This window comes from Seriola lalandi, unplaced genomic scaffold (assembly GCF_002814215.2).
Source record: "Seriola lalandi dorsalis isolate HSWRI2012SDOR001 ecotype SW California unplaced genomic scaffold, Sedor1 jcf7180002054383, whole genome shotgun sequence".
Lineage (NCBI taxonomy): Eukaryota > Metazoa > Chordata > Actinopteri > Carangiformes > Carangidae > Seriola > Seriola lalandi.
In genome coordinates this window covers 516,051-583,550 of record NW_019524936.1, presented here as the reverse complement: position 1 = coordinate 583,550, position 67,500 = coordinate 516,051, and the positions used below count along the sequence as shown (strand labels likewise).

General features: G+C 40.5%; 3 protein-coding genes across 3 annotated transcripts; 2 read left to right on the top strand and 1 right to left on the bottom strand.

The window, feature by feature from the left end:
* The first annotated feature begins 2,484 nt into the window (after nt 1-2,484).
* med1 (mediator complex subunit 1) lies at nt 2,485-13,467 on the top strand. The gene is made up of 16 exons (XM_023409162.2): nt 2,485-2,649; nt 4,136-4,242; nt 4,753-4,831; nt 5,072-5,126; nt 5,510-5,642; nt 5,882-5,910; nt 6,056-6,127; nt 6,364-6,438; nt 6,828-6,991; nt 7,128-7,239; nt 7,331-7,455; nt 7,564-7,691; nt 8,150-8,351; nt 8,441-8,536; nt 8,668-8,773; nt 8,862-13,467. Exons 1-16 carry the CDS (start codon nt 2,529-2,531, stop codon nt 12,766-12,768), a joined length of 5,511 nt encoding a protein of 1,836 aa, XP_023264930.1. The 5' UTR covers nt 2,485-2,528; the 3' UTR covers nt 12,769-13,467.
* Nucleotides 13,468-28,519: 15,052 nt separating this feature from the next.
* Nucleotides 28,520-53,948, top strand: LOC111657087 (SH3 and cysteine-rich domain-containing protein 2). The gene is made up of 11 exons (XM_023409071.2): nt 28,520-28,969; nt 40,320-40,695; nt 42,076-42,170; nt 47,266-47,350; nt 47,560-47,672; nt 47,798-47,861; nt 48,830-48,885; nt 49,053-49,141; nt 49,804-49,855; nt 51,355-51,492; nt 51,804-53,948. Exons 1-11 carry the CDS (start codon nt 28,880-28,882, stop codon nt 51,900-51,902), a joined length of 1,257 nt encoding a protein of 418 aa, XP_023264839.1. The 5' UTR covers nt 28,520-28,879; the 3' UTR covers nt 51,903-53,948.
* Nucleotides 53,949-64,934: 10,986 nt separating this feature from the next.
* Nucleotides 64,935-67,361, bottom strand: LOC111657085 (large ribosomal subunit protein eL19-like). Its single transcript, XM_023409069.2, has 6 exons — nt 67,256-67,361; nt 66,008-66,114; nt 65,778-65,900; nt 65,496-65,616; nt 65,272-65,382; nt 64,935-65,127 (listed from the first exon to the last, which is right to left on the bottom strand). The coding sequence occupies exons 1-6, from the start codon at nt 67,258-67,260 to the stop codon at nt 65,001-65,003; spliced, it is 594 nt and encodes a 197-aa protein (XP_023264837.1). The 5' UTR covers nt 67,261-67,361; the 3' UTR covers nt 64,935-65,000.
* Between the last annotated feature and the right edge of the window lie 139 nt (nt 67,362-67,500).

Below are 67,500 nucleotides of genomic sequence, written 5' to 3'. Positions count from 1 at the left end.
TCTCTCCCTCTCCCTCTCCCTCTGTCTCTTGCTCTTCCCTCCCTCCACCACCCTCCCAGCTACTCTTCCCAGCTGCCCTTGCACTTCAAGGCACTCAGTGCCAAAGAAGCAGAAACTGTGTCCTGCTAATGCTTCACGCTTTTCTGGACGTTTCCAGCCTTCAGGCTCACTGATCTCAAACTTGTATGACTGGTGAAAAGCAAAAGGCTTGGTTGATTCCTTTTGTTGGGCACTTCCATACAAGAGTCGGCTTAATGAAGCCCCTTGTAAACCAACCACCAAAGCATATAGCAAATCTGTTGTTTGTGTCGTCTGGTTGATTTGTCTTGCAGCCACGGATTGTGAAGGAGGCATGTATGCATCAAATAGGCTCTATCTTTACTCGCTGCAGGTAAAACGTGAGCTCACCTAGAGAGATGGTGTGAAAAGGAGGGTAGTCAACTTCAAAGCACTCAATAAGGTTGCCAAGCTGTTCACACATTGCTATCCCCTGTGTTAAAACTGGAAACATGCAGAAGAAATCAAATGTGTTCATACAGATGTTACACAGTCATCTTCTTCAACACCATAACACTGTGAAAATTAAAAAAAAAAAAGTAACATCCATTTTGTTTTCTTATGTAGGCCTATACGTGGGGAAGATGTATACTATCCCAGATACAGTGTCTATATGGAGGTGTTTGTGCACAGGTGCGTATGTGTGTCTATAAGTATGCAGATCCATATATATATATATATATATATATGTGACTATGGAAATATGCTCAAATGGGGGTATATTATATTTCCTTACTACAAAAAAGGAATGCACAGTAACCAGGCCTCTTGTGTTGTGGGATCAGCAGTCGTTTGTGACAGAGTAGTAATGTAAAAGATGTGCTGTTATCATCTTTTCTTATAATGCAAAAACTCAAAGTAACAATCGGCCTAATCACAGAATGCATGCAGTGTGTGTCGCTAAATCTGATGGATAGATTGGTGTAAATTTCTGACATGAAAGTCTTTTCCAAAGCTGTAGAAAAAAGTGTATCGTAATAATGTATAGTAGGCAAGATACCCTTTCTGGTCAGTGTGTTCTTTTTATGAGAAGCTGTGGAATTTTTCAGCCTTTAGCTGAAATGATATTAACATTTCCACATCACAATGTTAACAACATGCAGTGACACCTCTTTCAGCACAGGGGCTGAACTTTCTTTTCTTCTCCTGTCATGTCTGGCTCTGCCCACTCTACTGCCATTCGGACATGGCACTGATACACCCACCAGGAGGATTAGGGAAGCTTTAGCCACTGTGCCAGCCTCGCTCCCTGTGCCACCCCTTCCCTCGGCACAGAGGGGGGTCCCGCTTGGCATGGCAAGGTGAACTAGCCTCTGATTGATGGGCATGGTTTCAGCCTGCTACTGTGCTCCCCAAGGCCCGTGCCTCCCTTTCCTTTCTCCTACTGCTGTCTTGGCAGCGGTGCCCACCTTCTCTTCCATGCCAGGCAGCCAGCTAAAGCTCCTGGTGGGCACATCAATTACATAGCGGCACCTCCCCTCTTTTCTCATGTCTATCTGTGGGTCTGCCTACTGTCTCAGACGATGCCAATCTGGTCCCTCTCCATCTCCACTGCTGTCTATAGCTATCTCTCGTGTGTGTGTGTGTGTGTGTCTGTGTGGGTGTGTGTGCTTGAGGGTGTGTGTGTGGTTTTTAAACCCATGTTCACAAATATATTTTTGCATATGCACAAATGCACATGTATTCATGCACACACTCCTACTCCCTCTCTTCTGCAGGTCATAATGGTTGGTGGGAAAATCCTCCCCAGAGAGCACTCATTGCCACAGGCTCAGCTGTACAATAGGCTCAGGTGTGTGTGTGTGTGTGTGTGTGTGTGTGTGTGGCAGTTTGTGCATTTGCTGTTTAAAATATCTTTATCCACTGCTTAATTACCTATTGCTTCATGTGATTGTTTCATACAAGAGGGCATAAAAAAGTAGAATTTGTAGGGGAAAACGATCACCACATTAAGGTGCTGCATTGTTCTGTTTTTGAAGACAATTAACATGATTATTTCAACCTTCCTTTGGATATTCGTGGTTAGTTGCTCTTGGCAAATCATGAATCATTTACTTGCGGTGATCGCACGCCATCTGGAGTCATAAACAGACCATTGACTTTAATTTAGGAAGTCCAGTCAAGAGATTGGGGTATTGGTTTTGTTTGAATAGAGACAAAAGCTATGTTTCCCCCTAAATTATGCTGCTAAATATTCAGAAATAATTGTGAGGATGTGCCAAATTACAGATCAAAGATGATTTTTTTTTAAATTTTGTTTTATTTTTTTAAGTCTAAATTAATTACAGAAGTAAATAAGTCTACGAAATAAATTATTCTGAAATTAAAACATACTGAAGTATGAAATGGAAAGAAATCCCCACCACGAAAGTGGGTTTGTCTTTCCCCTGCTCAGACTGTACGGATCCCCGGATGGTGAAGCGGGGAACCGAAGCGGGGAAACCGAAGTGGGTGAGCCGAAGTGGGTAACAATGGCGGCCGGGCCTGGTGTTTCAATGCAAAGCGGCAGCCCTGCAAGGGAACTTTCTATCTCGGTTCAGCAAGGAGGGAATCAGACTCATGGGGATCGGGCCAAAACCGAAGAGGTAACAGGTAAGAATATGACCCGTGTTTTACTACTGATTTTTGTTATTATAATGATCTAGCTTGCTGACGATGGCTAACAGCTAACTTAGCCGGCTGTGTAACACTAACGATTGTTCATTACGTCTTTGACTTAACACGTCTGTAAGTGGGTGAGTTCACATGTATGTGGGCAACTTAAAAACTCAATAACGATCGCCCGTGAATACAAGTTGGTGGCTCTGAGCAGTGTTGTTTTTGGTAGAGTAGTAGCTAGCTCTCTGCCGTGGGCTAATAGCTAACGTTAGCAACTTGCTAACATCAACTTTGTAGGAACGCCAGCACTAATGTTAGGTATTTCACAAAATGTCTCTGAAAGTAATAATTGGCATCACATATGTTTGCCTTATTTTGACTTGTTGTTGTTGACTTGTGTTAATCGAAAGGTGCAACCCGCTTATCTACCCGATATTAACTAGGAAACTGTAGCACTGCAGTAGCTAACTCTTCTGACAGTTTATAATAACAAAACACTAGCTTCTTTTTGGCCAAACACGGGTTGCTAATTCTCCTGTTTTTTGAGGGATGTCATGTGACTTGATTGATTAACATCTTATTTTACAATGCAAATTTATTTATTTAAGTTTACAGAAGAACCATATAATTTGATACTAATGACAGGTAAAATAGAGTGATCAGTTAGTACACTTCCAGTCATTTGAAAATCTAAGGAATCACAACCAAGATACTTTTATTCAGAAGGTAGTAGGTAAACGTGCAAATGTGGATGTATTCAAAATAAACACTATAAATTAAGTATAAAGTTTACATTAATAAATATTAACTAGGGTTTAAATGGAGCAATTTCAATGAAACACTTAACACAACTATTTGAACTAACTTGCTCTAGTTTTTTACTTAATTGGCACCAAACTGTAGGGTTCTTTCCAAGAAACTACTAGGAAGTAAGGGACTTACTTATAGTCTTATTGACACCCTACCATTAATAATTTACTTAACTAATTTTATTAAAAAAAAAGACATTAATGTAAAACGTACTACTTGTTGGCTAATTAAAGAAAAGCTGTTCACTTGATTTGGCCTGACATAAAAAAGCAGTAAACTTGCGTGACTTATTGTTCATCATATCTACCCTTAATTTTCATCACTTTGGAAAATTTTCAACATGTTCTTGTATACATATTATGTACATGTGTTCTGAGGTTGTTGGCTATTTGCTGTATACTTGTTTATTTTTGTTCCAGTGACATTTTGGGAATCCTGCCACATAGTTATGATCATGTTGTTATAGCCTTAGTAGATTTTCTGTAGAGATATGAGAGATGTTTGAAAATGGTGAATGTCAAGTACAAAGACTAATTGTTTTCACTATGTGTTGTTGGAGTTGCATGAGAAGAGATGGAATCAGTGTAGAGGTGTAGTGAGGCTTACAGTATCTCAAACAAGGAAATTAAATATGTAAAAAATACATTAATGTGTGTTACATCTTTTTCAGAAGCAGAAAAGCAAAGTCGCATGACTGCTCTGCTCGAGAGGCTTCATGCCAAACACAACGCTTCACGGCCATGGCAGGAGACCTGCAAAGTTGTGCGTCAGGCCATGGTGAGACAGAGACATGATTCAGTGAGAGAAAATAAAAAATAATCTGTTTGAATTCTCAATTGAGCACTTAAAAAAATATTTTTGTCATTATGGGTGGAACTCTTTCCCTGCATTGAAAATAAATAATCAGTTATTTATCTATTTAGTTGAGTATTAACATTTGAACTTTGCCACAAACACAGATATAATATCCATAACGACCCAGCAGTGCCAGCTAGACAGCCAGACAATCTCTCATCAGATCACATTAGTACCCACAAGAGAGACTCACTAACCAATTTAAAATACATTAAAGCAATTAATCACTGCATTGCACAAACAAGTTTTTACTTTAATAACTTATCTCCTAGGCCGGTGAAATTATAGTAATGACATTTAAATGTCTGACCTATTGTGCTGACTAAGCAAGTGGTGGAACAAACGTGAATATCAAATCTTGCTGATAAAAGACTTTTTTTTTTCTCTCAACTTCTCCCTTATTCCTCTGTTTTTCCTCATGCTGTGTCCCAGGAGAAACGTGGTGCGATGAATGCCGCAGGTCACCAGCTCCTGCTCACCTGTCTGGAGACCCTGCAGAGAGCGCTGAAAGGTGAGACTCAAGGGCAGCATTTTCCATTAAAACATGTTACTTTCTTTCATTAGACAGGGGATCATAACTGTATTTAGACTTGAATGAACTGTTAAACATTCCAGGAAAATTCCAGTGGTACTGCCAAGCTGCCTAAAACAAACTTGTCTGTGGACAGAAGGACCACTAGGCAACAATTTTATGACATGGTTACATTACGTGATTTTAAAATTTCCCACTCATCTCTGCCTCCTCTTTCAGTGTCATCTCTGCCCTCCATGACAGATCGTCTAGAATCCATCGCTCGACAAAACATGTGAGTTCTTTCTCTTTTACTTGTTCTCTCGTACTCTAACCTGGTCTATGACTGATAGAGAGGGCAACCCTCAGTACAGGAAATTGAGGGGGATGAAAGGTGTTCAGTTGATGATTATTTTTTTCTAAATTCAGCAGAGAATGAACCGCTGATTGGGTTAACCTTAAAACATTGCAGGTTCTTATCATCTGAACTGTATTCCTTGCAATTATGCATTGTGGACTCAGTCAGCAGGGATAATTACTTGCTTGTCCAATACACTAAAACCATTTCTAAATGGACTAAATTGGAACAGATGAGTGGCTGTTCCCGCACACACAAGGAAATTGAATGTGTTTTCTGTCTGTCTCAGTCATCTTCTTCTGTTTGTCTCACCTGCGCAGGCTGGGCTCCCACCTCAGCCCATCAGGGACAGAGTGCTACATCACATCGGACATGTTCTATGTGGAAGTGCAGCTTGACACCACTGGCCAGCTAGTGGATGTCAAGGTGGCTCATCAGGGAGAAAACCCCACGGTCAGTCTACTCTAACTTCCATATTTCTCTATAAGGCTCATGAGTCAAAGCTTGGTCATTGCTTACTGTGAATTTTATACTAGCTTACCACATTTTTAAGAATTTCTCTTAGTCTTTGTCCTTGAAGAGAAGTTGAATACCTTTCCACCCTTCAATTTATTTTCATTCATCCACCTTTACTAAAGGCGTTGTCAATGAGTGTATTAAATCCTTTTTTTCCTTTATTTTGTTGGCTACAGAGTTGTCCCGAGCTGATTCAGCATCTAAGGTGAGTAGAAACCGCACACTTTACTGTACACTCCCATCTGATACACAGACTTCAGTGTTGAATTTCTTAGTTTTATTTTGTGGACTAATGCTGGCGTCTGTGAGAAATACTTGTCTCAACCACCTCTTCTCCTGCTTGTCATCAGGGAAAAGAACTTTGAAGAGTTCTCCAAACATCTGAAGGGACTGGTCGGCCTATACAAGCTCCCTGGGGACAAGTAAGTGGACTTTTGTTTTTTTACACAAATGATAGATTGACTTGATGGTGAACCCATCGATTCCATTAAAGGAAAAATGAACATCTCTCTCCTTCACGTTTGTGTGAAAATGTGAATCCCCAGAACACCCGATCAAAGACGAGTTCTTTTATAAGACACAGATGCCACATAACTTTATGCTTTTTATTGTTTTTGTGTCCGTTATAGCTAATTACCCTTCTTTGCTTCTGTTCCAGTAAGCTGAAAACCAAGATGTATATAGCGCTGCAGTCTTTGGAGCTTGATCTCACCAAGATGATGCACATGTTTAGGTAAGTTCACAAAATCTCTTTTTGTTACTTTGCACATCAGCTTTAGTATTGTGTGGGATATGATGTCATGCTGTGGGCTAATGAAGCTAACAGTAAATGTACATTTTTTAAATTTCATTTGATTGTTGAAGGAGCACTGTGATCATTCACAGAGTTATGCAAGGAAGAGAGTCCTAATCAGAGTATTAAAGGTAATCTTAGGAGAGGTAGCAAGGGTGGAACTTTTCATTTTTGAGGGTTTAATATTAAAAGAATGTATCCTATGTAATAAATCAGTGCACTGCGTAAAATATACATTTACTTAACTCGTAGTATCAATTGAAAATATGGAGTAAAAAGCCAACTTTGAGCATTTCTCGAATGATTTGTAATTGATGTGTCTTTTCTAGGTTAGCAACCAATGCGAATACAGTGGAGACTATTCTTCATGGCAGTGTGGGCTTGCTGACAGCCAGGAGTGGTGGCCATCTTGTTACTCTTCAGTGTTATGTGTCCCCTTATGACATATTTGAAGAGGGAACAGGCACACAGCTCAACTTAACAGACAACAATGGTAAGTGCGTGGAGGACGTGGACGACAAGTGTCCACAGGAGCAAAGGAATATCCACCAGCCACTAGCCATGTGATTTGCTGAGGGATTGCAGTTATCCTTGTGTGACCTCTGGCACTTTTTTTTTTTTTTTTGCAGTTCCGCGCTCTCTGGGTGCCAGTGTCTCCGTGACAATCGAGGGAACCTCCGCCATTTACAAGCTCCCAATCGCTCCACTCATCACTGGATCCCACCCAGTGGACAACAAGGGGTAAGAAAGTGTATTATGTTAGTGGTCCTATCACAGAGCTAGTTGAGAAAAAAGGGAGACAACTGATGATTTTACTTTCGGTGCATTTCAGGACACCGTCCTTTTCCACTGTGACTAACTCCAACTGCGTGGACCTGCCAGCTTGTTTTTTCCTCAAGATGAACCGCCCCATGCCTTTTTCACTGTCCTTTATTCAGAGGATGGGAAATGCTACTTGTGAGTGCATCACAGGAACACTGTATTCTTAATTCATAAATATGTCCTTAGATGACTGACTTTTTTTTGATGATTTAAACTTAAACCTCTATTTCCCCCCCCCCCCAGCGATCCCAGTGTTTGAGACCTCACCCAGCCTCTCACCTCTTTACCAGTTAATTGTCCAGAGCCAGCTCCAGCTCTTGGAGGAGGGCAGCTCCACACCGCCGCCCTCACATAATATGCACTTCTATTCTGTGAGCAGACACACACAAGCACTTTATCGTTATGTGATTGTTCAGTGGTTAGAGCAATGTTATACAGGCCGTAAAAGGCCTACCTTTTCACGTTTTCTTTTCATTGCTTTTCTCGTAACTTTGGTCACTCATTGGAACTCTAATCTGCTCTGTTTTGGGCTTATTGTCAGTTACGTTAAATTCAGTATAATTATTTCATTATTACATTTCTAACCTGTCAATTATTGTGAGAGCTTCTTCATCAGGATTACTATCACAGCAATTTTCTGCATATTACCCTTTGTTCTGCTTTCTGTTTATGAGTGACACCACTACTCTACTTCTCTCTGCTGTCTTGTTATGTAATGGTGTTTTTTGCTGCTTTTCTTATTAAGTTAAAAAAAAAAAAAAAAAAAGAATATGCATGCACACACACACAAAAAAAATTGTCTTTATTTATTGTCTTCATTCTCTCACAGGTGTTGCCAGATCAGCAGCACTGTTATTTTCTGAATGGTGATGCCCCGGTGCAAGATGGTCGTTCCCTCCAAGGAGCGCTGGTGTCTAAGATCCCCTTTCGCCACCCAGGACAAGTGCCAGTCCTGTTGGATATCATCCGGCACCAGGCAGCCTATAACACTTTGATTGGCAGCTGTGTTAAACGAACTTCCATCAAAGAAGGTGAGCATATGGCTTCTGATTTGTTGGCTATTGTATTATTTTTTTTTTGGTGGCAAGTGTAGCATTTCTGCTGTTGTCCCCCCCCCCAGACAGTGCAGGCCTGCTTCAGTTTGAAGTATGCCCTCTTACCGACTCGAGTTTCAGCGTCTCTTTCCAGCATCCAGTCAATGAATCGTTAGTCTGTGGTGAGCGCTCACGTTTGCTACATCTCAGTAATGCATGATATGTAGATACTAATGCGAGTGCTAGTGATGTCACAGTCAAGTTTCAGTGACAGTCTGTGGCTAATCAGCCCTTTTTTCCACTTGACCCCTAGTGGTGATGGAGGTGATTGACTCCAGACAGGTATCCTGCAAACTATATAAAGGACTGTCAGATGCTCTGATCTGCACTGATGAATTCATCACCAAAGTGGTCCAGAGGTGAGATTGTTATTTCCCTCTGAATACATACATTTGGACAATATGTTTTCCAGTAGTAATGTAGGAAATTGTGTCCTCCCTCCCCTAGATGCATGTCCATCCCTGTTACCATGCGGGCCATTCGGAGGAAAGCAGAGACCATCCAGGCAGACACTCCAGCTCTCTCACTAATTGCACAGACGGTGGAGATCATGGTGAAGAATAATCTGCCACCCTCTGGTAGTCCCACCTACAACATGGCAGCAGGTGATGGCACTAACCCAATGGGGCTGCCTGGGCTCACAGGGGGCAACACACCCACAGGAGGACCCCCCGGGGGACCCAATTTTACAGGTCCGATTACTTCTCTGTTTGGAATTTCCCGAACGGAGAGGCAGGGCCAAGGAGGAGAGTGCCTAACCCAAGGAGGGGTGGCTGGGCAGCAACAGTTGCAGCAACAGCATCAGCAACAACAGCAAGGTCAGGGCCATACTGATGACTACAACAAAGTCACCCAGAATCCCATACTCACAAGTCTATTACAGATAACTGGAAGTGTGGGTTCCAGTCCCAGCTCCCAGAATGCACCACCTCCCCACCAAACTCCACCGCCAACATCGTCCCCTGCCAGCAACACCAAGAATCATCCTATGTTGATGAATTTGTTGAAAGACAACCCCACCCAAGATTTTGCTACACTGTATGGTTCTAGTCCATTAGAGAGGCAAAATTCTTCATCCGGCTCCCCACGGACAGAAGGCATGAGTGGAAACTGCCCTGGAGGGAGCACAAAAGGGAAGAAAAAGCGCCCACGGACATCAGAAAAGGGTGGCGTGTTGTCTGGCACTGCTCCAGGTGGTGGTTTAGGCATGAAATCTCAACAAGCATCTTCCATGCCGCAGCACCACCAGCACCATCCAGTCACGCATGAAGATGATTTCCATCGTGAGCTCCTCTCTATGGATGTGGATGCTCAGAATTCTATCTTTGATGTAAACCTGACTGGTGATGGCTTAGACACGCCCCATAGTATCACACCAGCACCTAGCCAATGTGGAACACCGCCCTCTGGCCCCGGCATGCCTTATTCACAGTCTCATGTCCAGTCTCAGCAACAGCAACCACCAGGTACCGTACCACCTCGCATGGTCCGCCTCTCTAGCTCTGATAGCATTGGACCTGATATCACAGAAATCTTGTCAGATTTGCCTGAGCAGACAGGCAAAGGCAGTGGTGGCAGCCATGGGCAGCACCCCATGGGCAGTGGTGGGGAGGATGGAGGCCCCCTAGGTACTCCCATTCGTGACTCCTCCAGTTCTGGCCAGGGCAGCGCAGTGTTTGATTCAGCAGACATTTTCAATACCAACAGCAATGAGAATCCTTTCACGGACGCTGCTGATCTGATTGCTGAGGCAGCTGCAACTGCTGCCACTCCCACCAGCGATTCCTCTTCCACCAACTTTTTCCCTGACGCTGCTGACTTCAACCCGGACCTCCTGACCTCAGGCCATACCTTCTCGCAGAATTACTTCGATGACAGCTCTCCAAGCGCCGATGCAGACATGGACCTGGTCAAGGGTTTTGGGGGAGGCAGCCAGCAAAACACTCCATCAGGAACGCCTCAGAATCCCACTCCACATGGGCAGAGCACCCCAGAGCCCTCACTGAAGGACCCTTTTGATATGGGAATAGTTTTTGGAGGCAACAGTGGTGGTGGTAAACCGCTTCTGGGGCAGGCTCCCGATTTGGGAGACGCACATGGCGGAGGGTCCCAGAGCCCCCTCATGATGGGCCTCGGAGCGGCTTGCGGTGACTTTAAAAGTGCAGAACCCAAAGTTAAACAGCAACAGGGACTCATGCGGCCAAAGGATGAAAATGGGGGTAGCGGAGGGAGCAGTTCTGGGATGGGAATGGGGAGCAGTTCAACAGAGGGCAAACAGGTCAAACGTAGCAGGACCCCATCCAGTGAGGGAAAGTCTAAAGATAAGCCTCCCAAACGCAAAAAGCTGGACCCTGATGGAAAGTCGCCTTCTCACAGCTCAGGTGGACGACCATACACACCTCCTAGTGGTGGCTCAGGCTCTGGGGGAAGTATAAGTGGAGGAGGCTCCAAGTCCCCTGGTAGTTCAGGACGTTCACAAACGCCTCCGGGTGGTGCCACACCTCCGATTCCCAAAATCACAATTCAGATCCCAAAAGGGACCATAACTGGGGGGAAGACTTCATCCCATAGTGTATACACCTCCAGCAGCTCAGCCACAAGCAGCACAGGAGGAACAGGGGGAACCAGCAGCAGCAAAAGCCATCATTCTCACTCATCTTCCTCAGGGAAGATTAAGTCCAAAGAAGGCTCCATGACACAAGGCAACAGCTCCAAGCCAGGAAGTGCCGGAGTAGGGGGTGGAGGTGGGCCATCCCAGTCTAAAGGCTCCTCCCAAGGAATGGGTGTCGGGAAACCGGGATCCTCCCCCATCACTAAACATGGGCTGTCTGGACCTGGAGGTAGTGGAGGGGGGATTGGAAGTAGTAATAAAATTAAACCTCAAGGGGGGAAGCCTTCTGGGTCTCTTATGAATCCAAACATAAAACCCAACATCTCCCCTTCTCACTCCCGCTCCAGTAGCTCTGGTGACAAATTGTCCTCCCCTATGAAAATGCAGCAGTCCCAGGTTCCAGGAACACCTCCTTCTTCCAAGGCTAAATCACCAATGGGCTCAGGAGGTGGCAGTTCAGGAGGGTCCAAGTCTTCTTCTGGTGGAGGCATGAGCTCCCAGAAGCCAATGGGTGGGGGCTCCTCCTCTGGTTCCACATCGTCCTCGTCATCCTCCAGCTCCTCCTCTTCATCTGGTTCAATGACTTTCTCGGGAGGATCCCAGTCTCAGTATGGTAGTGGAGGAGGTGGAAGTGGAGGGGGCGGAGGGGCAGGAGGGGGAGGAAGTGGAAGTGGAGGCAGTGGTGGAGGGGGAGGAGGTGGAGGAAGTGGGGGTGGAGGTGGAAGCAGTGGAGGGGCTGGTCAAAACAATGCAAATAATCCCAACGCCAAAGGGAAGTCTCCCAGTAGAAACAAGAAGCCCTCTCTTACGGCAGTCATAGACAAACTGAAGAGTGTAGGCGGAGGCGGAGTGGGGGAGGATGGGTGTGAGGCTGGGCCACCAGTAGGGGGAACTGGTTCCTCTGCCCCTGGTGGTGGTCCTGGAAATGTTCCCAGTAGTGGACCTTCAAACATGGGTCCTTCCAAGCATGCCTCATCCTCCCAAAGTGGGGAGTATAAGCGGGAAAAATCTGATAAAGAGGCAAAAGCAAAAGTATCTATTTCTGGAGGGAACAGTGGTGATAAAAAGCTGATGGACCCAAAAACAGGAGGGGTAAGCACGACTGGTCTGGCCAAAATTATCATTAGCAAACCAGATGGTGGCTCACCAAGCATCAAGGCCAAAGTGACCCTTCAGAAAGCAGGGGAGGGATCCGGTGACTCTATGCGTCCCCAAATTTCTAGCCTCAAAGCATCCCCCCTTTTCAGCGGCTCAACTCCCAAGCATGACCGCTCCTCCCCAAGCCACAGCCGCTCACCAGGATACACACCGCTCAACCACGACAGTGAGAGCGAGTCGGGCAGCAGCTCTGTGGCCGAGAAGTCCCACCAGAACAGCCCCAGCTCAGACGACGACCAGACCATGCGCCCGCTTCCCCCCCAGGACTACATGAGCTCCATCCCCCTCAGCTCAGGGGAGAAGCACAAGAAACACAAGAAAGAGAAGAAGAAGCAGAAGGAGAGGGAACGGGAGAGGGACAGAGACCGAGAAAGGGACAGGGACAAAGAGAAAAAGAAGTCATCAATGTCCATGGGGCCGTCCTCGCATCCAATTAAAGCAGACAGTTGGTCTCGGTCGCCCATCTCGGCTTCAGATTCATCTTTGTCTATGCTGGGCTCAGAGCGTCCATCCCGGCCCAGTCCAATGTATATGAGAAATGAAGATGATGACCTCATGGACTCGGCCCTCACTGGCAACCTTTAACTTTATTTAGAAACTCTCTTTATTTTAGTCTGTCGTTGTCACATTTTTAACACAAGCCTTTTACATACAAATCAAACTTCTATTTATTTAAATCAAGCCACACATTGAAACTGGATATAAGAGTATTGTGGCTGTTTGAATGATCATTGACATGTTAAAGCTGTATTTTAATGTTATATTTTACTGTTCGAGTGTCAGTGTATAATGTTGCCACACTGTAATCCAAATCCACCTCAGAATACCAACTTCCTTAAGACTCATTAAGGAAATGGCTTTAAACAGTATATTTTTGGAAAGATTGACATTATTTTTGTTTTTCCTGTGACGTCAGAACGTCTTTACTGTCAGTAAATTTTGCTTTTCACATTTAATACATCAGTCACTGTTCATACGTCATCGTTGTTCATACCAGAATGCCACTTATACTGTATGTTGTCAGAATAAGTATGATGTCTGTTTAAAAAACAAAAACAAAACAAAGTATTGTAAAGCAAGAAGGGTACAGTGTTCAGTTGCCTTGTTTTTTCAGATGTAACGGGGAATTTTTAGATTTTGATACATTTTAAACTGTTGATGTGTAAATTAGTGTAGGTAAAGAGCGCCACAGATTGTGATGATAATGGGGGAAAGATACATGCTGGTAATTTTTTAACTGTAGAAGTTTTGGAAGTTTGAAATAAACATTTCACTTCTGGAAAATGTTCCCTGGTAAATTTCTATCTTTTAGCAAATGTTTTTCTGTGATTCATATGTCGGGCAAGATGAGTGATCAGTGTGAGGGCGTCTCCAGTAGTAATAAGGAAGGATTCTCATCTCTAATTATGGGCTAAATAAATTTCCTATTTATATATAATTTCACTTCCTAACTGTTACATGAATAAGTAGAGATGTGAAGTACTTTTTCCCCCAGCCTAGCTGTCTGCAGCCGAGCTATGAAGTTACACTAGATGGCAGCAGTGTATCAGGCTGCCCAATGCCTGATAACAAAATTACATGGTGCTCTGTAATGAGTTGCACAGTCCCAGAGGTAATACTTGGAGGTTAAATTAAATTTCACGCCTTTATTCACCGGTGTTACAGAAGCAGCTTTGTGAATCATGATGCAGCAAGAGGGACCAAACAGGCAAAGGTCAAAAAAACAAATCATTTAAGATGGTTACAAGAAATGTCGTCAATGAAAATAAAAATTAGATTTATAAACAATTATAAGTCCTCAATTTACCATCCAGACAGAGATAACAAATGGCTAGATCAGAAAATCATTTTCTTATTGAAAAGATTTAAAAGTAACCAATGTTACAAATACAAATGTGACTCTTATTAGGCTGAATAGCAGTTAGCTGCATGTCACAGAGGCCCTTTGATATCTAAATCCTCAAAGCTACATGAGATGATTAACAGATGACATGAAAATGTAAAACAAAGAAAAAGCAACAAAGAGCAGTTACAACTTTAACCGATAAGTATATGATGGACGTATACAGTGTGCAGGGGATGGGCAGGCCACATAATGTGACCAACTTTAATAGCAGTGTTTTCAATTGTGATATATTGTTATATTCTTCGGTATTAGCTGTTTTTAAATATTGTTATGTTAATTACTTTTGGTTGCATCTTTAAAGGATAATGGCCGTTCTTAAGCTCAGGAGTGAATATTAAACGCAAGGTGTGAAATCAACAACATGTATTCCTGTGTAGACAGAAGAAAGAAAGACATAATAACCTTTGTCCACCTTCATGTCCGAAATGACAACACATCAAAACAAATGTGGCTCCAAGCCTCCCCGTCAGCTGATCTTTTGACCCATGACCTCACTTTTTTCCAGCCCTGCTGACTTGGCTACTTTCCCCCCCCCAGAAGCCCCTGCTAAACTGCTTATGAACGAAGTCTCTTAATGATAAAAAAAAAAAATCTATTACGGAGTCCATTTCTCTGAAGAAACGTGACACTCAGCTGAAACAGCGCAAGTGTTATCATCAACCATGTGCACTTTAATAGGCAGGTGCTTGCTGAGGGCAGCTGCTTTGTAGTTGGTTCGCTTCCCATTCCCGTCAGTGTCCCGAAGGACCCAGCTGAAGGGCCTCTAGGGGAGGTCATCTAACCCTTTGTACTGTATGTACTAACTCACCCTAAGGATGGATGCAGAAAAGTGTCATATTCAGCTAAATAGTATACAACGACACTGCAGGAGGTTGCTTGAATGTCATCGCTGCTGCCACTGAGCTGCAGCACAGTCTGCACCTCAAGTCAGCCAGAAAAGAAACGTCCCCCTGTTTTTATTTACATCTTTTTTCCTTATGACTGGTATAAATTGAACTCTTGTGTTTTCATGACTACATCATTATTATCTAAGGCTGCTTTGATCTGTTGGCGTTAGTAATTAGAACTGCATATATTTGCCAAAAAGTCACGTGCTGTGTAAAAACAAATACTACTAATGAAGAGTATATGAAAAACAGGCAATTTTCTGCATCGGTATCTGAAGTGTCATCGGTTGAAAACTACATTTAAGAGATAATTATTAGAAAATTTGGAAAAGTTATGAAGCTGTGACAGAGCAAACCGAACTTTAGGGTTAATAAGCCAATAGATTCACTTTACTGGCACACTAATATATTGTAGGCTATGCACTTTTATTTCATCTCTTACCACATTCTCAGTTTCTCCTGCCTTCAATCAATTTTTACAGAAGTTGTAATAAACATAAAGCACCCCACAGGACCATGACTCGTTCATGTACATGTGCAGTTTTTTGCATTTGCATGTACAGCCTTAAATGGTGCATGAAAAGGATGCAACCCACCGTGAAATCTGAATTCCAATATGAATCAATTTAGTCACATCTGATTGGCTTACATTAAAACGATAACAGGATGTCGATTTTAGCTACTTTGGGTCCTTTAATTATTAAAAATGTATGGATATTTCATTTTTTAAAGGAAGGGAAAAGTCTGCTTTAGGTGACTCAGGACAAACCTTCGTCTTATGGTCTTATAGACTGATTCCTTATAGTCTTTTCCACACAAGGACATACTTAGCTACTACCAAGCACTTCATTACAATCAATGTACTTATTTCTGCCAGGCCTTTCCAACCAATTTGTCAAATGGCAGGAAAATAAAAGAAAGCCTGAGACCGCAAACTCCTCTCCTCGTCTCTCCGTCCCGCAGCTCCTTGACTCTCTGCTCCCTGTCAACCTTTTCAAACTGCTGATCTGTGCTCTTCTTCAGCACAGCTAATTTCTCTATTGTCGACCCTGCCACTCAAACTTTCTGCCTGGCTCCAAACTCAGTCATACTGCTTGGAATACATCCACATTATTCTTTTTTCTTTTCTTTTTTGTCATCCTTTCATCCTGCACGTACTCTTTCATCATTCCTCAAACACAAGCCTGAGACAGGGTGACTCTGTGATGTTACCTGAGCCGTTTCAGATCTGGTCGGCTGACATAAATACTGCTTTTTTTTTGATAAACAACTGCGATTTCCTCTATATAAAGTCTGATTGTTCTCAGCGTGGGTAGTCACTTTCTTGCATGTGCTCAAAACAGAAATAATTTAAAGTCCTGACATTTTCAAATTTCGTCGCAGAGTACCACCCAAAATCTGGGTGGAGAGTAAACTGTTTATTTCTATTTAAAACAGCTTGAACATATTTTTAACCGGGTTAGCAGCACAGTTTTATAGATGGTTATGTTGGTCTGAAATATCTCAACAACTATTAGATGAATCACGACTTTGGTGATTACCTGACCTTTCATCTAGTGCCACCATAAGGTTTATATGACCAGATATATTTGCGAAACTTTTTTCCATCAGCCTCAGCTGTACTTTGTTAGCAAACAGTAGCATGCTAATAGGTCAGATAATAAACCTGGTAAATATAAGTATATTATGAATATAATAATAATATATTGCATAGCATCAGCATGTTAACATTTACAATGTGACCATGTTGGCATGCTGACATTAGCATTACCTCAGAGAACCATTGTACAAATAGAGTAGGTTACATCCTCACAGCGCTGCTAGCATGGATGTCTCCTGATCCAGTTTCTATATCTGTTTTTTTCCCCCCTTTTTAAAGCTATCGGGTTGTCATTAAAACCAGAACACTGCCTGCCCAAGATTATCGTAGGAGCCATGTATTTTATTTGTGTGATATTCCTCCGAGCAGTAGGGGGGTGTATGTGTATGCTTAAGCCCGAGGCTGTCCACCGCAAAATTTAAGCCACAAGGCAGTAAACACAGGTGCTGCTGGTTGTAAAGAAGAAAACAGTTTTGACTGTTCTCTGAGAACTTCATGGCTGTTTTTTTTTTTTGTTTAACTTTGTATACAAAGCTAATAAGACATTATGGACATTGCAGAAAATAAACGCATCTTGATACAAAGCATTGGTAAGGACTGGATATCATTATTGTGACAATTAGAGTTTTAGTGAGCAGCCGGCAGCAGGTACAGTCTAGGACTTAGTCACTACTGTTATTCGTTGGTTGCAATAGCTAATCTATCCATTTTTCAGCTGTCATTTGCTTACTTGTTGCTCTTGTGTGAAATCCTCTGTGGCAGCAGAAAGAACATGCTGGCCACATTTCATTTCTCTTTGCTCTGAACTTGAAGTACTTACATTCAATTTCACTTCTTACTCCATCATTATTCTTTTCCTTTTAATCTAACCGCCGATTCCCACCTCTTCTCCCCTCATTTGATATCTTCTGGTTTCTCTTTCTTTTACTATCTCTTCCTTGCCCGCCGCTCTCTCCAGTGGCAGCTCCAGATCTTCCCCACAGGTTAGTTTGGAACTCTTCTCTGTCTTCATAGACATAAGAACAAGTTGGCTATATAATAAGGTGCAGCCATGCTCATCAGTTTCGCTAGGTAGTGTGTGTTACAATCTCATTACTTTTCCAATCATTAAGTTATTGGGGTGTCGAGATTTATTACTTTTCGGGCATGTGAGCTACAAAAGATCCAGACAGCGAGTTGAGTTCAGCAAATTGCCGTCTCCCCTTCGGCACATAAGGAAGGGCGGCAGTTCATGACTGCTGATGAGCTGTATAGCATGGAAATAACCTCCCAGCTTATCCTGTAGATAAGCAAGCAAGAGGGGGGCAGTCATTTGCCAGTTAGTTAAGCTTTATAGCTGCACACAGTCAGCATCGGGGAGGCAAAGGAGGGAGAGGGGGAGGAGAAGAGGGGTGAAAAGAGGAGGAAGTAAGAATAAAGGCAAAGGAAGGAGGGAGGAGAAGAGAGCATAGATGTATTTTCAGCCTGATAGTGCTGCATCCTTAAGTAAGGATATTATTATAGCATGAGAGCCACAGACATACTCCAGCTTATGCTCTCTGGAGTACAGCAGCAGCTTACGGCATGAAGGCACGTTTCATCTTCACTCGATGGTTGCCGTCTGAGCGAGTGGGGTTTTCAATTAAATAACAATTTTTCTTGGTTTCGCTCTCCGCAATGGTAGAAATGCAACGGTTACACTGTGCCACTAATTGTGTATTTTTACGTGTGCGTGGTCATGTCGATCAGCATCAGCCACTGAGTAATCCTTTCGGTTCCATCAGCAGTTTGCAATTTCACTTTCACTCTGAAGTTCCAGTGTTAACTGACCCCTTCATGACCTCACTTGCTTTGTGGGTACAGTTTCCGGTCGTGTGGCATTGCGGGTCTTTCTTAAAATGCTGCACTGAGGCAAATTCCCCTAACGGTATCAAACTTTAAAGTTATGCAGAGGCAAAGTGAAGGAAGTGGCTGCAAAACTGAATGGCGTGCGAAACGTCAGCAAAACTGAAGGAAGTGAAGGTCTACCTAAGTTCATGGCTGTGATGTGTCAACAAGGCAAATTCCTTGTATGTGAAAAACCCACTCGCCAATAAACCTGAGTCTGATTCCGACTTTAAGCATTTTCCTTTGAGCATTTTGTAATTAAAACCACTGCAAGAGTAACTTCACGTGTGTAATACGAACGGACACTTACATGCGTGTCCAGTCACGAGCTATATATTACCTCAGTTGGAGAAAATGCAGCATCTCCCTCCGTATCTAAACCAAAACTGAAAAGTCGTTTAAACTGAAGGGCGATAGCATTTGTGCCAGGGTGGGTCGTTTGGCCTGTGTCCTCCACTCGTTTCTCCTGTCAGTAGCTGTTTCTCTGCATAATGATATGTCTGTAAGGCTATCTGTAGCACTCATTAAAAAGAAATGGGAGGCTATTGTCCTTATAATCCCTGTGGGGCCGGGGTGTGAGTCAGCGAATGGCAGTGCCAACCCCTTTTGGCATGTTGAACACAAACCCCAATGTCATTCTGGCCAACTGCCCATCCTCTCTGCCTATCCCTCTCTTTCTCCATCTCTCTCGCGGAATCATTGCTGCTGATAATCCATCTTTTTTCCAATGACTCTCTGAAAAAACATCACTGTATATAACTCATGCAGACACTTATTGGGGTGCACTGTGAGGGTGTTGCTCTGTCCTGGGTTTATAAAGACTATATTTTTCTTTATGGGACAAAATCTCCCAAGAGTCTAATATATTACTTTTTAGAGGATTTCAGTTTTGATGTAACAGCATCTTGAAATGTAGCGCCGTTATAAACTTGCTTTAAAGGTGTCACTCTTTTTTTTTATAGACATATTAAGCCTTGAGACTTTTCTGCTTGCCACTGCCTTTTATAATATCTAATTTGGGATTATTTATTTACACCTCGCATTTCATTTTTTAAAATTCTACTGTTTAATCAGTTTTAATCGACTCCATGTTATTTTTATCTCCTATTTTGTTTTACTCTTTTAAATCCTATTTAAATCAGTCTTTTTGTATTCCCTTGTGTTTTTTGTCTTTATGCCTTGTATGTCTTATGTAAAGCACTTTGAATTTGCATTTCTGGATTGGTTTCCTAACCCCCGGGCAACCAGTGGTTTATATCCATTTCACTACAATATGAAAATTTACTTACTTACTTAAAACGTACTTGACACTGATTCATAATCTATGAATATTTTTCTCTTTTTTTTATTGTTAATGTTGTTGTGTGTCATTGCAGTTAACAGTGTCTGTGTCCAAGTGCTAAACCAAAATTAAGTGCAAAATCAGCTCAAAGCAAGATGCTGCTCAGAAGGTGGATTCAATCGAAAAACTTTGGAAAGGGTTCAGTAATGTGAAAGATATGCAGTTTTTTTTGTAATGGGCTAAAACATACAAACATTAGTATGGAGCTATAAGTAATGACTGGCATTGACCTGACATTATCCTGAAATTGAGAGTGTTCCACATCCACTCATAAACACTTCTCTTCTCTCAAAAATCATAAATCTACCACTTTTACGCACAAATTCATGTGAAGTAGCTGTAGACATTTATAAGAGCAAAATCTCTTCAACGTGTGGTTTGCTATTGTATCGTCCAAAATGAGAGGGAAAGTGATTGTAATTGTTAATGTGGTGAATGTTCACTTAGATACAGCCTTGTTTAGTATGAAGAGATGCCATTTTGCTATTGTGAACGAATGAATGCATTCAAGAGAGAAAACTCTCTTGAATGCATTCATTCCATAACCTTGATCCTAAACCTGTAAAGCAGCGAGGACCAAACCAAGAGGGTTGAATTTTTCTCACAACAAGAGAAAAACAGCAATATGTGTATTTGTAGGCACGTAAAACTCTCTCATAGCATTCACCAAAACTATGACAAACAGCCATATGTTCAGGCACACACACACACACACACACACACTGTCAGACACCGACAGTCTGTGAACAGACAACACTTGGTGCAGCAGATCCGCCTCTGGAGCTAAATATAGCTGTCACATTTGTTAGGCAAATTGTTTTGACTGTGGCTCTGCGACTGAATCTGGTTTTTTGTCCCATTTGTGTTAAAAATCTGCAAGAACTTTACGTGCATTAGTAAAAACTATATCTCTCTCTGAAGTGGAGCGGAACAACACAAAATGGAAACAAATGGAACAAAGCACAAATGCTCCAAACTGTACTGAAGTGAAATGGGTTAAAAAATAAATAAATACTGTACTTTCCACTTGTCTGTGAACACTGGCATTTTGTGTGACTTTATTCCTCCAGCACCACCATGAATTACCATTGAAATTACCATGAAACTGAGACTGTATACTTGAAACCAGCAAGTCAAAGGTGTCCAGTACTACATTCATTTACGACCAAATAAACAAAAAAACTAAACAAATAACATTCCCGTAAATTGAATTTTTACTTTGTGTTCAGTGCCAGTTAGCAAATGGTGAAAATGATGAGCACACCAGCATGTTAGTATGCTCACATTAGCATTTAGTTCAAAGCACCATTGCGCCTGAGCCTCACAGAGCTGCTAGCATGGATGTAGACTCTTATTCTTGCTAAGTCTCAGTGTGAGTGTTTTGTTGTAAACAAGGCTAAACCCAAGGCACAGTTTCTCTTGTCACAGTAACCCAAATTGAGGGAGGGAAAAAAGGAAAAAATCTACATTATGATACAGTCTAGTGTAACTCCCACTGCAAAGCTGACGTAAAAGCAAAACAACAAACCCTCCACCCAAAGAAACACTTTCTTGATGAATTTTTAACATATATAGTGTGTGTGAATTATAAACACTCCACCACATATAAAGGAAGTGCATTTTAATTCCAGGGTTATTATACAGTAGCCATGTGTCCGCTTGGTTAACTACTGTGTGTTTATGTGTCTTGGACTGCCCTCTGAGCATGTAATGATGTTATGCAGTGCGTGAGGCAGCATGAATTATTTCCATATAATCAAGTTGAGGTCAGACAATTTGATTTCTTGGTGTTATTGAGTTAAAATCGTTTTATTTTGTTCTAATCAGGTTAAAGTCTGGGCTCGTTTGCTCCACCTGTCTCTGTGTCTCACTCTTTACTTCATCATAACACAATTGGCATTAAGGCTCAATCTTTGATTTATCTGATCTGAGTTTTGTTGTTTATTTTTTTTTACAGTTAATTCCTCAAGACAAAAATCTCTATCTTTCTTTTTCTACTCCCTTGGTTCTGTCTCCATGCTTTTTATTTTTCTGACACCCTGAATGCCTCGCTCGCGCAGTTCTTTCTGTGATAGCTCGCACCTTTATAAATTTCATAATTCACAGCTAACCTGTTGGAAAGGTTCTAACATCAGCTGTACAATGGGGACTCGGTTTTCACGTTGTCATTGGATTCTGACAAACTGCAAATTTTTTTTCTTTCTTGTCATGAGAAAAAGAGAAACACACATGAACATCTGAATAATAATGATAATAAAAAAAGAATATAGATCCACCTCACACACACACACACACACACACACACACACACACACACACACACACAACAAATCCATGCAGACAAAAAGTGGGCCATGTATTCCACACGGAGTGGGCTTATGGTGAAAAACTCTTCAAAGTGATAAATAAAAAACAAGGCTGTTTCGCACATGAGCAAACGTTTGCTTGTTACATCATGAAAGAGATTTGTCTCCTATCAGGAATTAGTAGGTTAACGTTTGACCCAGATACAGCAGGGATCTGTGGATGTTCATTACATCAAAGAGTTTAAATTAAGCTTTCTCATTTAAATAGAAAATGATCTTTAGAATAACATGCTTTTTTCACCTAGTGGGCTTACAGCTTCAAGTCAGGCAGAGTGACTTCAAGCTTTTTTTTTTCCCTCATGAGACAACAAAAATATGTAGCTCGTCTTCTATTTTCTCGTCCCTGGGTATTCAGATTTTTACTAATCTTTAAACACGTGTTGCACCTGGCAACTTACCACAATGTCAGCGTTGTTATTTCCATCACTTAACAGAGGAACGTTACACCAGCATGTCAGCTTTTCCTTTTTATGGACTTTGAGTCAAGTCAAATTTATTTATAGAGCACAAACAGTTTTAAAATAGTGTTGACCAAACTGCTTCACAGAGACGGGTTAGAACACAAGTTAATATTTTTGGGGACTCAAAAGCAACTAGGGTTAGTTGGGTTTTGATTATGGCAGCAGATGGAGAAGATCTGATACTGAGTGGCAATGGAAAAGGCTCTATCACCTCTAGATTTGGACCGTGAATGTGGAACAGAGAGGAGCAACTGATCAGAGGATCTGAGGTGTAGAAAGCAGGATGAGGGATTTAAAAACAAATAAAAGAATATTAAAATGAATTCTATATTTAACTGGTAATCAGTGAGGAGAGGTCTGTACAGTCTCTCTTCCTGCAGTGAGGAGTCTCACTGCTGCATTTTGAACTAGCTGCAGGTGAGCTAGGGATGACTGCCTGACTGATTACTGACAACTGACTCCAAATTTAATGGCATGCGTACAGACATTTGAAGACAGTGGGCCAAGGGAGTTGGCTAAACCATCAGGGAATTTCTCAGGACCAATTATAAGGACCTCTGTCTTACTCTCATTTAGCTGAAAATGAAAAACAGTGTTTTTCACTGTGGTTCATCCTGAAACTTGATTGGTAAATGTATTTTTTCTGAGAAAGGGACAAGCTGTGAGATGACAACTTGTTCCATGACCTTGTATAGGAATGATCATTTTGAGATAAGCCCAAAGCTGTTGATTACAGTCAGATCTAAGTTGTTTTTTTTGTTGAATTTCAGCTCGTAAACACGTTTATGATGGATAAAATACTGGCTCAAATTGGATCAAATGTCTTGCAGTGTAGCTAACATGCTCAAATCTGTAGTGTATTATATGCAAGATCTAATATTGACAACTTTTTTACTACTACATGCTCCAGACACCAGACATTTAATGATATGACATAATCATGTTTTGTTCACATTTCTACCATAAACCAGCTAAATCTACAGGATTGTGTACAGATTTGTCTGGATTCAAGTCACAAAGTTCAAATCCTGACAGCTCTGACTGCTCCGAGGCTCAATTTTGGAGGCAGGAGATTTGCATCTTAAACCCTTCTGCACACAACAAGATAAACTGCGGCGACTGTCCTCCGGGACCTGCCTGATTTCATACAAACTAATGCACACTCTCCAAGATCATGAAAGTCAGATGTCATGGCCAACTCAGGATTATAATCACAATTCGAGTTATGCAGTTTGTTTTGGACTTGAGTACTGAAAGTGTCTGACACACGGACAACAGTCCTCTTCCTTTTTCAAAATCTTGTGCCTACAGTAGCCAAAGTGCAACTTGTCTGCCGACAGTTTGGACAGAGATTCAGTTGTGCTATGCTAGTAGCAGCTAATGTAGGCTCGAGCTGCTACACTAAGCAGAGATGAGGATCAACACATTTGAGGAGCCTCTGGAGCCTGTATTGTACATATTGTACTGTACTGTATTTTTTCATATACAGTATGAGCAGTAGTACTTTTCCAAGACCTCTAAAGAGACTTTTTATGTGTAAAATTGATGGAATTCTCCTTTAACTACACACCCAACTACTTTCTAGACATTCACAGAAAACTACAAAAACTCATCTGTTTGGGCAAGTCAGTCATTTTTCCACCACGTGTTAAACAAGGATACAATCTATGTAAGGTCAACATTTTACCCTTATAACCTCATTCTATTCAGAATGCATTTGTTTGAATGTTTAATTGATTGTTTTATATTGCATTTATATTAGATTTCTATGTTTAGTAAGACCCATGGAAGCACCTAAATACCAAGATTGTGGGTGCATTAAATGAGGATGATCGTCTAATTTAATTTGTTACAATCATCCATGGTTTGTTGCTTGTGTTCTGAATTGTATTATTTTCGTGGCTTGTATTTTTCCTTTTGTCTGTGTCCTGTTTTAATGTGCACTCCACACAATAATTTTCTGTGAGCCAAGCCGCCACCATTTAAGTAGTAGCCTCCTGCTGGTAAAAATGACTTAATAGCCTATATTAAGTTTATGAAGTGCCATTCCTTCTTCACTTTATTTCAAATTTACCACTACATCACATTTATGTCTTTTTTTTACCATTAAGATATTTTCCTTTTGAGGCCGATAGCATATGTGAAGTGCCAAGGTCGAATGCTGACTGATGCATTTATGACAACTTGATGTTACCCGAGTGAATTCTGTGGTTTAATTTTGTTTCATAAAATCTGTTGGACCCACGCAGGGAAGATCCCTGAGCCTTGGGTGGGATGTGCATATACGAACTTTACTTTCCTGCACTTTCTTTTAAAGTTGAGGACAAGATGATGGAGAGATAATATTTGCATTGGCAAGGTCACACCCTGGTATTGTATCATAATTATGGCCTTTCAGTGAAGTGAGAAAAAAAACCCCAGAAACCTTAACATTCTGTTTTAAAAGATACTCTTTTATAATTATGATAATATTGAGACATATCTGTACATGCATCATATACAAGATAATGGCAGATAGATTGACCTTTTGCAATCAAGCATCATTTTATATGCAGTTACAAAATTGATCTCACTTCCTTAGACAGCCGCTGTAACCAATTCTTCCACTGTTATCACTTTTGAGAAGGATCCGTATTGTACTGTAACCAAACAGCACCACATGGGAACCTGTCGGACTCCAGATGAACCACAACACAAGCAGAACCAAACTAAAGCATCCCAAAGTAAAAACAAAACTCTCTGGCCACCCTGCGCTGAGAAAAAGCTGACGTCAGCTGCCTCACTGGACTGCATGCTGCGTCGTGGCTCCTTTTCCACTGGAATTAGATGGGAAACAAAGTTGGCATAGAGGACAGGCGATAACGAGCAAACAAGAGGGACAGTGCAGAGTGATGGATTTAGAAATGAGAGAGGAGAAGAAGGGAGGATAGATAGAGGGGAGGCACAGAGAGAATAGGGTTATGCTAATTTGAGCGGATGGGAAGATTAAATAGAGTCATATCAGGTCATGTGCCTTCCAGAGATGGGACCCTAATCCTCTGCTCTTGCGCCTGGCAGCTCCACTTTACACGCACACAGTACAAACACACACACACTCACACAAATGCAGGTTCCTATAATTTAGATGGTGTGCAATGACTGGTGCAATGTATATTTTAGGTGACAGATGTGCAAATGCAGTAAGACACGAGCTGCAGGGCAAAAACTAAGACTGGAGGTGTAAGATAGGTAAAGTAAAGATTTCGATTTTTGAAAACACACGATCCACTCTTTTGTGGCCAAAGTGACAATGTTTGTCTCTTGAAAAATGTTTATTTCCTCCATAATTACTGATCCTATAAGTACGTCTAACACAATTAGATGTCAAAGGTACACTGTGTCTGTGTTTGAGTATGTTTGCGTAAAAGAGGCAGAGAAAGAGAAAGAGAGGGGAGTGAGTGGATGGAGGGTGGTGTATTGTAAGTAGAGCGAAAAAAGTTCCCCCGAGCAGTTAATAAAAGATGATGCTGCAAAATGGATACCAGCTAGTGCTCCAACATGACATTAGAGAAAAGGATATCACAGTTTTTTTTCCCTTTTTTTGTCTTCTATGTGCTTTGTTGTGAAAGATTGATAACGTTTTGTGATGTTTGTCAATGGCTAATAGTTATGAAACTTATACAATACAGAAATGGCCATGAGGACATTCGGTTCAATAAAAACATACAATTCAAAATGCTTATGTGGTTTTTACAATGACGAATGCAAAATGAACACAAATCAGATCTGTTACATGGAAACTAAAACTGTACCACTTTAGAGCATAAGAAAATAACTGTGCAATGAGAGCTGTGTGGATTTAGAGATTATATAGGCAGAAAGATACCTGGAGTAAGATCACACACTCACTTCACTTAGGTAAATTTTAAAGCAGATAGTAGCTCTGTCTCTGCTTCACGCACACAGTTACACTGAGAAGCCCTCTAGAAGTCCTTACCAGCTTTTTCATGCATTTATGATAAAAAATAATATGGTCTTTAATTTGCATAATTACCTGCTGCACCACAAAACAATATTGTTTCAGTGATGAAGAGTGGCAGGGGCTCTCAGTAAACTGTCAAGCTGCTCAAGGCCAAAACACTGGGAACACAGTGTAAAGACCTACTCTGTGTCTGAGAGAATGTCTCTCTCGACAGTTAAAGAAGGATGTACTCTTAGTTTACTTGTGACATCTCCAGAATGTTTTTTTAAAGAGTGTAGAGATAGAATTGTCCTGTTAACTTCACATATCTGCTTGGGTGAGAAGCAGCAATCATTAGTAGTCAGTGTCATTCCTTTGTTCTATACTTAGCTCAGTGTGGTGGAAGACACTTCACACAGGCTGTTAATGCAACAAGCAAAAATAAGCTACTTGATAAGAGGAATTCTATCATTAAAAATAAACATCATTTGGTGTGTGTAAAAATGTGCAATTTTACATGCAGGGAAGGCTGATAATTAGTGACACACACACGAAGGCAGGCAGACAGAGAGGAGCTGTCCTTGGTGCTGAATCAGCCACCCCTGCTTTGCTGTTGGTGCTCTTTGTGGACTGTTGCATCTTTATAATCACCTATGGCCCTCAGATATTGTGCAGTGTACTTTTAATCTTTAAATTATTGAACTAATTTCATCAGCATCGGTATGTACACTAAAAGGAGGGCTATTCATTATTTGTTTTGGGCATTTGATTTATTCTAGATATGTGCATTATGTTTACAAGCTTAGGTAGGACTATTACCTCAGGTTAGTATAGATATAGGACCTGTTTTTTTTTCTACCAGACCAAAAGAGGGAAACATGATTTCTTTGTTTTATTGTTTGCTTGATTTCCAAGGACAAATAAACCAGTAGAAAACTAGAAAAAGACTTAATTTTTGATATGTGAAGTTTGATTTGAATTATCGACGAATAGCCACCATACTAGATCAGATTCGGCTTTATTGTCATTTCATATAGTAAATACAAACTGCAGCTCAGCATCTAACCAAAGTACATATATGTATGTATAAAAAGATCATTACGGATAGGAGGCCTTATTTCTCTTCCCACCCCTCTACTCGACTCCTTCAATTATTGAAATCTTGCTCATAGGGAGTACAGACGTTTCTCAATGAGTAAAGCAAGGGTTCAAGAGCTATAGATGGTGCACAAAATCAGGAAAAACCTGAATAAATAATGGGAGAAACAAAATGACTGCAGATGTTTCCAGTTGTGGTAAAAGTCTTGTTTTATTTATCATATAAAAGTAGCAATATAACAGTGTAAAAATACCCCATACAAGTAAAAGTCCTGTTTTTTTAATTACAAAATGTTAAACATATAGCCTACTGCTGAATAAGATAAAATCTTACTCCCGTAACAAGTAACAAGTAATTATATCTATAAAATAAGTGTAGTGGAGTATGAAGTCAATATTTTCCTCTAAAATGGAGTAAAATAGAAACATAAGACATGCTACCCTAAAAAGGAAGGACTCAATTAAAGTAAATGGAGTAAATGTACTAAATGTGCTGAGTTACATTCTAACAAACCAAACGAGAGTTCATAGTAGAGTGAGTTGCTAAGATGAAATACAAAAGCCTATTTGCTTATTATGGTGTGTCCTATTTATTACAGGTGTAAACAACAACGTTTTCACAGCTGCATTGCTGAAGTTTATAGACCTCATCTGCTCTTCTTTGATACACCTGCAACTTGTGCCAACCCGTGCGTACCTGCGTCATCGTGTCTCAGCCAATCCCGACGCGCTCCACCGCATCCTGTTTGGCGTAGTTTAAGACGTGCGGACCAATCAGGACGAGCCGTGCACTTTGTCACGGCGAAATCAAAGTTGTTGTAGAAGCGCGTGTGTGTGTGCGCGAGGGGAGGCAAAAGCTGGTGGCCGGTGCATGAGAGAGGAACGAGACAGCGGAGGGAAGTGGGCAAGCCGACTGACTGCTGCTACTGGATATTTACCTCCGCGAAATACACGTTTAATTAGCCTGTTCTGTGTCAATTTAGAGTCTGAAACCCAAAAACAATAAGCACCATTTCGACGGAATATCTTATTATACTTAGAAACGAATCCCCAGATTGATGCCTCCGACGAAAGATGACTTGACAGTCGAAACTAGCTCTATTCCGTTGGATTAGAGACTGTAGCGATGTCTAAACATCTGTGAGCTTAGTTTCCTCATTCCTCTGTTGAAGTGGACTCATCAATTTGCTCAAGTTTTGCAGCTGAAGGAGCATTTTCTCTTAATCCAAGATGACGGAAATCAGTGAGAAGGAGAATGAACCACAAAACAGGGACCTTCACCGACCCCAGGCGACCGTGCCCAGCCAACCTGAATCAAAGGTAACAACACACCTGTGCAAATAGAGGAGTATCTCACGGTAAAACATAGAAAAAAAGAGGCTGTGAAGCATTTGTGGAGAATTTTGACCAAGTTTAATATTTATTTATGTCTCGGACTCGTTTTACCCCCTGCTCTGTGTGTAAATGAAAGTATCTCTTAATGGGAATGTCGACTTGCCCACACAACTAAGTTGTTTTCTCTCTTAAGAGGCTAATTCTGTAGTGTATGCATGTCTTGCATAACAAGTCTAAGCCGCTTTACTTCTTGTAACTACGCTGACCTTAGAGTTAGAGGGCAAAGATTACATGAAGGTGCATGTGTGTTCTCTGTGGCATGTGTAGAGAATAAACAATATGTTTGAGAAGCCAATTCAAGAGAGGGTTTTGGAGTTTTCATTAACTACAATGATGAATTTAACATCACTAACTACTATTATCCCTTACTGACTTTCTCCTTGAATCAGTCACCTAGTCTATAGAGAAAGATCTTCAGACAGAGGTGCACAATGGAGATAGTGTGAAAGAGGCTGCAGTATAATTTAGTTTTTATACATAGGCTACTGCACAGTACATGTCACAGCATCCCATAGCAAAGGAGTTATGAGCCTGGTGGCCTTGCATATCCTCTCTGAGAAAACCACTGGGACCATTACAGAGCACAGGATGCCAAACATGGTAGAGGCATGACCGGATTAACCTGCTGTGGGACCCCTGGGCAAAAAATTAGCAGCTGGTTCCCTCTAATCTCCCCCCATGCTCTGTTAAATACAGTTTGTTTGTTTGTTTTTTACAGTTTTTTTCTGATTGAATACTACTTAGCATCAGAGTTGTTGCAGGAGTAATTTGATCAACCATATTATTTTTGGAAATATGCAACATATAATCATCATCCCAGATCACAAGACGTACACTACACATCTACTGTCCCATGATGATTAAAGAAAGCATTTACGTTTTCTGCTCCAGCCACTTGGAATAGTCTGCAAAAGGAATTTAAATTGTTGAATCTGATATCTCAGATCACAGAATACAGGACTAGATTCTAGCTAACTTAATTTTCGCCTTAGTTTGGTGTTGTTACCCGTTTTTAGTGTAGTTTCATCCATTGTCGGATTTTGCATTGTTTTGTTTGCAAGTGTTTCTGCAGCTATCTTGGCCAGGTCCCCTTCGGGTTTCCAACCTCAGTGGGACTTGACTTGTTTAGGCTAAATAAAATGTATAGAAATTAGACACAAAATGAAAATAATAATAATGGTTTTAAAACTACATTTTGACTTGCTTCAATATGGCACCTCAAGATTAGAAAGTAAAGCAGGACCCACATTACAGCCTTTAGTGGTGCATATTCACAGACAAATTTTCAATGAACTTAGCGCAAAACACTGTATTCTTGAAGCTCCCTGTAGTTCTTGTGTCCCAGGGCGGTTGCCTGCTTTGCTGGCAAACCACAGGTAATAACCTCAGTTCAATTATGAACTATTTAAAAAAAAAAAAAAAAAATAGATGGGCTTTTTGTTGCTGAGTGATCTTTCTTGATTAAAAAAAATCGAGCTGAACTTCAAACTGAGGCTGCTCTTTCTAAATTCTCATTTACTGACTTGACCTAAATCTCCTGCATCACAATTTTTTTTTTTTTTTTACATTTTCAAATGAGCTTCAAGAACAGCCTTAATTGCAGCAGCAATCACAGCAAGAAATCACATTATGGCAATCCTTTTCCAGTCATCACCACAGGGACCTGGAACAAGCCCGACAGAGCAGGCCTCTTGTTGTTTCTATTTGACAACAGACAACACAATGGATGGTGGGCGTTAGGGGGCTGCATGAATTTATGAGCCAATCAGCTAGCAGATGTTTGCTGTGTCTAGCTAGGGGCTGGGTCATAATTCACACAAATGGCTGTCCAGACAATACAGAACTGGGAGGAAACAATCTTCCGAGCTGCGTCACCCATGTTGCTCTGTGTTTGCCAAGCCCCTGCTGGCAGCCATGACGGATTCACATCCCACAGAAGAAAAAAAAGAGGAAAAGGGGAGGGAAAGATCAAATGTGTGTTACAACTGGGGTCTCTTTTATAGTAGTCTGCTTGGGGTGTCTCTAGAGTTTCACTGGTTTCTCTCTGTCACTTTCAGTCTTCTCACTGCATATCGCTCTATTTATTTCATAACAATTTCTACCTCTTCTTCCCTCTTCTACCTCCATGTCTTTCTCTTCCTGAGTTCCACTTACTGCCTCTTTCTCATCTCTTCATCAACTCTCCTTCATCGCTCACTTTCCTCTCCCTCCTTGTCTCTCCGCCGTCCCTCGGCTCTCAGAGTATTTATTACAGTGCTAAGTGAGCCCACCAGCTTTCTAGAGTGCTTCTAATAGAGACTGTGATAGAGAACGGATAGTTATTCCACCTCCTCCACCTACAGGCAAGGTGATAGCTCCAAAAATATTATCATTCCTCTCTAATCACTTGGAGCACATGCCGTTCAGGTGTCTTGCATTTAGTGAGGTGCAGAAAATCTGATGATGACGAGGAATATTTGTGTGTAAAGTGGAAGTGTGGAAAGACAAAGTAATGGTTAGAGGAATAGTTATATATTTAGGGAAATGTGCTTATTCACTTTCTTGTTGAAAGTTTGGATTAGGAGATTGACACCACTCTCATATCTGTATGCTTAACATGAAGCTGCAGCCAGTTAGCTTAGCTTATTTGTAAATTTGGTGTGCATTAAAGAGTTATCAATCTTACATATACGCCTTTAACAGCACAGACAACACCAGGTGCACAAGGTAAATAAAAATAAATAAATAAATAAATTATATGAGTGATGGCTGCTGGACTATGCAGTTTTGGACTATGAACCTTTGTCCAGAAGGAAGAAGCTGAACTTCACTGTTCAAAGGGTGGGGGCAGTCATTTAAAATTGAGCCAGCTATCTGCTGTAAATGCCTGGTGTATAGGGACGCTAGATTTAAACTGTGACTCACCAGTCACCTTACCGGACCATTTAACAATTTGATTCAGAGAGTTCCTGCTCTTTAAAGATAGGTTTCCAAACCAGACAGCAGAGAAAAAGATAAAATCAACTCAACAAAAGCACAGTACAATAAGGTCATCATGCTCTTGTCAATGTGGAAATGGAACAGTTTCCCCAGACACAACCATCACTGTTCCCTCTTCTTGCACAAAGCTTCATAATTTGTCTCAAAGTTTTGTGTCAATAATTGTCGCAAGGTATTTGTAAGATTGAACACATTCCACTGTCATCTTTAATGTGAGTTCATATATGTTGGCAAGTCTTCCAAAATGATATCAACTATAAATTATCATATCTTTTGTCTTAGATATGTGTAGTTGAAGGTAGGACTCCTCACACCACTTGACAAAGTCATCTCGGGCCGTGGCTGGTCTCATTGTCCCGGAGCCGGCTAACAATAACAGAGTCATCTGCATACTTTAGGATGGTCCTGTTTTCATACCTTCTCAGACACATTTATTTGTAGAGGATAAATAAATGCGGTGTAAGCTCACATCCTTGTGGGGAACTCCATTTACCCTCACTCATGAGATAGTAGGTGGCTTTTGATCCTTGGACAGAGCCAGGCTTGCTGTCTCTCCCTCTTTTCAGTCTTTATGCTAAGCTAGGTTAAGCAGCTGCTGGCTATAAATTTCATATTTACCTTCTACACATAAGAGTGATTTCTCAGCAAAAAGTGATTAAGCATATTTCCCGAAATGTCAAACAGTCCCTTTAAGCTACACGATGCCAGAATCTGCCGCTACATAAAGTTTAATATTCACAAAAGACAGTGAGTTTAAATGCTGATAATGCAAGGTGGTGCTGTGGCCCGGTCCGCAGGGTCTTCACACGGCCCATCACGTTCTCGGCCAACACAAAGACATTTTTATGAGGTGAAATGATGGTAACGGTTTCTCTCCGACTTTGCCCTTCACACTAACTTTCCAGAGCTCTCTTTACTCACTAACCTTCCTATCAGCATCCTTTCTCCCCTTCTTATCTAATTAATTTCTTGCTCCACTCTTAGAGTATGTATTCCCTATCTCTTTTCCATTAAATGAAAACCAAAACCTTTTTCCACCTGCACTTCCCCCTCTCTTCATCTTTCTGTCTTCATGTCTTCGTCGCCCCCCCCCCCACCCCCCCACGCAGCGCTGAATGACTGGCTGAGTGTTTGAAAGTGTAAAGATGATTTAAGAATAGGATGAGAATTGTGCAAGACCAGGGTTGCCAGATCAGTCGGTTTAACCAAACAACAGTTTGCATTCTTTATTAATTAAGACTCAATTTCAAATTCCAATTTGTTATTTTTACAGTTCACTAAACAAATCATTTTACTCAAATGTTTAGCTGTAAAACCGGAAAATGATGCTGTTATATTTAATTAATTTTGACAGTTTTGACATTTCATTTTCACTTGGCTAAGTTCTCGATTCCTGTGTCAGTAAGTAACTAAACTTTTTTAATACAACTGCTGATGTGTACCAGCATGTGTGTGTACCACTGATGATGATGATACTGTGTGTAGATGACATTTCTGAACAAAGTGTGTTCATCCTCCTTGTGCTTGTTTCTTCCATATCACTGTTAGCAGGGTGGATACATCAGTCACTCAACTGACTTCTGACATACCATGATATGTTTGTATCTCGCCTGCCAGAATGATTGACTTGTACTGCTGACCTTTGAAACAAACTTTAGTCTGACTCTGAGAACAGATGAATGATTAGAGGGAGACAGGCAAAATGAGAACGATGGAGAGAGATGGAAATTTACAGTGACAAATGAAGTGAAAATACACAAAGAACAGGACATGAACGCTGCATCATCCGTGAAAGAACGCAAACTGATAAACCAACTTAATGTTCTATACAGCGTCACCATCCTGCTCATGAGTCCAGTGTTGGCCCAGCAGTGTATGATTAATAGTGAAGTCATTGAATTACTGTCCTTGATTGAGATCTAAAATGCTGCTGATCCAGCAGAGTCCCTTGTGCAGTGTCAGGGTAAGAGTGGAGTCTGTTTGGAATAAGTATGCACTTTGTTTAGTCCTCTGTTTACTACTGACCTTTGGTTGCTGCTTTAGTGACAGTTATATTATTTTCTCTCTAAAAGGCAAAGCTGTTGATTTAGTGCAGTTGAGGAAATAAAGTATTATAATGGATAGTTCTGATCTTCAGTCTGAATGACAGATTCACCTTGAAAAAACCTGAACAACTTTGACTACATTAACAACTAATGTTCATTCATAAAGACCTTCTGTTGCCTAGCAACTATGATGTAACTTTATTTTCAACTCAAGAGGGTACTGCTAGCAAGTCACTGGCATTGAAATAACATTTCATTATTAATATTTTTTCATAAATGACTTTCTCTCTAAGTGTAAGACTGTTTTATCAACTGAATAATTCAACCTGCGTAGAAAATGTTCTCCTTTTACATTTCTCCCTCATTTATGTGAGAGAGAGATTCCTGAACAAACCCAAGGATCCAAGTTATACTTTGAATACAGATATAATAATCTTGCCCTGCACCTTGCACCTCTCGATGTTTCTCTGTACTCTTGTACTTTAATTGATTCCCAAGGACTTTGAGTTTGGTGTGGGACTGTTAAACAAAAACCTACAGTGAATTAAACAAGTTAACTGACTGACAATAGTGACTCATTTAGATGTACCACAGAAAACAGGAAAATATACAAGTCACTTATCTCACTGTATAACAGTCGGTATAGGGCTGCGTTTCAAATTAAAAACGGGACAGATAATCACTATTTTATGTCTCTGTGTTTGTTGAATGTAAGACAGTACAGCTTTAGTGGGTGTAAATGATCATCCATTAATCAAATGTAAACAACTTGTGAGTCCCCCAATGAGTGTTGTTCTGTCACCATTGTGTGAACATCAAAGAGATGTTGTGACAGTCACCTAATGCTAACTGCAAAAGCTCCTTGTGCAGTTAAGCCCTTTAAAGGGCTGGATTTGGAAATGCAAGCTCCTTTTGCTGCACACTCAGGCAGACAGCCTGTGAGCTGGTGGAGTCTTTGCTACCAAGAGGCTCATGCATCACTAAGAAACAGCCCTTCAAACAATAGTCTGATATTTGGTAGCCACACACAGAGCTGTGAAAGTGACAAGACAGAAGCACTGGAGAACATTTTACCTTGATTCACGCCTTGTCTTTCACCTAATGTATTAATATGCAGTGTAAAGAGGTTAGAGGGACACCTCAGCTTCTCTTCCTCATCTGCAAAGTCTTATTTTAGCTTCTCCGCCAATCTGAGTTTGTAAATTTCTTAATCTATTGTTGATAGAGTCTATAATATGCTTAGTCATGACATTGATTTGGTAAATAATAGGCTACAGGAGAAGTCAAATACGTCTGTAAAAGAGCACACGAACCTCTGAAGTAACTTAAATCTATTACACATCAAAGTGTCATTACATCTGAATGTAATTATTAATACTATTTTTTCAATGACCATACTAAAAATTCACTTCACATACACAGTGCTTTTTGGGTAGTTTGAGAAGACTGTAAATGTCTCAGCTACTTAAAATCCCCCCAAATCCCTCTAATAGGTCTACATAGAAATGGAGAGAGAAAATGTTATATTTACTGTACAGAAAAACTGTATTTAAACTGTCATTATCACTCTGTTGAAGTGAGTTGTCAATTTGCTTCAAGCCCTATCGCCAGCAGTGCAGCTTGTGCAGTGAGGCCTTACTGCTCTCTGTTGGCACAAAAGGTCGTTTCAGTGGGTGAACTTTTACCCAACAATGTCCTGCTGGAGCCGCGCCTAATAGGGTCACCTTTAATTCAAGGCTCAGGTCACTGCGAGAAGAATACCAAACTTAATCAGGTTCCAGTGTGTTCAGTAATACTTTGAATATCGTCAGAAGCTAGAGATGTCCTGAGAAAAACTCTGCAGTGGGCATGTCGTGTGCAATAGCTGGCAGACACTGGGGAGTGTGGGGAGTCGCTCAACTGTGTCCCAACTGCAGATAAAGCTTCTGCAGAGAGGCAAGAGACCATCCTGGTCCATCCTTGACCAGATGTAGGAATAATAGGTAAACACTGAAAGATTATATATGCCACCTTTCCCACAGAAACTGATTATTATTTCATGAGTGAATTCTAACTAAATAAATAATCTTTGACACCGTTTTTAGGGGAGGTTCCAGAGAAGAAACAAATTGTGTTCTCTTTTAGAAAGTTAAATTGTCTTTACTGAGTATGAACAAGGCTAAACTGAAGTTGACTATTAAACTTAAAGATGTGTTGAAATCTATAACTGTTACTGGAGAGATTTGATTTTCTTTCATGATGCTGTTCCTCAAAAAGACACTGTAGAAAAACAAGGGGAGTTGCCTTTGCATCGTAGTGGCAGCAGGATGACTTTTCGCCTTTCACAGGCATCTTGTGTGAACACGCACCCACCCCACTTCTTAATCATTAATTTATCCAGGCACTCCTCACAACAGCCTATTTATAGAAGCCTTCACCAAACATCTCTCCGCTCTGTGCTCGTTTTCAAACAGCTGAAGAACAAGGCCGAGACATCGGCTCTGTCTCTCCACTGTACCGCTCGTACCGTGTCTGTCAGAGCGGCGATCAAGAATGGCCCCGGTGCATTATTGGGCTTTCAAAGACAAGGGTGTTGATAGTGGCGGTGTGGTATTTTCAGTCTAACTCATCTTTTATTATATTTTTCTTTCCATTTCTTCTTTCTGTTTTACCTATCTTCTTCCTTTAACTGCCCCCATACTTTCCTTGTCTTTTATTCTTTGCTTCATCGTCTTCCTCGAACCACAGTCTGTTCTAGTGCACTACACTACTTGCACTGTGATGAGCTAATTGCTGTCAGTAGTTCAGCGTGTGATGGGTCTCCAGTTCTATGATCCATAAATAGACTTTTCTAAACCTTTCGTAGAGACACAAGAGAACGGAGAAATATAGAGATTTGCATTCATTAGAGCTTTGCTTTTGACTTATGTTCTGCTTTCAGGGAAGGACGTTGTGGGATATAAGAGAAAAGCTATACTAACACACACTATAACACAAAGCCATGCATATATAATAAGAGTAATCACAAAGGCTAGGAGATAATTAAAATAGTGGTTGTGTGCAGCTCTAAAATTTCAGAGGCTTGGGCAGCTTTAATTATATTTTTTGTTATATTTGTAATTCTACTTTGCACTTACATTGAATTAAATATGAATGACTGGATAAATTTAGTTTTTCTCTCAAGAAACTTGCCTAAATGTGTTAAAGACCACAGGTTAAACCCTGTTTTTATGATCACATCCCCTTAACAGGCTTAATAGGCTCTGTAGGCTTCACCACAGTGGAATCAGAAGCCCCTCTGGTAGTTATTATAGAGGATACTATATTACTATATGGCTTGGATGTACTAAATTCAAATTACAGTGTACAGTTACAGAGCTTGTTAGAGGGCAGAACATTTGTGAAACTGTCAGTCAAATACACTAATGTTAGGGCATTCGTTATAACACCATGGGATTTTATCTGCCTCCACTCTTCTGGGAAAGCTTTCCACAAGATTTCTCAACCTGGCTGCAGAGATTTCTTTCAATCAGCCCCATGAGTGTCCCTGAGGTCGGGCTCTGGTGTTGGCTGAGAAGGCCTGGATTGTATCCGGCGTTCCAGTTCATTCCAAAGGTGTTGAATGGAGTTGAGGTCAGGGCTCTGTCCATGGAACAACGGTCAAGTTTTTCTACACCAAACTGGTAAAACTCTTTATTTATGGACCTCACGTCCAAGTTGGGTAAACACTTTTGGGTAAAATACCGTGTCATTGTATGCCATAGTGTTTAAATTTCCTTTAACTGGAAGTGTAAACGCCATTTTCTAGCAACAAGTTTATGTTATTTGGAATTTTGAGGTAGGGAAAGTAGTTTCTTTCCTGTAAAATATAAGGTTAAATTCCTTTGAGTTTCTGTTGTAATCTTGAGCAGCTGCTTCGCACACCTGTAAAAAAGACAGAGAAGAAGAGTGTTGTTGTGCTGAGGTAAAGTGATGGAGCAAGTTGTTTGTAAGGCAGTCTCCTGTTCATTCTTCAGATGAACACAGAACAGTATGAAGTACAGATGGCAACGACAGAATGTGAGGGGCCAAACTAAAACCTTTTTATTAAAAAAAAAAAAAAGTCCCATAAAAAGTGACACAATTTGACGAGCATTCACATTCTCTCTGCCGTATTCTGCATTTTATCTTGGGCTAATGCTGAACTATGAAAGTGTCCAGAACAGTTGCCAAGCTGCAAAAATTATACTGCATCTTTGTACATGTGGAGAGCAGTCATAAAACACTTTTGCTGGTCTATTTCTTTGACAGCACTTAAGCATAAACTTTATAGGATCGGTTAAATGGGATCATGTAGATACAGAAGCTGTTGAATAATAGGCCCACTGATGAACTGTATAAATACACCCACTTACATCTTATTCATGTAACTTTTATATATTACTTTCATTCTTGCAGACCATATAGATTATGATGGAAATATTGTGCACTGCCTCCTGTCAATATAATGTAGTAGTGCCCAATTATATCTAAAGCTACAAATTACAAAATACATTAAGCATTAAACTATTGTATTTTAATTTTCACATCTGCCTAGGTTAAATCCCCATTTATGTCTTTGTTCCTTTAATCTTTGTAAAAACTCAGGGAGGTATATTAGCCTATTGATTATCAGCCATGTGTGGCCTAGATTGTAGCTGAGGAAATTGTTCCTTTTTCCCTTGGAACTGAAGCAAAGCTAGGCCTTCAGTATAGGAAGATTAACAAAGCCAGACAAGTTAAAAAAAAATCTAATAGAGAAGAACATCCATTACTGAATGGGCCACCAGTCGAGCCAAGAAGAGGCCATTAAGGAAAGCATGGACTCAGCTCCCTGTAGAAAACATTTATGAGAAGCACTCACTAATGGGTCAACAGAGAGGACTCTTTTCATCACTCAAACTAATTGGCATCTGTGAATCTGTAGCTTAAAGAAGAAAAAGAGGAAGCTGCTCAATGCTATTGATCAAATTTTGTGCGAGGGAGTGCAGATGGGCGATGTGGTGGCTTTCAAGGCTCAGAGGTGCAATAGACATGATGAGGATGCTACCTTCATCCATATAACACACATAAAACTGACAGAAGGATATACAGTTAGCTTTTCTTGCAGAGGAAACATCAGTTTTTTCCTACATTGCTACAAACAAACATATTAATGCCAGAAAAGTAAAAGAAGGTATGAGGCAGGACTCTGATTATCATAACAATGTCCTTAACCCAGTCACAAACATAGGCAGTTAATGAGCTCTGTGTAAATCGAGGTGTTACTCTACCGTCTGAGGGACCTATTACATCCATGCCCTCATTCTCCAGGCCATTCTTAAGAGTCGGAGCAGTTATTATTTCCATATATTGGGTCCCATCGCTCCTAAGTCTCTGTAATTGTTTGTCATTATCAGTTTCCCTTTATTGGTGCCAAGAGCACTGGATGGCAAGCATGTGGGAAATGGAGGCACGCACAGTCAAAGATAAACACGATGTTTGCCATGCATCACTAATAGCATCAAATGCGAGGGTGCAGGCCGCTCAATAAAACTAATCAAATGTGAATTTTAAGGGGTATTGACTCCGGTGGATCTAAAGAACAAGGGGTAGGAAGAAGAAGATGGAAGATCAGAAGCCAGCCTGGCAGGGCAAGGGCAGTCAGAGGGTAGAGCAAACAGACTGATTTTTAACAGACTGATTTCTCAAACACTGCACAGCCCCTTGAGTCGGGCACTTTTTTTTTACTTTTTTACAGCCACTTCTATAGTGCAGAATGTCATAAATAAAAGAAAGGGTTGGACTGTCTCATGTTGTAATGAATCAAGTCACTTTTGTCACCCCCAAAAAAATGGAAGGCTGATGCTGTTGCTGCATGTGTATGTGGAAATAGGCAGCTGCTTGCTAACACGTTTGCAGTATCAAGTTAGAAGGTGATAATTTGTCAATGTTGTGTTCATGGCTTGTTTCTGCTGCACCTCACTGGCCTAAAACAGCACAAAACAACATCCTTAATTAGTATTTAGCACTCAAAAACTTCACCACCTGTGTGTGTGTGTGTGTGTGTGTGTGTGTTTTGTTTAGTGTGTGTGTGTGTGTGTGTGTGTGTGTGTGTGCACATGTCTGTTCATCAGATTAAATTGACAGTGTCAGCAAGCAACCCCAAAATCTTCGGAGTAGAAATCTGACTGAGAAAATGGTTTGTAAGGCCTTTGTGTGTATTGTCATTAAATATGACATTGCCCAATTATTATCTTCCTGTTTTCTTTCAGTTGCAGCGGCTGAAGCGTTCCCTGTCCTTCAAGTCAGTCATGCGCAGCAAGAGTGTGGACAACTTTTTCCAGCGCAGCAATGGCGAAACCCGCCCACCCTCAGGCCTCATCACTACACCGCCACCTCCACCATCTCCTCCCCCCTTCTCTGAGTCCCCCCTGGCCTATGAGCGCTCTCCCTCCCTGTCCCCGACAGTCAGTCCCAACCCTTCATTGTCCTCACATTCACCATCTATCAGTCCCTCACTGTCCGTCACCTCCAAAACCCAGCCAAAGACTCAGGCCCTGCCGGTGCAGCCGGTCAAGACCCACTGTTTCCAGGAGCATGTCTTCCGTAGGCCTGCCAGCTGCCAGCGATGCAAACACATGATCCAAGGTAGGTTAATTAATCCAGTTTACGACTGGCCCAGATTCTTTGAAAAATTAATATTTAATTCATGGAAAGGATGCAGATGTTGGCAAGGTGTGTTGAATCACTCACACGATGAAAGTGAATGTGTTCCAGGAGGAATTTCCTGCAAAATGCGGAACTAAGCCAATCATCAGATACTGTTTAATGTTAGTAGTTATGTTGGTGAGGTAAACATAGTGAATATCAAAGTGCTTCTCTGGCTTGGATTAACATTTGCTTTAAAGTATCATTTTAAAACCAGAAAACACAATACAGTATATGCAGACATTTCTGCTCCTGGAACTTCTGCCACTTTACCCAAAACAATGACACAAATTTTATTTGTGGTTCTCAAAGGACTGTGGACATTCTGTTTCTTCAGCACAAAATCATCTCAATGAAAATTCTTGACAGCAAGCTCTGTGGTCCAGTCTTTACACGCCTACACTGGGAGTTGTATTGTCTTTTCCAACAACTGATATATGGACATTTCTCAGCTGTGCTGTTCGTAAAACAAAATCAATTGGACAGTTCATTTGTCTTACTAGCATCCATTAAAATGGGATGGCTAGTTGCCTCTCAAAGAAAAGAATTTGTTATTCTTTATGTCTTGGCAGGACATGTTCCTTGAATCTAAGAGTTTATTACTCAGTTTTAACCCAAAAACAAACTTGGAAAGACATGTCAACTCACATTTTAATGTGTCTCAAGTCCATGCTGTGCTTTTATAATCCTCTTTTGCTTTGGCAAATTGACACCAGAGAAACTGCTCCTGATTTATAATCCACTGTAGAAAGAAGCAAGCGTGTGGCTGGGTATAGAGTAATCAGCTGGTTTCAGTCGTCAGATCAGTTCAGGATTGTTATTATGTACGAGGGACACACTTCTGAACTGTAAAGCTTGAGAAAAAGTTTTCGGCTTCCTGACCAGTCTTTAAGGCACATTGATCCGTCACAATTCAAGGCCAAGTCTTAGTGTGCTTTCAGTATTGTGGCTCTTATGCTCTAGATGAGACTTTATTTAAACAGTTTCAGTTTATACAGACAGATCATTTCTTAATTTGTTTATTGTGTGTGAAATACGTATCAGTTGCTTTATTAATTAGTAAAACATTTTGTGATATTTGCTCTAGGAAGGAACATTTAACATACTGTACCTTGTGACATATAGTCAGTCCACAGAAAACATATTACACACAGACCGTGAAGCATGCAAGTGTCAGAACCGATATTTAGACAGTTTACTTGCAGTGCAGGTTCCACATGTGAAACACACATCTGGTGCATTTACAGAAACATTGACAGGCATCAGTCTTCAGTGGACAAATAGGGCTGCGTGTTAAAGTGAATGTTGGTGTCTTTGCAGGGAACTCAAAGCAGGGGCTGCGCTGTAAAGCCTGCAAGATGGCGGCCCATCTCTGGTGCTCATCAGAGCTCTCCCAGCAGCCCTGTATTGGCAAGGTAAGAACTCTTCAGACTGACTTACAGTATCGTCAGGTTTCACTGCCTGGAACTTTCCATCTTTATGAATCTAACAGCTTCACCCTTCTGCCCACATATAATAAATGGTATCACAGACTTCTGACACCTAGCTTTCTGGAGATGTTCAGTCATGTAGTGTTAACATGGGTGTGAAACTGTCTTGGATTCTCCTCAAAGTCTCACGAAAGTAGCTGGTTTTGCAGCCGTACCAGTGACATACATTTAATTGATTAATATTGTTTTATTATCATCTTTTACATCTGTATTTTCTCATTCCATGAAATCAGTCACTGTCTTGGGGAAGGGAACAATGTCACCTTTGAGAAGACAACTGTCATTAGGATAAAATGCTTAATCACCGGTCAGCTTGGCTTTTTTATTAATTAATAATATTAAATTCAATGCACTTCACTCTGAGCTTATCGGCTTACTATGGTCAAAAATGTGTCTTACAAAGTTTTTTTTCATATTTTGTGCATTTGTTTTTAAAATGCACTGGAAACGCACAAGTTCTGTAGCGCAGAGACTAAGCCAGAATGCATTGTGTCAGCAGAATTAAATAGCAACTGGATGCTGTAATTGTCTCTCTCAGTCAGTTGGCATAGCTTTTAGTCCTGGTAATATGCTTAGCCTCAAAGCCCCCATCTTGTTAAAGGAGGATAAATCCCTTTTCAAACCAGCAGACACACAAAGGTAGGGGTTATAAATGGAATGTGGATTGACCAGAGCTTTGAAAAGTCGACCAAGACACAGAAAATGTGTGAAAGGGTAGCAATGGGATAAAATGATCTACCAACTATAAATGCCACAAGAGGAACAAAAAGCTGAAGAGGATGACACTGATAAAGTTTCAGTGGCCAGGTCCCAACATTTTTTCACTCAGCCTTTTTGTCCTTCCTGCCGCATGTGCTGCTCTTCTCAAATAACACCGTCCTCTCTTCCTCTGTCTTGTCTGGGCGCTACATTTCCTCTCCCGGCCCCCCCTCAACTCTGTTGGAAAATCAATATCTCCCTGTACCAGCTGGTCTGGCTAATTCAGTGTGAAATTCAGTGTGTTTGAGGCGCTCACAATCCCTCGAGGATATGACACGGCAGGCTCTCGCCAAGCCTTCAGCAGTGTCCTTTTCGATCACTGCACACTCATCAAAGCAAGGATTAGGCATTTTACAGAAACCGGATGGAGTTCGAGGCTACTTCTTGTAAATCTACCTAACTTAATGTCTGGGGTTCACTGACACCAAAGTGCGTCATCCAATGTGTTTGGTTTGTGTGCTAATAGTTTACTTGTGAAATTTTACTTAGATTGCATTTTAAGTGCCACTATTATTCAGGTGCAATTTTGAGATTGTGGAATACTGATCATACAGATTTGAAAATCGAGAAGAAATGTAGAAAAAATGGACTGTAGAGCTGTTTTAAGGCATCAAATGTCCCTGTAGTTGCAGAAATACTTGGGCATCATGATGATATTATACTTTAATCCATGTGATTGGTGGGGAAAACTAGCAGAGTCGAAATGCCAGTCACACTCTTGGGATGACTGGAGGCAAGACAGAGCAGCGATGTAGTTGCTGCAGGGAGGAGAGAGGAGAGTGTCAACCAGCAGCAGAGTCCAGTGAAGACCAGGAGGAGCAGTTCATCTTAGTGTGACTAACTATGAATATATCAGTGCACATATGATGTAAGTCATTCACAGTGCTGTACCTCAGTACACTTTTCAGATACCTGTACTTTACTCAAGTATTTTTATGTTATGCTACTTTACACATCTATGTAGGGAGGCAAATATTGAACTTTGTCCTCCACTACGTTTATATGAGAGCTATAGTTACTGGTTAGTTTGTAGAGTGTAACATTTTACTTACTGTACAAACTGCAAAAATCTCCTTATTCTGTTGTCTTTCAAGATTCCCACACTTATTTCTAGAAAATTCTTGATACAGGTTGATTTCTATAGGAAACAGGTAGAAATGGCCTAATGTTTTGACAGAAAAAAGATTCACAACTCAGTAACTAAAAACTAATCATCGTATAAAGTAGTTCAAATGAGCTCCAGTTTGGCCAGCTACAACACTGAAATGCTGCCTAAAGGTGAATGCATAGATGATTATAAGCCTATAAAATGTCATAGAACAGTTAAAAAAAAGAAAGAGACAGTTCTTCATAATGAGGACTTCTACTTAAGCAACATTTTAATAGATGACTTTTCCATGTAACAGGTATTGGCACAGCGTGGTAAAAGATCTGAGTACTTCCTCCACCTCTGGTCATTCATAACAAACAATAAAAAGACAAATTTGAGCAGGCTCAACTTCCACAAGCCTGTGTTTATGTAAAGTAGAGAAATTAAAAATGAAAGGGGAATATAGATGACGACAGGTCATCTGGCTTGCACTCAGCTTGTTTGCTTTGTTCGCTCATATATGACCAATTGTTTTAAAATGTCCTTAGAATCGAGCGGCTTTAAATGACTTTGGAATCATGACAACCTTTTGCTAATCGATGTTAATCAAACTTAAAGATGTATTACAGTTTGATTGAAGAAATAAGCCTGCTGAGCTCCGCACAAAATAATTACTCCTGCAGAAAAGCAACACACACACAAGCAAAGTGTGAAATTGTCTCTTGCCTCATGTCTTAAAGACTTACACTCACCATTACTAATATGCTGAGATACAAACGTAAGGGTAGCGTTTGGCTATTTGGTGTGAAAGGGAAGGTTTCTGATGAGGAGGAAATGATTTATCTACCGGTTCTGAGCACATTAGTTTGTTTCAGTTTGGAGATGAGGCCAATCGTCACTCATTAAATTAGCATAATTGGAAGTGAGTGAAGCATCTGCCCAGTTTGTTTACACACAGCTCTTTTATTTTGTTTGTGTCCTGTGTTTCCTGTGAAGCACTTTGTGACAAATAGATTAAAACAATGATAATGAACAATATTCATATAAAAAGCATCACAAACTTGGCCAGAGCTCTATGTCTCTGCTGAGCTGCAACAATTAATCGATAGGGCCATCGACAGTAAATTTTGTTCTATTTTATCCATCCATCCATCCATATCTTTCATTTGTCCGAGACAAGCATCAGATAAGCAACTATTTTAATGGTTTATTAATTGTTGTCAAATGCTGGATATCATTACAAATGTTGCTAATTTTGAGTTTGTCATAGTTTCATGTCGTCATTCAAGTGTAGAGGTTAAGTTTCTGCTCTGTGATCGAGATGAAGACAAGATTCTAGGCAAATGCTTTTCTGTCAGTCTGACAGCAGCCACCGCACTCCTTCAGTACCTCAAAGCAATGTTTCACTTTTGAATGACTTCTGTACTTAAAGTCTACACTCACAATATCTGTCATATCATCATGGCGGTCATTTTGATTCATGTCCTTGACATTAATATATTCCTTTACTCTGATTATCAGACACTGCTGATGTCATTGACAGTCTATAGATAAATTATTTATAAATGATTTCTCACTTGTAACATTATGTAGCCTGTGCAGAATATGTATTTTACTTTTATTTGCAGGGAAAAAAGCAACAGGTTTTACATGAGGGATGTTGTCAGCAAAATAATACATGTCCCCGTAAATGCTGTTTTATTTTGATTTTATTTTGATTTTATTTTGAAACTAGTTCAACCAATGAACGTGTCACAGGATGGCAGGAAGATAATTCAAAGATTGAATACGTTTGTCTTATGTCATTTTCAACATGTATCACTTCCTGTAAAACAGATGAAAAGAGATAAATAAAGCTGAGATACTATCTTTATAAACGGTTTCTATTTGCAGAACACAAAATAGATTTATCACAGCCCCTCTGTCAAAAACAGGACTTTGTAATGTTATCTCTTAGTCTGATGAGTCATGTACTGTAGCTAAACATATTTCTCCTGCTAAATAAAGAAACACGATCAGATATCAAAGCTTGTACAGTACCAGATCTGCTCTCCTCTACAGTGTGACAGAGACACACCTTTGTGGTGCTTCAGTACGCACAACCATGCGGATAAATTTGCTTGAAGGCAGACAAGAAAAAAAGTTGTCATACTCCATTAGGCATACAGCAGTGTTGGGGGACATTTCTTCAGGAATTCAGTGTTAAAACTAATGGTGAATGTATTATTGCCACCATCAGTGGGCAATGATAGAGCCAGTGCAATAATGCAGTGATAAATCATATCATGTGATCTAACCTACATGTGTCAAGATGGAAAAGTGTGTCAAAGGGATTCATTTTGATTCTCTTTAGCACTGAAACAGTTTGCATCAGTATATCAGGTGATTAGAGGTTGAGTCGTCACTGTCTGGTTATGGTCTCTGTGAAATTATGACTTCTTTTCTTTCTCCTACAGTCCATAAACTGAGGGGTTCGGATGAGAAACGACCACAACACAGCTTGATGTAAAAATGAGCAAAATGTTCTTAGAAGTAACCCACAAGAGAGGCGGTGCAGCAGCCCTGCTGCCTCCTACAAACTACTTTCATATGCAGCTTTTCTGCATTAGTGATTTCCTTTCAGTGCCAGAAAGAAGTGTGAAATTCAGTCATGTAAAAGTAAAAAGTAAAGGGTATGGAGGTCAAGATGGAGAAGGGGCATTAGTGTTTTCCTTTGACAGTTGTCTTAGTTTCACACCCTGTTCCATACTAATAAACAGCATTGCCTTTTTCATTATTTAACCATGACCTCAGTGTTCCCCTTACTGTAAAAAAGTGGATTTACAAGCCTAAACTTCCCTTTACTGAAAGCATACATTTACATACATGCACAGATATTGTAGGAATAATCGAAGATGTTTGGAGGATGTGTACCAAGAGATGACAATAAGCAAAATATCTGCATCAGAATGATTTGTTGGACATTTCAGTTGAGCTGAAATACTGAAAGAACACCCAGCCTGCTACTCAGCTTTCATCGCACATACTGTAGGCTCACCTCTCCCAGATAAAACCACAGGTATTGTCTTACATCTACCCATTTGTCTTTTTTTTCTGCCTCAAGTCAAATTTCTCCTTCCCCTGTCCTCCCATTTCTGTCCCTTGTCTCCCCGCCTCACTGCTGGCGTTCAGTCAGGAGCTTTCAAGAGAAACTTCAGCTCTCCTCTGCTAACCATTGATCCGTTGGGTGTGGTCAGAGAGGCTCCTGCTGCTCAGGGTGAGTGATGGAAACGCTGGGCTGATTCAACACAGCACCAAACAACTGAAATCTCAGGATGACTAATGACCACGTCTGTGGCCTTCAGTCCTTGATGCCTGACAGGTCACTGTGTATGTGTGCAGGGGCGTGTGTGTGTGTGTCAGTATAGTGTCAGCTATAAAATTGCACATATGTTGCTCTGTTCCACCTTGTCTGGCTGTGTGTAGAAGCAGATAATGGCATTGTCGACCCTGTGTATGAAGCACTGCGCTATGGGACGTCGCTGGCTCAGATGAGTCGCTCCAGCTTCGGCAGTATCTCAGAGTCGCCCTGTCATGAGGTATGAAAACACACATACACATAAAATACAGGGACAATACCAGTCATTCATTTCAATTCATGCTGACATCAATTATACGTAGAATGTTTTTGACTTTGCTGGCTGCAACCTTTTCTTTTTTCTAGCTAGAAAAACCTCAAGACAAACTAGAAAATCAGCCTATAGCTGAAGAGGAGCACATCCCAGGAAGTAAGTCAAATCATTTTCCTTTGACTTTCTAACTGATAAATGGTCGTGCTGTAAGATGAATGTTGACATGCCATTAGATACTCTTCTCACTGTTGGACATCTTTCATTTGTGATGGTCAGTTAGATTATATTTTTGCTTACCCACCTGTGTCATCTAATTCCTGTTTCTGTAGTAATGTCTTACATTTTCCCAGACTTTTGTCAACCTGAAAAATTTCAACACTACTTTTATCTATGTGGAAAGATTGCATTCTGGTCTAGCAAGGCAGCTATTCGGAGACATCACTGCCTTTCCTGCAGTACATTTCTCCTCCTATGAGGCTTTCCTCCTGTATCCAGTCTTTGTGCTAAGCTAAGCTAACAACCAGCTGGTCACGGCTTCACATTTACCCTACAGACATCAGAATGGTGTCAATCTTCTAAACTAAATAAAAGCAAATAAGTATTCCTTTAAATGTCATTGTCATCCATCATTGAAAGAGAAACAGAAATTTAGACTAACAATGCATTGAACTCAGAGACGGATGATTCATCGTCAATGTATTGTTCAGATTATTTGTTTCCTCTGCAACATGTTTCTGACAAAGGAGCCATGCAAACCAAATGTCCAAGAGTTAAAGAACCGTATTACCATAAGACACAGTACACTGTAGAGGTGGTGTGCTTGTGTGTGAGTCTACCCAGTACTTTTCCCTCTCTGTCTATATTCCCAGGAGAGCGGATCATCTCTGTTTGTAGTGCTGCCACTTTACAGTTAATGACCTTGACTTCGGCCTTCCTTCTGTTTGCAGCACAGTGACAAGGCCTCTCTCTCTCTCTCTCTCTCTCTCTCTCTCTCCTTTCTCTTGCACCCCCTCTCTTCCCCCCCTGTTTCCGTTATCTTGCACGTGACCTTTCTTTCTCTCTCACATATTGTGTTTCCCTCTCTCTCTCCCTTTCTCTTTGTGGTTATACGTCTGTCTCTCCAGTGCTCACTCCTCCTGAAAGCGAGAAGGCTGATTCAGAAGACAGGGTCAGCCTGAAGGTGTGTAGTCAGCATTCCTCTCATCTTTCAGCCTTATTTTTCTTGGTGAAACTGCACTCTATCAACCCCCTTCAAACTCTCCATCCCTTTCACTCAGTTTCAGACACACAAGGAACATATCGATAACAATCTTTAAATTTCTCTCTGTGTATTTGTGTTTTTGTCAGACTCCCAAACGAGTAGAGGTCCACTCCATCCACACCTATGTGGCTCTTTACAAGTTCCTGCCTCAGGAGAAGAATGACTTGGAGCTACAGTCAGTCCAGTTTCTTTGTATACTGTATTTCAGTGTATGAGAGTAATCAGTTGAGATAGGAGGAAATGTTCACCTGGCCAAATTTTTACTGACACTCACACACCATCTGCCTCCTCAGCGGGATGATTGTAGGGGGTTGAAGGGTTCGGGGTGGGAGGAGGAGGAGCGGTGCTGGGAGGCCGGGAAGGACAAACAGCTGCGAGTGTGTGACAGAAGAGGAAGAGTCTGTATGTTAGTAGGTGCAGGAAACCGCTCAGTGTGGTATGACACCCACGGCTAGTTTGGAGGATGCTGTGCTAGAAGACAGCACACGAGGCGTCTCTTCACATGGACAGAGCAGTCCAGTTTCCTCAAAGAATAACTAATTTCACAGTGACATTTACAATAGTGTATGTGAAACAACATGGGACAAGAACTCTAAGAGTGACATACAGTGATGAGTGCTTCCTGATTAAAGCCTAGTCTTTTAACCTAATTGTGAAATCTCTGTTTTCTAGAGGAGAAATGGTGAGAAATATCTTGTTCATGTATTGTCACTTCTCACTTCTGCAAACAAGACTCAAATCAGAATTATAGCTTGATATGAAAGCAGTAGAAATGCTATTTAAAGGTTGCCCACTGTAGCATTAATTGCTTTGTGTGTCTGTCTGTTTTTCCTCCAGGCCTGGTGACAGAGTTCAAGTCACAGATGACTCCAACGAGGACTGGTGGAAGGTGGGGAAAAATCTTTTCTGTTCAGATGCACTAATTTGTGTCCGTACATTTTCTCTCCATCCATCTTTCGTTCTTTCTTTGTTCTAAGCCAGTGTGTAGGTGAGTAAAATACTCTCACCATGACTCTCAGGATTACCTTTGAATAGATACACACAGTCCCACACATATAACCTTTACTTCCACAGTCATAGCCTCAGTTGAAGTCGTTCCATTCAGCTTATCAGAGACACTAAGACAGAAGAGTCGGTGGATGTGCTTGAAGGACATCGGTTGTGGATGTTAGCAGAGCTAGTTAGAGGAAAAGAAGACAGATTGCAGTCTGTGTTTAATGAGGCAGCTGAAGATCTTAACCTTCACCTGCCACAGGACAGACAGGTCTTTACATAAACGAAGCACCAGGGAAAAGTAGAGGGATATACACTTCAGTAAATGGCAGGAGACATATTTTCTCTTTTCTAAAGAGTCTCAGTATGAATTTAAGAGAAAGAACTTTTAAGTGATTTGAATAAAATGTGCAGATACTAAACACTTTGTTACATTTAATGTTTTTGCTGCTGGAGCCATAGTTCAAACCAAAAAAAACAAAAGCCACCTCGTTGTTCTTGCCCATCTCTAAGGCCATTTTAGTGTTAGACAGTTCATAATTAAATGCTTATGGTGAAGGGACAAAATATACTTTATTTGATTTAAATCTAGTACAATATTGAATTCAAATAAATGTAAATTTATGTAAAATGACACAAACAATACAACTGTTAATGTACTGAGATTAACTGTAATTTTAAACCTTGCAAACCCCAATTAGAAAAGTCACATTTAAACGCCACAGAAATCTGCTATTTCACTGCAAACATGTCTTAATGGCCAATATCTTGATATAAGCAAAACATGTGACTCTGAAACTCATGGGATTTGTACGCTTGCTTGCCAGAGTCTCTGAAGAGAATAGAGGGGGATTAGGGATCTGCAAATACAGATGCTTTTTGTTCTTGTACTGATGTTGCTAATTAGGGAACAAAACCATTTTCCTGCTAATTGTACTGGTTCATTCCAATTTCATTTTGTTACTGTGATAGAAATGTGATGCATATTTAGGCAACTGGTCAAGTAAACAAAAATGAAAATGCAAAGTATCTCATTGTGTATGCGCAGGCAAGGACTGTCAAGGACTGTGGTGGAAGCTGCCTGTGTTGGTTTTGCTATTTGTGTTGAAACATGAGCAGCAGATGATTGAAGTGTAGTGGTTTCTTTTTGTCAAGAGGGCAGCAAATTGTGGCGTGGGATTGTGTAGAGGGTGATTTTTACTCAGACTGAGGGAGATCATCATTAAAGGTTTTTGTACTGTGGTTCAAACAAAGCAATTAGGAACATTATTTACTATTTAAGCCTCAGTACAGAACAGAAAATATCTATTTATACTTTATCTGTCAAAGACTAACTGTGTGTGTGTGTGTGTGTGTGTGTGTGTGTGTGTGTGTGTGTGTGTGTGTGTTAACCAGGGAAAAAGCAAAGACAAGGTAGGATTTTTCCCAGCCAACTTTGTGCAGCGGGTCCGCCCTGGCGAGCGGGTGTGGAAGGTCACCACTGGTTTCCACGGTAACCGAGACAAAGGCCAGATGACTGTAAAAGAGGCCCAGGTGAACATGCATTAAAATTCACACTATTTCTCTCTCTCTCTCTCTCTCTCTCTCTCTCTCTCTCTCTCTCTCTCTCTATCTCTCTCTCTCTCTCTCATTTTAAAATGTATGCAAATTCATGCAGAAAACTGCTGAGATTACAGAGGACAACATGTTATGGCTTCCAATGCAGCTCACTTTTAGCCTCAGTCCACAAACTGTATCACATCACTGAATGTCACTTGCACCTCCTCCTGCTCAATATTCTTCACTCCTCCTCCCCCCACCCCACCCCACCTTTCCCTCACCCACTGTTGACTCCCCCTCTGCAGATCTGTGTGGGGAAGAACGAGGAGATTGACGGTTTCCTCCGGCTGACTAGCGGGAAGAAGAGAGGCTTGGTCCCTGTGAAGTGTCTGCTAGAAATATGATGGCGGCTCACTTCCCCTTGACCCTCAGTTTGATAGAGAAGTTCACTATGACGGAGGAATACTCAGGAGTGTTTACCCAACACCTCACTGACCGCCAACCACCCACCCCAACCCCTCCAAAATCTGGCAGTGAAGTAGCAGCTTGAGTGGACGATGATCCACAACTTTGCTTTTTACTGGAGAGGATTTTAAAGGTTAAGACTTAAAGGAGGGGGCGGCTTCTTTAGAGTTCTTTAGAGCTACTTTTCTTGTAGCACAACTTTACTTTGTGTGGTTTTATACACATTCACAACAGAAATGTAGCATCATATAGCAGAGGATGAGCGCGCAGGAAGTCTGGCTACCTCACTAGCCATCTCCATTAGCCTTCCATCTGCGAAAAAGGGGAGAGGACTACTTTATTATGATGTCAATGCGTGTCCAAGCCTAAAGGACTTTGTGAGCAAACTGTCTTCATTTCATTGTTTGCGTAGAGACATAAGAGATTGTGAAAGATTGTAGCTGTTTATCGTAGTTGCTTGTGCCAACATGTTTTGGTCGATTGTTTCAAACCCTTACACAGATTTGCTTTAGTAGATTCAGCTGAGGATATAAACTATGACTATCCAGTTTTGGATGTGCAGGCTGCAGCTCACGATGTGCACACATCTGCTGTTGTGATATGGATTCATGATGTGCATATGGTTCACTCATGCTCTGACTAGAAAATGATTCAGGTATTACATTATGTAAAAACCCAAAAGTCTTCTCTGCTACATTTTGGTCAAATGAAAGTCATAACACACACACACACACACACACACACACACACACACACACACTGGGGTTTCTGTTTATCAGACTGCTCTCCAGTGATTAGATTACAGTACATTTTTGCTCTTCACAGCTCTGATGTGACAAATGCTTTCCGTGCACCTCGGGGAGCCTCTTTCTCAGTATGCCCTTCAATCACACCCTTTCTACACACACTAACACACACAGATTTTATAGTTCACTCCGCTCCATGTAACTCTAAAATCAATCACTAGAATCTGCTTCCTGTCATTGTACTCTCAGCGTTGTTTATCCGTATGTAATGTCCAGTAATACTCGCTGTCATATCTGGTTGTGTGCTACAACGTGAGGACGGTGTGCTGTCTCGACTGTCTGATCTACATGCTTTTTCTTCCAGGGAAGAGCAGAGCAAAGAAATACTGCAATTCAGGATGATGAATTCAAAACCAAACTCAGTGTTTTTCTGTCAAAAAAGTGAGAAAGGCTGTCAAACAAAGCTGTCAAAGACGTGTTGAATTTTTGATGAATGGCTACTTTTTCTCCCAGCACATGTGGTTACTTTTAAGTAACACTTAGGGACTGTTAATTGTTGCTGTAATTAAAGGTGATAAAAGGCAAAATCACCTCACACCATCTGATATATTGCTGTCAGTATAAACCATAAAGCAGTGACAAACTGCCTTTGTTACAGCAATAACTGTAAATAAAAATATGACAGTATTTGTAAATAGCCTTATGAAGATACTATATATATTGGCTCTGAATAGCACTCTGAGCAAGAGGTTTGCAGCTATCCAGGAGCCAACTAAGGGCATTAACTTCACAGTTATAATTTACAGGAGATTATTGTTTATGGTCCAACTTACCAATGTATGCACCTCTATGCTCAATTAACATCAAGCCCTGTCAGCACAAATCTTTTCAAATACTATGCACAACAGTTCTAGTCACTCACTTTATTTTGTACTCTGCTTATTTCCAGCGGCGCCTCACACGGATTAGTGTAAACTTTTGCAGTGTGGCTAAAGATTTGAATTTGAACTCCAACTTCCAGGAGTCTTGCAGCTTTTACAACGTGTCCATCTTGGATCAGTCTGCACCATGCTAATCCTAAACATTACCATCACTGACTAGAACCAAGATTGGCTCAGGATCAGTATTACCCAGGTGAATTCCCTTTCTCACTTTAATGCACACGACCAGGCTAGTTCTCTGCATGGCCAACTGCCCTGTGAGCCTCACATCTCTCAATAAAGTCAGATGAACTCTCAAGCTGTGTGCTCTTTGTAATTCAGAAATAATTCATACTTTGTTCCTCGGTTGTGTGCCTTGGTTTTTCTCTGTCAAGAAGGCTGAGAAGGATGAAATGAAGATTTGGTTTGCAAAGAGCTTATGGCATTATCAGTAAAGGCAGTACATTGCAGCTTTAAATCTGTGCTTCTATTATAAGTCTGCACTCATGATTATTTCCTCAATGCGAGACAAAAAATAATGTTTCTCCTTCTCAGTCCAATGTTTAGTTCTGAAGACCATGACAATTAGGAAAAGAGCATTTCATTTGTCAAATCTTGCTGCAGTGTTCAAATATCAAAAGGCAATTGAAACCTTAAACTGTTTTTTACCTCATAAATGCTGGAACTTCTGTAAAAACATCACATTTTTACTTAAGTTAAGGTACAAAAGTATTAGCAACAAAACAAACTTGTTTGACAATTATTAAGGAATTGACATGTCCAGTAAGTAGAAATATGTTGTAGCTGGAGCTAATTTGAACTTACTTATAACAGTGTATCATTAGTAAAATATACAGAGTACTTGAGTAATGTACTTGGTTACCTCCCACCACTGTATGGGACACACATGGACTGGTGTGGAAGACTGAAGGCTCACGGTAGACTAGTAACTGGAGTTGCTTCTTCTTCTGTGTCCTTCACCACTTCCAGGGTTTTTTTTTTGTTTGTTTTTTTTTACCCCTTAATCAGACAGTGGCCCTGGCTAAAGATTCATTAGTAATGTTGTCAACCACACTTCTTCATGAGTTGACGTGTTTTATCAGTGTGTTGAAGACATGAACCTGGACAGTGACCTCACAGTGATGGCAGCTTTTTTCCTCTACCGTTTAATAAAGGATATTTCCCTGTTACAGAGCAACTACAACAGCCAAACAATGTTGACTATTGTAGTTTAGCACATTAGCATGCTAACATTTGATATTTACCACAACCACAAAGCTGATGCTGATGGGAACCTTGAATTGACCCAAATTGTCGGCCAATGGAGACTGAGATCGGCAGACTGTAGAACTGTAGAGCTGCTAGCATGGCTATAAACACTATAACTGAAACATGAAATGCCCCTTTTTCATCCACTAACTTTTGCCTCACTAATTAATAAAAAGCATTAATTTTAAGGCCAAAAGTCGGCACTTGAGCCTCGTATTCAATGTCTAATTTCACACCTAAATTCATAAGCTAGAGAATCCAAATAGGAAATGTCTCCCTTCATGGCCACGAGATTCAAGTACACTGATATCTTTTATTTGAGTTGACAGTGCAGAGCCTGAAAAGACTGCTCGTTCCTAATGACCATAAATAATATGATTAACTCCCAATAAAATTAATTGGCAACGGAGGAGCTGGCTGGCAGGCCGTAGACTAAGCTGGCAAAGAGAGTGTTGTGTGTCTCTCTGTGTGTGTTATGTGCATCCCTGCTGTGGTGAGAGGAACATTTCTCAAATCATGACCCAGTTCTGTTATCAAATTGAATCAAATGTGATTTTTGTCTCTGCAGAGAGAGAGACAGAAATGTGTGCAACTGGCAGTACATCAAGCTACCCGTACATTTTATAAAATTGCTGACTTTGGTGCTCAAGATGGCGTGGCACTCTCCACTTCCTGTGCCACTGAGCTCTCGCTCTCTCTCGCTCTCTCTCTCTCTCTCTCTCTTTCATGACAATGAGCAGAGGAATTTGAAATCCTCTGAAATTCTCTTTTTGTGGCTCAAACAGCAGCTGGGTTATAGCCTGTTCCTTAGCAAATCATTTTCACCCTTCTTTCACGCTACATCCATCAACATCATGACAAGACACTGAAGCGTTTAGTTTGAGGCAACAAATCTTAACCAAGAGTATCAAAGAGACTGGTCCTGAGCATATCATACCCATGCCAGAAAATGAAATAAAATGGCTCATTAAATGTGTGAATTGGTACACATTCATTTCCTGTCCTATAATGTTAGCACTCGCATCCTTGCATCGTTTGGAATTGAGCAGCAGCTGCTGGACGGACCCACAGTAGGGGTGATGATCGCAGCACAAAGGGCGTTAACAGGCAGCAGAAATATAGCAACAATGCAAATTCTGGAAGAAAATCCATGCTCAAAATAGCACTTGATTATAGGCAGGGAGAAGAAGAGGAAAGCACTGTCAGAGGAAAATAAAGCTTTCTGGTGCTTGGCAGACGAAAAGAAAAAGACACCTCACAGACCCCTGAATCAAAAACATGCAAATAAAAATAATCTCCTGTCCCTCACTTCCTCTTACTCTCTGTTTTTCCTGTGAGAGGATATTACTCACAAATCTACACATGGCTTGTAATATGAAAATTTCACTTTATGGGATACACATTATATGGATGCAGTTCATTTAATCGGCTCACAAGGCACAGTTTTATTATGTAAACATGGGTTTGTACAGAACTGATGTGTGGTGGTTAGGCTGTGACCTCGTCACTCCCGGCAGGTATGCAGCAAGCTCAGAAAAACAGAGATTGGGGAGTGACGATGATAAACTTCACTCGGGGGGGATGTAGAGCCAGCGGGTGGATTCTTTAGTTGGTTTTATGAAATGCTATATGAGCAGCAAATCATTAGTGTAGCAGCAATATATCAAAGAGACAGTGGGGAGAGCACTGACACCTTCAAATTACCCTTCTGCAATCTTGTTATCACACAGTGGCTTACATATACATCCAGCAGAAAGTGAGCAACATTAGCATTCATTTCGGTCCTTTATCTGACCATCGGGTGGATGTAAGTCCAATGTATACTGTCATTTTACCTCTAGTCTGGTCTCCAGCAATCCACTGGGTGAAATAACTGTTTCTTTAGCCACTAAATGCTCCACTGTGTTCACCAACTACTCTGATGGGAGCAGTGAGACTGAACCTAAACCGGCCATGAAATTAAGACAATAAGTGCTCCCTCGAGCTGAAGGGAACTGCTGGTTGGTCACTTCAAGCAACGTCTTTCCCATAAACATAGTCATTTATTTGATTCATCACTAATAATAAAATTAGTTTACTTCAGCTTAGTCTCCACATGTATAATAGTCTTTCAAATGAAAGGGAAAGAACTGTGAAGCATTGTTCAGCTTTAGTTCTGAATAGCTGTTGTCACCTTGTGTGTTTTTAATCACTCTTACACTTACAAGGTTTGTGAGTATTGTTGTTGTAATGATGAGTGTGGAATGACTTTAATGAGTTTTTGAATGGATTCAAGCCAATCACAGCTGCGAGCTAATTGCCAACCCAGAGGAATTATTAGTATTTATTTGGTTGACTCATTAAAATGCAGACACCATCAACACGTCACGCTCCAGCTGTAGCCTTTGATGGCCACACCTGAGTTCTGGACTTTTGAAAAGTGTGAGGTGTTACGTGTCACTTCCTCCACCTCTTCTTATGTCATCACCATCCTCAAGTTCCTGTTATGTTTACATTCTTCCAGAGCCCTGGCCAACTGGACCATTAAAAATGAAGAAGGTACACGGAGACGGCATGTTTAATGCATGGTCTCATCTCCTGCCGCTGAGGCTGCCTCCGCTTTTTCAGGATACTGTTTGCACAAACACACTCTCTGTGACAGGAATGAGCACTACATGGCACAGGCCAGAGGTAAAAGATGGCACTCTGAGTTCCAGGGCTTTGAGTCTGAATCGCAGAAAGCTAGCAGGTATCCTCTGGGTTGATATTAGAGGTTGAACAGGACAGAGAAACTAGGCCCCGGGGTTGACACATGAAAGATGTCTTTGAAGCATGCTACACTGGGAATGGTAGATTTGAGGAATCACATATGCTTCTTTGCTTCTATAGAATAAGTATTTTAGGGGTGGCCCTGGGTGATTTACTATTTATTCTTACACACAATGAAAAGAGATCAAGAGAGTTTTATTTATGAGGATGGATTAGCTTCACACCATCTGAACAGTTTCCAGGCTCATCCTTCTATCATAAAAAGTCATATAATAAAACATTTGTGGAAATGGTGACACTGAGTAAAGTGCTGCAGAATTAGACAACCTGCAAGAATATTCTTCATTCTTCTCAGTTTTCAATCAGAAGTAAAGCTCAAATTAATAATGTGGTAAAATACTGTATATATTCATGAGTAAACTGGAAACATAAATTTGATACTTTCAGAATGTTTTGATGGTTGGATCTGAATAACTTTTCAAAACCAGTATTTAAAGTAACACATTGAAACAAAGTGATATTAGAAAAATCCTATTGGGCAAGCTCAATTCATTTTGCACTTCAGGTATAATATGATGTCATGTGACACTGGAAATTTGTGTGTATGTTGCTGCCAAATTAGCTCTTTAGCGGACAGAATTGGCTGCGTTCTGAACTATATTCAGCATTACTGTAATTATTAGAGAAATATAGAGGATATATAGGACATTAGTTTTTACAGCCTGGATCCAGTCCCAAAAATCACATTTTTGTTGCAAGAGATAATCCACTAATTTACTAAATGACCCTTTAAATTATTTGATTGTTGGAGGGGCTATTTTGTCATCCTACAATGACATCTTTAAAGATGCTTTCCACCATTGTTTAGGTGAATGTTATTTTCATTCGATTGTTCAAAGCAGATCACTGCCAGTCGTTTGAATGGCAAAATTGAAAATTTAGGAAATTATGGGAATGGAAGTGTTTCCTGTTTTCCATTTCCTAATGTAAGTTCACCTTTGTTAAATGTATATTTTAGAATCAAAGTACCTCAATATTTGTTGTAATGAAACCATCGCTGTACCCTAATCTAATAATTTGAGGTGACACAGGAAGTTGGCCTGGGTGCCAGATGGCTGTTTCACTGGTAATCACAGATGTTTCTTTGAATTAAGCCCATGACACCTCACGAAAACACAACACTAAATTCCAGTCTCGCAGATCCACTCCACCTCCTCACCTGCTCTCAGTGCTTTCACTCCACACAGCCACACCACAACTCCAAACTGCAATCGGACTAAACTCTACAGCACTTCACCCAGTGGACCCTTTCATCAGTGATGACCACTTACATGGTTTTCCCCTCTCCTTACTCTTCCATCTTTAACCTTTCAACCATCACTTCGCCTAGCTTGGATGTTATTGTTGGCCACTTTACTCAAAAGGAAAATCAAGTGAGGTCAAGCAGAACAATTAAGGGACAAGGTCATGAGGATGTGACTCTGCTGAAGAAGAGCTCTCGAGCTGCTTTACTGTTGCTTTCATCAAGATGGTTTAAAATGTTAATTTGCTTTAGAGCTGTTTCTTGTTAATTAATGATTGCGGGGCCTCCGGTGATTTATCTCCACACCAGGCTGTTACTTTGCATTAGTTACACAGTCAAAGTAGAGTTTACATGTCCCTAATCGTTGTGTAAACACACTTTTTGTCACTTAAGTGAGCTGGTTTCCTAGTTACTACTGCTTTCTAGTTAGATATTCACACCACCAAATACAGGCTACCCTCTGTGCACAGTGATGTAAAGCCAACATGAGCATTGTTGTGTCCCAGTTCAGGGGTGCATCCTTCAGTAGCTGCATTTTGAAGACTGGTTGCGTCACAGCAGAGCGACTAGCTGTCCCATTTCAAAGGCTCCTTCAAATGCAGCAGAGAAATACGGCCTTCTTTGGACTCCGATGGACAGGTTCAAACCATAGGTTTAAACTAATGAACTAGTAAATTAATCTTTAATTCAAATATGTGATTAAAAGTTTATTATTACATGAATTCCCCAAGGGTGAAAACCTGACATGGTTGCTTCTCTGCAATACTAGGCTAGTTAGCTTTTAGTGGCACAAACTGAAGTAATAACATGTTGGATCATCAAAATAGAATATTTAACATTTAAGTAGGTGAATTTATCTTTACCATATATATATATATATATATATATATATATATATATATGTGTGTGTGTGTGTGTGTGTGTATATATATATATATGTATATATATATATATTTACCAGAAGATAAATAGCTGTGGCTGTATTTCACCAGATTACTGTCATTTAGCGTTCTTGCTTTATAGGTGGTAGCGGCAGGAACTGCATTTGACTTGACTTGTACATTTAAGACAGAATAACTGTAGACCAGATCCTCTCTGCAGCATCCTTGTCTCAGCTGGACAGTTGCGTGTTTCCTCTCAGGCATACATGATTGGAAAGTGTGTTGCCACAGGTTCTCTTTATGCCTTACCTCCCCAACCTCAGCAGTCTATGACCTCAAATGGTTTCCAAATCCAACATGCTTTAAAATCTTGAAAGCGTACTTCAAAATCCATTAAGTCACTAAGAAAAGGATTTGAAATCCAAGGGAGAGGTTTTCTTTACGCTCTCTCTCCCCACGGCTCATATCACGGTGCATTTGTGGATCTGAAGATATTAATTTTTCAACTACTCCGCCTCAGCTCTTTTCTCTGCCTATATATAAATATATATAGATATACTGTATATGCAGACACACCTCACATTCCACCAGTCTATTGTTTTCCTCAAGTCTGTCCTATTCCCACAAAGGACCCACTAAAATGTCCTGTCCTGGTATGAAGAGCATAGGCAAAACTAATCTACTGAATTTAAAGCGTGTCACAGACTTTGGGGTTTCTGCCTTCAAGGCGCAGGGATTAGAGGATAATTGGAGCTGCTCTGTTTTGCTAAAGATGCTTTGCTGGCTATCAGCTGAAGCTACTTTTTTCTCTTGCCGCTCAAGTCAACAACTCTGTTATGACAAACAGGAAGATGAAGACGGCAGAATATTCAGCATAGTGAGGAATCAGCAAGGCAGGGGAGGCGTTGGTAATAAGTCTGTCCTTCCCTGGGATGTTCTTACAAAGGAAAGTGCAAGCTTTTGAGAAAGAGGGCAGAGGGGGACAGGAAGGAGAGAGGAAGAGACATTAAGAAGACAGAGCATAAACAGGAAGACAGGTTGAAATACCAAAAAAAAAAAAAAAAAAAAGTTCTCTTCCTTGTAATCTTGATGTGGGACACCGTGAAGACGCTGTCTGCACTGCGTGAAGAGGAAGAATAAAACAACTAAAAGTATGTAACTAGATTTAAAACTTAAAAGATTTTTCATCTTAAAGACCATATATTCCCAACTTCCCATACTCAACAGACTTCTCTGAGTTGCAGCCATATTATTTCAATTTTCCCCTTGACCCCACCTGACCTTCAAGATAATATATCATATTTAAAATCTGATAAATTTCTACCATGACTGCACTTTTTCAAATGATCAAAATAGTTTTCTTCCAATGATTAAGCACAAGAAATGTATTTTACTAATGTCATCCAGAGTACCGTCTCTGGATCAGGTTGTGTTGCTTCCTTGATTTTGTTTTGTTTTTGTTAAATCCCTCTTGAGTGTTGCACATTGCTGTAAACAAAAACACTGTTCGATTTTTTTTTTTTTTACCAATTACTGAATTCATTAATTTCATGCAATTCTTGTGCACGAAAGTGAGAAAAATAAATCATTATCTGCGCTCCCTGTACTGTAGCTGTATTGATTCAATTTGCTCGGTTTTTCTGTCTGCACTTACTGTAAGCTATGGTAGTCCTTTCCTGAACTTGTGTGTTTGTACCGCTCTTACAATCCATTTGGAGTGAAATCCAAATGTTACATGAGACCCCGAAGCAGAGACGGAGGGTGTATAAAAATTTACCTTGCAAACCAGCAGAGTACTTTGAAGTACCACATTTTATATTATCTCAAATTACCTACGTTTATTGTGAAAGTCAAATGAAAACACCTGTAGCCCAAAGAGTAATTTACTGTAGCGCAGTTGTTAATGTTGATCTACTGCACAATTAAGGAGCTTGAAGCATCTTTATGTCACTGTTTGAATATAAGCTGCTGTTTCAGCTACATTATAAGCCTATAAAATGAATTGTATCTTGAGTGTAAAATTGTTCAGTTAATTAGAGGTTGCCAAGTTCATTATGTGAAAGGCAGTGTAAAAGTGTAAAAGTATAAAAATGCAAGACCAGGCTTCAAGACAGCGCTGAGGCGTCTATCTGGGCATACGATCTGACAGCACTGTCAGTCAGATTGATCTGTGATCTCTATCACTGAGCACTATCAATCCCTCTTTCATTCAGCACTTAAAAGAAACAACCATGAGAATTACACCTCCCCAATCCTCCCTATGCTTTCTGATGGTGTTATATATCCCCTGATCTATAAACCAAAGCAAAGATGTAACGGAAGTGAATGAAATGACACTGAGGAAAGAGGAAATGAAAGAAAACAATAATGATAATAGATGGAAAAGAAAGATAGAGAAGAGGATGATGTTAATGATGTCACTTTTTGTTGTCAGGTTAACAATTATAACTGGATATCATTCACATTTCACTTGACATTTATCAACCCATCCTCTAAATCCCATGTGAATCCAAAAGGTCTTGTCATACCTGATAACATTTAGATTAAAAATCACGTTGCAAGTGATAGGACGAACAACAGTTTATCATAGCCCAAACAGAGGTAGCCTAATACGGTAAAATGAGGTCATCAAAGTGGCATGAGCAGGGGTAATTCTTTCGGATGTTAGATAACAGTTTTTATATTTAAAAATAATCTTCCTGTAATTACTTTCATCTCCTCTTTCTCAATTGTTATTAAAGATCTCCTGAACTCTGGAGTTTTTGCCTGGGTTGAAGGCCAAGTGTAATAAAGAGTGCTGCTTCATTTCAGATCATATTCCTTTCCTTATCTAATCCCATTAAGGCTCACGCTTCAGGAAATAGGAGTGCCTCCTGGTAATGAAGAAATACATTAACTGAGCGACAAAATGGCCTCACTGCACAAAGCCTGTTTTCTCCTTCAGTAATCCCGACAACATCTTTCTGTAGATCTCACAGTGATTTACATGGCTGGTTTTGTCTTTATATTTTATATAAAGACAATATATATACGCACACACACTGCAGATACACGGCAGTGATGATTGCATTTAGTAAAACTGCATTTTTCAGTAAGGTAACAGTATGTGAAGCTACTGTCCAACAAAAATGAAATCAGGATGACAAGGTAAGCAGATGCATTATGCTGCGTAAGCCTTCATCGCGGCTCCTCAAGGCCTTTGAAACCCAGATTTTAAATATGAAGGCTCTTCACTGTCAGCTTCTAAAGCTCGAATGTCCTATTGTTTATGTATGATGGTAAGCGATCCACAAACAGGCGTTAATACTACCCAGAGTTAAAAGAGGTAGAGAAAACTAAGGAGGATCAACCCCTGAGATCTTAGTCTTAAAGTTTAAATATAAGTGTAGTTTGTATTTCTAGACTATAATATGTCATCAGTATAGCTGCCTCTATTCCATCAGATATCAAGAAATTCAAGTCACTAAAACAAAGGTGCCATTCTCATATGATCTGAATTGCTGAATATAATCTGCTTTGCATAGACCTGTGGAGAACCCCCCCACACCCCCCACCCCCAACTTTCTCTCATATCCAGACACACACACATACACACAGCAGCCTGTCTGCACCAGTTAGCGATGAATGTGTCTGCAAACACTTCTGTCACACCTTCTCCAGGGACCATGAAAGAAAGACTCCTTCAAAGCCTGAGCAGGAAGTGAAAACGACTGGATGACTGGAGCGTCAGCAGCACGGTGTTTAATGTGGCTGGTGTGATCCAGCTGTTTCGGTTGCTCTGGCTTTGTTACCTGCCGTCAGGTATGTGAAGTGGAGAGAATAATTTATGATCAAAATCATTTATTAATAGAGATATTAACTTAGTTGTTTGGGTTCATCTGTGTGTCAGAATGGGAAAATTTGCAACAGACGAGAAGTCATTTGTCCACACTGAAACATGAGGTGCATCAAACGCTTTACTGACAATTTTTGTTCAGTTTTGTTATTGAATTACTCCCCATAAAAGTACATTTAATAAATATTGACAGATAATCTTTTCTTTAATGAAGCATAGGGGGTAGTTCGTGCAGACACATTGTTGTAACTCTGTTTACAGCCATGTACAGCCCCCCCCCCCGTTACCTACTGGTAGAGTGGGTACCAAACCTTGGACATTCATAGGGCCCTAATTTAGCTTGTCCCCATCTTAGAAGGGTGGATGTTGAATTACAATAGTGGTTGATGGGTAGAAAGTGAAGGTCCAACATAAATGAACCCTGATCTGCAAACGTCCACACTACTTGCCTCAGGAGTCACATTTACATATATGGAAGTTTTGAAAGTGCTTTATAAATGATGCATGTCGACAGAGTGGCAAAACTGTTGCTATTACTTACTAGTTATACACACAAAACAAGATAAATTCAGATAGTAAGGATTAAGGTTTTCTTGAAGCTGGATAATTGCCAATAGAATACTTTAATTACTGCATAATATAAATCACTAATTATTACTTTCATTTGTCTTGTAGTATTCATCATTACTTTTGTATTGCCCAGAAACTGTATCTTTGAGTCTGACAGCTGTCTGCTGGTGTGGTTATACAACTGTGATTGAATGCTGTTCATGAAACTGATGAAGCCCCCGCGATGAGTGACAAAACAAATCATTAGATCGTTTATGAAATCAGTAGAAACCTTTTGTTTTAAATGTCTGGAAGACTGAAGTGTAGACATCTGATGTAATGACCAGATTATGGTACTTGTGCTCTACTGCCACCTGTTGGACTATTGAGAACACTAGTTCAGTAAAGTACAGTATGGACAGCGTTTTCTTAGCCATATGAACCAATTTTCTGTACTAAACGCATACAGAAAAAAAAAGCTCAGGGCTGTGTTTATATATATATATATATAAAAAAAAAAAATAAAAAAAAAATAAAAAAAAGTTGAAGGCTGTCAGCAAAAGAAATTACTGTTTTGAAGTGAAACTGCTTCACTACACTACAGGATTGGCAACCACAACAGTGCTCCTCTACTCTACCTTGCATCCCCTTATGTCACGTCACTTAATACCAGGACCACAGCTGACACCAAACAGACAATAATAATCACAAGGCACTTAGTCACTTTTATCCAAATTTATTAACAACAAAAAGAGGAATCTGACAAAGAGAAATTTCAGTTTAGATTTACTTCTTTGCAGTTTCTTCCTCCTTTGACAAGTTCTTGATGATCTCTTCTTTCTTAGCCAGGAGGCGCTCCTCTCTGCGTTTGCGGGCCTCCTTTGTCTTTGAGCGCCGAGCCTCAGCTTGGTCACTGAATGGGTAAAGGCAGGTGGGGACAGAAGAAAATTAGTTCACCGTAAAATTAACAAAAATGTCATTATACATGGACTCTTCCAGAGAGGTCAAACGAATAAAATCTTAAAATAAAAATATAAAAAATGAAAGAGCAACTTACGCTAGAAGCTTCTTGCGAGCCTTATCTGCCTTCAGTTTGTGGATGTGCTCCATCAGGATGCGTTTGTTTTTGAAGACATTACCCTTGGCCCTCAGGTACAGACTATGGTACCTGGTGGAAACAAAAAAAAAAAACCCTCAGTCCCTCAAAGAAGAAGACCTCTTCCTGAAATTGTAATTTAAACGACTTACTTACAAGAAACGAGCGCTAAAATTCATACTCACATGTGCCTGTCAATTTTCTTGGACTCCCTGTAACGACGGAGAAGACGACGCAGGATTCTCATGCGCCGCATCCATGACAGCTTTTCTGGCATACGGGCATTGGCTGTACCCTTTCTCTTACCTGGGGCAGAAAGAAAAGGGTAAATTAAATAAATTATGAAATGAATAAAAAGTTTTCTAAAACTCCAAAATGATAGCATGGGATTCAATGTGTGTTTAGATGATACATTTTGAATAATTGTGGAAATGGAAAGGAACATTACTTGCGAGTCTATTACGTACCATAACCAGTGTGACGTCCCTTGCGGCGTGCCAGTGTGTTCTTGCGGCAGCGAGCACGGGAGTGGACCGTCACAGGTTTCCTGATGATCAAGCCATCCTTTACCAGTTTTCGGATCTGCTGGCCTGCAGCACAAACACAATACAGTATAGACAGAGGATGAGCTAGTTTAAGGGGCACAGATTACAAATTTACAGAGAAAGCACTCTCAAAGGCCAAGTAAAGAACTCACGAGAGTTTGCATTGGCAATCTCATTGGTCTCATTGGGGTCCAGCCAAACCTTCTTCTTGCCACAGCGCAAGACGCTGGAGGCCAAGCGCTTCTGGAGCCTGAGCATGCTGGATAGACAAAGAGAAAATATTAGCTTTGCAGGATGTGAGATGCATGTAATTGTCTAACAACATATTCCAGAAAGTAGTGGTGTAGCATTTCATTTCATTTGACATTTTCAACTCCTTGCTTCAACCACAGACCTCTCAGCAATGACATCTATAGAGTCTTGTATTGACTGAAATATAATGCTAAAGAATACTTTAAATATGATCCAGGTTTCTAAATGAACTATAGTATGTTCATTTTATGGCTAGCCACTTCATTCACTATAGTACTGCAAAAAAAGTTAATAGCAAGTGAGCTTATTCGATTGCACTTTTCAAAACCTGATACAAATAAACAAAACGCATACATAAAAGATCAGAAAGAAACGTGCAAAACACAGACGTATTCTCATAAATCCCAATTCGATGTATAGTCTTCTATCATCAGTCTTTGTTGTTGGATTACCATAAACTGTACCCATGTGACAGCACAGGTGCAAGCTCATCTGGCATTTAATTGAACGATCGCACCCGGATGTCCAAATATGTCCAAGTACCGCTAGGTACCAATGTCATTCTTAAGAGAACGAGTCCTTTTTCAATTTCAACTGCTGCAACGATCTATTTTCCTCTTTTCTCACTCAGGTGGATCGGCAGCCACAGCCAGTTTGTCGTTCATCGGGTTTGATAGGAGGTGGCAGATTGGTGACTGTGATGTTGATGTGTGTACATTACTGTTAAAGGATAGCCTTTGACAACTGGACGTAAAATTTAAAAAAAAAAACCCACATACTTATAACAATGTATTCACATTGTTTCTTTTATTATAGCTTGTTTATTTAATTTAACGTACTTTACTGATCAGCTTGTTCGGCTAACACCGACAAACACGCTAAAAGATGCCAGCTGATTCGACGCTAAGGACTTGTGGCGTTTCAGTAGCATGTTGTGACATGCCTTAACTTAGCTAGGTTAGCACTAGGTTAGCGCTAGGTTAGCTCACCAAAATAGGCCCTACATACTTTCTGGGATAAAAGGACGAATTTACTCCAAGTCGATCACAGCCAGAGTCTTCCCCCTTGTTTAAAATTGCAAACCCAACAACAGTTTAAACTGTTTGTTTAGAATAAAAACATATTTAACCATCAAACGTGTATCTCACCTCATGGCTGCCGCTAGCTTGATAGAAACGGAGGAAATAGAACGTTTGAGTCCCTACCATTATAGCTATCGTCATGGGTGACTCAACTATAGCAGTATCATTAAATTGTAAATATAGCATCAACTGAGTAGTCATAGCAAGTAATGAAATATCGTTTAGTTGTGACATATTTTATTTTGTACTTATAGCTTAATATGCCTTCAAAGTAATCCTTAGTGTATTGATTGACACCCCCCCCCCCCAAA

What these genes read in the sequence shown, in the direction of transcription:
- LOC111657087 (XM_023409071.2), top strand. Translation starts at nt 28,880, where the DNA reads ATGACGGAAATCAGTGAGAAGGAGAATGAACCACAAAACAGGGACCTT. An exon ending in AAGACAGGGTCAGCCTGAAG is followed by an intron (nt 48,886 to 49,052) that starts GTGTGTAGTCAG and finishes TGTTTTTGTCAG; the next exon opens with ACTCCCAAACGAGTAGAGGT. An exon ending in AAGAATGACTTGGAGCTACA is followed by an intron (nt 49,142 to 49,803) that starts GTCAGTCCAGTT and finishes TTTTTCCTCCAG; the next exon opens with GCCTGGTGACAGAGTTCAAG.
- LOC111657085 (XM_023409069.2), bottom strand. An exon ending in GATTGCCAATGCAAACTCTC is followed by an intron (nt 65,901 to 66,007) that starts GTGAGTTCTTTA and finishes TTTGTGCTGCAG; the next exon opens with GCCAGCAGATCCGAAAACTG. An exon ending in GCTCGCAAGAAGCTTCTAGC is followed by an intron (nt 65,128 to 65,271) that starts GTAAGTTGCTCT and finishes TTACCCATTCAG; the next exon opens with TGACCAAGCTGAGGCTCGGC.
- med1 (XM_023409162.2), top strand. Translation starts at nt 2,529, where the DNA reads ATGGCGGCCGGGCCTGGTGTTTCAATGCAAAGCGGCAGCCCTGCAAGG. An exon ending in CAAAACCGAAGAGGTAACAG is followed by an intron (nt 2,650 to 4,135) that starts GTAAGAATATGA and finishes CATCTTTTTCAG; the next exon opens with AAGCAGAAAAGCAAAGTCGC. An exon ending in AAGATGATGCACATGTTTAG is followed by an intron (nt 6,439 to 6,827) that starts GTAAGTTCACAA and finishes TGTCTTTTCTAG; the next exon opens with GTTAGCAACCAATGCGAATA.